Below are 50,993 nucleotides of genomic sequence, written 5' to 3' on the forward strand. Positions count from 1 at the left end.
TGCATAGCTAACAGCATTATCACCTAACTAACAGAACAGCTGGCATTAAAATGATCTTTTATAGATTCATATTCATGTTACCGGGTTATCTGCTCAGATAAATCAGTATTTATGATTAAACTGTTGTTGGTTTTTACAAAATGCATCACCTTTGCGCTGGCCCTGCCGAGCTGGGACCTGCAGAGGTGCTGGCTGACACGAACCACCCTGTGATGCTCAGTGAAGGAATCTGTGCTGTTTTTTAGTAGCTCACACCCTGGATCTCAGGGAGCACATGGAGCTGGCATGCTGTTCTCACCTGTGAAGTGCTCAGGCATCTGCACTGATTAATGAATAATGCCTGGTTAGGGTTACTTTTTCAAGACAGTTATGAGTTGGGAACAGGTGGAAGAATTTTCCATGGAAGATTTTAACTTTTTTTTTTTTTCCATTGGAAACCCAACTTGTGAAGCATCTTCCTAAAATCGGAAGACACTTTTATTTGAAAGCTCTAAATTTTGATGGTGATATTGGAAAGAAAGCTCTCTGCGTTCCCTTCTCCTCTCTCCAAGTTTTTAATCAATACTTTAAGTACTGGCTTTATGAAGCACTGATGAAAGCCACGTGGCTGTGAAAGAAATGAGTATCTTTGGGGAAGAGACAAAACGTGACTTTTGTTCACAAATTACAGATAATCCTGTCCACACTAGAAATTGGAAGCTAAGAATGTTTACCTTCTAACAAAGCCATATCGCTGTATTTTGAATTCAATATGGAGTATTTTACATGAGATTAAGAGAATAGATATTATATAATATATATTTAGTAAGTATATCTGCTGCATATCGAATACACACATATATTCATGTTTTTGATTTCCTGCAAAATTCTTTTTATATACATCTATATCTGTATAATCAAGTGAGATATATACACACTTCTCATGTGAGCACAGCAATAATAATATACCTATCTACCCATTTCTGAAATACAGCTGTGGTACTGACATCAGTTGAGATTTTTCCAGAAATTGCTTGCAAAATAAATGAGGTTGTGCAGCCTGAGATGGATACCAGACCTACTGCCATTTAGTCAGCCATGAAACCGTCTCTTCAATGCGTTATCACTATTATCAACTGATCTCACAGAGATGGTGAAGCCTAGAAAAATACTTCACTGAATGCGTTGTTTTAGTCACAATGCTGTTTTTACATAGGACTACTGACACACATTTAAAAGCTTTGTAGGACTGGAGTTTATGCTTATCAGTCCTTTGGTTCAGTGCCTTACTTTGTGAGAAGCCTCACTAGCATCATAGAGCTTCTCTTACTCAAGGAATATTTGACTCAGGGATCTGGGAATGCTTCTGAGCCCTTGACCAGATAAAGGTCAGATATTAGACCTAGTACCAGCTCTAGTTCTTTATCTGGTTCACTTGACCAGATAAAGGTCAATACCTGTGCACACAATTGCCTCCAATGCCATGATTTCTTCTCTCATACTGTTTTGTGATATGACTAACTAGCAGATCAACATCTTCCCTTGAACTGCAGTGCATACCTGCTATGCAATTTTGATATAGTCTAAGAATTATTAGAATGGGAGGATGTTTCTTAGTTCACTGGAACTGAATCTGTCGTTTTACCCAGCACTGAGCTCAATCTCAGTACACACTCAACAATCCTTAATGAAGTAACATATTTTTTACCTACAGATGTCTCACCTGCTATTTGCCTTACTTTCATTACTTTCCTTTGCTACCCTTCTGGAAGCACAGTGGAAACTTAGAGAGAATGGTAAGAAATCTACTTGTCAAAATCTTGAGAATATATTTCTCTATCTTTTTGTTTGAACTGTAAGAGATTGACTTTGTCTGTCCTTCAAAAATCTGTCAGCAGTTTGTTAAGTTTCCAAGCTTTTTGGAGTTGCATGTTTCAAACATTTGACATGGATTTCTCAGTGTTTCTTCTCTGTGGTAAAGTCTTGAAGCTGTCATTTTGTTAATGCAGTGTCCTGGTGTAAATGTTTTATGGCTCACTCTGGTTTCCTGTGGTGCTTGCTGTCGTGTTGGCACCATGAGAGACAAATTTTTGCCCCTTCTTGTATGTAGAAAGTCTCTGACAGCACTAAACGTGGCTGGGGAGCCTCAGACCGTGGTCAAATACCTGAGCAATAGCAGTTAAATTTGAGAACTGTAGCCACACAGAAGTAAAGGTGAAATCAGCCAACTTGACTACTACTTCCTACATGAAACCGTAGCAAACAGACACGATCATGTTCTTTTAATGGAATATTTCCAAAGCATTTTGTTAGGTGGTATGTTGGGTAATTTGGAAGGACCAGTAGGGCACTGCAGAGCTACAAGACGGCATTTAGAAGACTGCATGCCCCTGTTGTAGTCCACTTATGTCTGCTGTAACTCAGAGGTCTTCTGTCCCTCAGTAATTGCTTCCTTTAGACCAGAGCGATAGAAGTACAGATTGATCCCTTTAGTAGAAGTACAGACAAATGCAAACTGCTTATCGAGAGCTGCCCTCCTTCCCATTGCTCATTTGGTAGCAGTCTTCCTAGAGAGCAGAGCTGGAAAAATGTCTCAGTTCAGCCTTCATACTGGTTCTAACATGTCTTTCTTTGCAATATCTGAAGTGTACGTCATAGAATCGGAGTGGAACGATGAGACACCAGCTAAAAAAGTGAAGCTCACCTGTAACACGTCAGATGAAGCACTGCCAGTTTACTGGAAAAAGGGAACAGAACTGAAAGGAACTGGAAAGACTCTGATTGCCGAAGTGAAGGAGTTCCCAGATGCTGGCAACTACACCTGTCTGTCAGCTGAGACCCACGAGATGATCAGCTACAGTTTCTTCCTCATAACTAAAGTAGATTCCAATGGGCAAATGATACGGTCAATTCTGAAAAGCTATAAAGGTACAGTCGCGGCATGATGTGATGTATTGTGGTCAGTTTTGTGCATTGCACTTCTGTGAAGACTAGAGGGAGCTCTGCAGAAATGTATGAGACATGTGTGCCTGAGCATCAGCTGTCTCCAAATGCTTTAACAGCGAAAGAGAGATGATGACCTTTCTTGTGTGTATGGTGCGATCAATGAGCAGTACAGGATTGTTACTGTTATGGGATTAATTTAGGGCCCTCTAGACTCATAGGATGGAGTGATGATAGGAACAATTAGACTGGTATAGAAAAAAATGGGATACTATCAGAACTACACTACTGCTTTTCTGGTACAGGCAATATTGACTTGCTTTGCCTCCATCTCACAGACACAGCATTCAGGAGAGGATCTGCCTTGAAGTAATGTATCCTCGGAAAGCCAAGGCTGTAAGATATGTCAGAATGAGGGACTGATCTAGATTTAAGTACTGCCAGTTGAGCTTTTCCATTCATGATTAATTCACTGGGACAAACCTGTCATCTTTTGCATTTTTGCAATGCAGCTTACTCAGCATGCAGTCCCTCACTGTGGAATACAGGAACACAGGAACATAGGAACTTCCGAGGCTGGAAGTTTTTCCAGCTAAATAGATTCACACTTTCTTTACAAATAAGTTCTTTACTGACAGCTCTCTGCAGCATGTTGGGTATATTGTAGCTTCTGCCAACAGCTGTGTAGATATGGTTAGTGTGGTGTGTATAGACCAGTCTTCAGAATCTAACTGTGCTTACATGGCTTTTTCAGTAGATGTAGCTGCCCAGTGGGCAGCAGGAAATTGTGACTGCCTGCAAACCCACCTGCCAAAGGAGACCAGAGTTTACTGAACTGCTGCTTTCTTCCTGCTTTGATTGCTTCAAAAGATTGTATACATAAGTAAATAAATCACGTTTTCTTTCTTTGTCCAATTAGAGCCAAGTAAGACGTTCTTAAAATGTGAGGCAAAGAATTACTCTGGAATTTTCACATGTTCATGGATGACAGAAAATGAGAGTCCAACCGTGAAGTTCACAATCAGGAGCCTGAAAGGGTAAAAGCTTGTACTTTCCTTAAACACCTCATAGTACAGACAGAAGAGCCCTTGGTGTTTGTGTAGGAGATGCTGCAATGCAAGCTCTTGAGAGCACACGGAAGGGGAGGAATCCTGCTTTCAGAATCGGAACATCTGCAAAATACTTTGCTGGAACTGATCTTAATAAGAGCATGGAAGTCACTCTGAAATTAATACAGATTTGAAAATGGAACAATCCCTGCTGGACTGTTACAGCTGCTACTGCACAGCCACTTAAGCAATTGCAAAAGCAGTTCATGCAGGGGAGAGAGAGGAAGTTGAGCTAAAAGCAGAAACAATCATAGCACTGAGTCCCGGCAGATCCAGTGGAACTGAAGGAGTGGGAGGCTGCGCCCACGACAGAAGCCACACGTCCATTGCCAAGTCTCTGTTGAGGAACACTGCAGAAACCTGCGAGGGAAATGTGTGAGGGGAACCTTGGGGGAATTTCCTACCTCCCATCACTCTTGAGGGTTTCTCCAAAACATGGAGTGTCTGGGCAAAGGTCATTTGAGTTTGTTAGAGAGGAAAAAAAAAACAAAAAACAGCAAAATGTTTTATTTTATTGAGTGTAAATGTAGACTAAGACTCGTCGTCTATTATTGGTGGCATCTTTTTGTTAATTCCCAACTTTAACCATGCCATATTTGTTCCAGCAAGGTTTAGGAAATGGCTGAGGAACAAAGTTAGATACAACAGCTCATCATGGAGCAGTGATGTTTAGAAATGAAGTTATCCCATTTTATACTTAAACACAAATTTCTTCTGCTAAGCAGAAGTTGGGATAGGCTTTTGTTATTTTATTAATATGTAATAGAGTTGCTGAATATATAAGAATCGTTTCTGCTGTTCCTGATGTGCAGACATAGCGTGATATGCACAGGACCAAACATCATCTTATCAATAATGTGGTATAATTATTGCAACAAAATTCTCAAAACAAACCAGTGTAAATTTTTTCTCTGTTGTATTTTCAGCTCTCAAGGAGATGTGACCTGCAGCAGCCCTGTGGCTCGCACTGATAAATCTGTGACTGAATACACTGCCCAGTGCCAGAAGGAAAACTACTGTCCATTCGCTGAAGAGCACCAACCAACTGAGATGTTCCTGGAGGTCATTGATGAGGTGGAATATGAGAATTACACCAGCAGCTTCTTCATCAGAGATATCAGTGAGTAGACCAGAAATCATCATTAGTTCTTAGCCTTATTCTCGCTGCTGGTAGTGGAACTAACAATGGTAACTGACCAAACCAAGCTTGGGAATCCCTGCTCTGTTCTACTGTAAATCTGTATCCTGCCCCCAGTTACAGGAACAGGGGGAAACAAATCATAGCAGCAGTCTGGAAGAAGATGAGGAAGTGAAGAAGCAACGTATCCATAGCTTGTGACCTCCAAGTCTCTCTCTCCCACATTGGCCAGAAGTTTCTGTAACCTTCTCTATTACATAGATGTGTTTTGGAAGGGGCATATGGGGGAAGTCAGAGAATAGCCAATAACCCAGCAGGCTATTCTTTGAGAACTGGAGATTTACTGAGATAATTGTTAATGCCTCGCTGCTAATCCATTCTCACAGATGGACAAAAACCTGTTTTGCTAAGTGCCCGAGCAGTCAGCAGGGGGTGAAGATAACCATCTGTCTTTAACAAAGCCCCCTATGGCTGTCCAGGTGAAAAAAAAACAGAAGGATCTTACCCAGAGAGGATGTGGGGAGTGTTGTTAGTTTTCCATGAGGAACGTACAGTGCAGTTCCTATGCCAACTCCTGTCGTAATCTAATGGAGGCTCCAACAGCCAGTTCATATAAAACTATCAATAATAATACACCAACATGATCTTATGCTGCTAATGTGTCTGAATACCTTCTATATTTTCTCTTGCAGTAAAGCCAGACGCACCTCAGTGTCAGTATATAAGTGCAAATGGAACAGTGACTTGGACATATCCCAGGACCTGGAGCACACCAAAGTCCTATTTCCCTTTGACTTTCAGGGTCAAAGTTGAAAGCACAAAGAAATACAAAAGCAAGGTATTTGATGTGTTGTTTTCCTGCTTTTAGCAGACAGTAAAAATGAAAGCTTAGAGGACACGAACTGTGGACTAGAATTAAAATAACATAAAAATGCTGCTGAGCCCCAGATGTAGAAAGGTTTTGTTGTGGAAGAAAATGACCTCCTTCCCAGTTCTGTGAGTACTGAGATTCAACCTGGAGTGGAAGAAACCTGTTGTAAGTGGGGAGATAAAATCAAGTCCAGTATTGCATAGCCATGTTAGCGTGAGAAAAGTATCTACTAACTCATTAGTAGACCGTGTGGATCCTAATGTGGGAAAATCCCAATTTCCAAATCCACAGGTCTGGAATCTGCTGCAGTGAGTTCCTTGTATGTCATTTGTATCTGACTTTATAGGTGAATTGTCAAATAAGGCATCAGTGACTCATTAGGTAGCATTTCTGTGGATACTTGTGAAGACTAAAGTCTTTGCCTCTCACGTTCCTGTTATTAGTTAATTGTCCACAGATTGTTAACTCTAATATTGCTAATACATTTTAGCTTGAAATAATGCTATTGTTTTGCTTCTGCTGTTAATGTTTATGGGTACACTAAAGGACACACAACAGCATCAGGGTGATTTGTCTTGGCAGTCAAAGAAATCAATAGCAGATTTAGAAAGAAATGCACAGAGCAGCTGACCATAGCACAGGTCCTTTGCTGCTCTTCCTTGGTCCAGAAGTCAGAAAATAAAGAAATTACGGACTGAAATCTGGTTAAACCAAGGACACAAAAGGATGTTTATACGTGAAAAAAAATAAGCAAACCTGTGCCAGCAGATGGGGCCATTCACCTAGTGATGATTGCTTGATATTAGCAGGGCTGTATTGTGCAATCCCACAGAAAAACTGGCCAGTCTACAAGGTACTTCTTGTATTAGCCAAAAGTCTTCAGAGAAAACCAGCACCTTCTGCCTTTTAGGGTTCCCTGTTTGGGAAGAAGAAGGAAGGAAAAATAAGCCTTCTGTTTTAATGCCAGTTTGAATCTGGTGTTTGGATTGCTTTACATCATTAACTTCAATGAGAGTCATAGTTTGTTTCCACTGAGACTAAGGTTCTCACAACCGCAGGCCACCAGTGTTTTCTGCAGTTACATATGCTTGGTGCTGTCTATCTGATACTTTACTGTGTGTTCTGCTTGACCCTTACTGATGGAGCTGTGCCCTGTTCACAGGTTTATGATGCTGATGAGCAGTCTATTCAGATTCCAAAGACTGGGCCAAAAGACAAGATCTCTGTGCAGGCCAGGGATCGCTATTACAACTCATCCTGGAGTGAGTGGTCCAGACATTGCAGGTAAGACTCCAAGAGCCTTCTGCTGGTAGAGCAGAGGACCACAGCTGTTCAGGTGCCCAGCCCTCATTAGTAGAAGCCAAATTCCCAATCCCTGGCTGACTGGGGAACTTCTGAGCCTGGTGTGTTCTTCTCTGAGTCCTTTAGAGAGATCAGTGATGCTTCATGAGATCACTCAGACCATCACAGCTTTATTGAGAAACTGAATAAAAACATAGGCCTGAGGAAAATGAAGATAATTCTTATGTAATTGCCTTTCTTTTATTTTACAGATAAGCACCAAGAGATTGGTGCAGTGCTCCTCAAGAAAGGAAAGGATGGATTAAAACAAGTAAATATGCTAATTAGAAGAAAAATCTACATATGAGATTATGATACCCAGATTTGGGTAACACCACTAGCACACATCAAGCTATATTAACATGTATGGTATTTTGATATTGATTCCTATCTGCTATTATTGTTGGCTCCACATATTTTTTTATTGCATTTATTTATTGATCTATTTATTGTTTACTTGATATGAATCGCAGTGTCAGTCAATGGCAACTGCTAGTCAGGATGTTTCATGTGTTAACTTATACGGAATGTAACTTATTGAAAGAACTATTTATTAATTATTTTATTGTTAACTTATAGAATTACTTTCGTATTTATTTATTTATTTATTTTATTTGTTATTATTTATTTCTTTGGAATATATGCAGCACGGTGTGATACAGAGGCAGCTCTGTATCATCCATCCGGGCTATCTTCATCTTTCAGTCTGACAGTTAATATTTCTGAAGAAGGAACTGCAGGTTCAGAGTCCTGGAAATGTTAATTGCTGCATTTTTTCAGCTGCTTGTGGTCAACACTGCGCATCATAAGCAGCTGAAATGATCTAATAGTTCAACTGCTGTGTATCTGATATTTCAGAGAGCAATTGAGAAATGGTTTTGTATGTGAACGTTAAGCATCTTATTAAAGTCAGAACTTTAGAATATGGATTTTCATAGATTGTTTTGAAGATGCTCCTCTAATACTGCTTGGAGTGCTGTGTCTTCACAGAACCTTAGGAAAATAATCAAATCCTAATTGTGAACTGCTTACAGTGTAAGTGCCCAGGTCTGGAAAAAAAAGCACAGCATGTGTTGAAGCCCCTATTTATTTATTTATTTAGTCAGACCATTGAAGTTTCAGGTGGACAAAATGCTTCAAAGTATCTCTGAGAGCTGCGGTCTGTGTCCTTGATACAAGACCATTGAGCTGAAAGAATCCTCAGTTGTGACCATGCTTCCTTTTTCTTCCAGTTTTAGAAATGGGTGGTGATTTAAATATTTAAACACTGAAACATTGGAAGTATCTGATATTTCAGAAAATATTCAGTTCTATTATTTAAGTATTGATATTTATTTATTATTAAGTATTTGTTGCTATTGCATATGATTCTTATTTCTGCTGTAAACGCAACTTACTTCGTGACATGCTTGTTTTACAAAGGAGCTAATAAAGACATCTGAAAAAAACACTGATTTACCTGTGGTCTTTTAAGATGAATGGTTAATATCACATCTTACTACTCAAACAGAATTAGAGGGGCCTTCCTGTTCTTCAGATACCTGAAGCATCCTTGCTGCCAATCACTGAAGCCTCTTATTAACTTTGATCCACTCTGGTTTTCATTCAGACAAAAGAGAACACGCCTTTCTGAGCCATGATCTTAACATGCTCCATCTGCTCAAGGCATCATAGAATCTCTCAGGTTGGAAAAGACCTTAAAGATTATGGAGTCCAACCACCACCTAACCATACTACCCTAACTAACAACCCTCCACGAAATCATGTCCCTGAGCACCACATCCAAATGGTTTTTAAACACATCCATGGATGGTGACTCAACCACCTCCCTGGGGAGCCCATTCCAGTGCTTAACAACCCTTTCTGTAAAGAAGCTTTTCCTGACATCCAACCTAAACTTACCCTGGAGCAACTTGAGGCCATTTCCCCTTGTCCTGTCACCAGTGAGAAGAGACCAACCCCACTTTGCTGTAAGCACCTTTCAGGTATTGGGAGAGAGCAATAAGGTTTCCCCTTCATCTCCTTTTCCCAAGACTAAGCTGCCCCAGTTCCTCCAGTCTCTCCTCATAGACCATATTCTCCAAGCCCTTCACAAGCCTTGTTGCCTTTCTTTGGACCTGCTCCAGCACCTCAGTGTCATTTCTGTACTGAGGTGTCCAAAACTGAACACAGTATTTGAGGTGAGGCCTCACCAATAGTACAGGAGCAGGATCCCTTCCCTAGTCCTGCTCACCACACCATTCCTATGCAATTCACTGGACTGTACAGTGCACAAAACTGCCACCCCCCCAGAAAACTTCATACTGTTGCAGAACTAAAATCCTGATGGAAATAAGTTCATCCTGAGGATCTCATGGTCTAACAGGATCACTCTGTGAGACCCCTGCTTTACTTGGTGATCTGCCTTTCTCTGGGGATGGGAGCTCCTCCCGCTTTCTACTCGTGCTCATCATTCAACACGAGACTTTAGATTTTACCTACCACACCTCAATAAATTTGCTCTGAACAGAGACTGACTAATTCCCTGCAGGGATTTTTGTGGGTGCTCCTCATCCTGAAGAATGCTTTACAAATAGTTGGTGTGCTTAATGAGGCACTAATAGATTGCAGTAGGATCTTGCTATCCTCTATGTGCTTCAGTGATTAGAGGTGGGTAAGCAGGACTTGCTGACATCAGAAGGAAAAACGGCTTATATTTAATTACGGGTTCTGTGACAGAACGCGTGTTAGGATTTCAGGTCCAAATGCTTCATAGACACCCATCCTTCCATGCTGACCTTCATCTTTTCTCTCTTTGTGAGTTGCATCTTTTCTTTTAGGAAAACCATCGTATCTGTAATGAAAGCAAAATCAAACTGTGTCCTCAAGCCTATTATTATTTTTATTATTATTTCATTTGTATTTTTTGCTTTCTAAGCTAATATATGGATTGTTCAGCTGGGATCTGTTCCAACTTGATTCCTGCAATTTTACAGAAGGAATCTTTTGCTATTTGTTAAGGCATGGAAAATGGGAAACTCACTTTCCTTCAGGCAAATACCCAACAGTTTTGGCACAGTTTGATGCTGTTACATCACTTGATTCTCATGCCTTCCATTGAGCAAGAATTTAATATCTTAATTGACCACACATGGGTGGACAACCCTAACCACCCCCACAAGAAAAAACTGGAGGAGTTTGTGAACTAGGTTATGTATAAACATGCAGCGGAATCACTAAGTCAGAATCCTCACTCTTGACAATTCTGGTATCTACCCTGGCTTGTACATTCTTCCCAGACATACGTGGTTGCATGAGCACCCTTTCAGCTATTCCATGCATCATTTTTTTTCCCAGCTCTGTTGATGTCAACAGAGTCAGGCACTCCATCATATGAATGAGCATAAGCTACTGTACATCAATACCTTCTGGAATGCAGCCAGATAACATCCTCCCATGCAGAATAAAGCAGGCACTTAACTAATGACCTGCTGCAGCAGCATAGTTGGCAGCACCTTTTGGCTTCATTGGAAGCTCTGAAAACAAAAGCAGTATTTGAATGATTGTGACACATTATCACTCTCAGAAAAGCACGCGGTAGGTATTTTGTCTTTATCAGATGTAAAAGGTCCATTAAAGCAAATAAACATTTACTCAGTAAGTAATTAGCTTTTACTCTGCAAAATAACAACTTGGAGAGGTGAGAGGTTGGGAGAAGACAAGATACAGCCATAAAAGTAGAAAACTACCGGATGCCCCCAGTAATAAACATATATTCAAAGCAGTGATTCCTAGTAAAAGTTTCCTAATCATTTACCTCCAGGAAGCAGAGATAACCAAATAGTTCTGAAGAGGTGTTTTTCAAGTATCTAAAATCAATCCAGATTGCTACTTAGTTTCACATCTGCTTTGTCAAGTGGAGAAATGCTGCCTCATTAGGACAAATACAATGCCACAAAATCCCCAGTCACCTGACTGCCAGCAACTCACATTCATCTTCAAGAATCAGGTTAGGTTGGAATGGAGCACTGGAGATCACCTGGTTCCAGATATCTGCCCCACCACCAGACCATGGCCAGCTTAGAACAGATCAGGTTTCCATAATCTCTTTGGGCAATCTATTTCAATGTTTGACTACTCTCATTATGAAATTTGTTTTCATCACATCTAATTGGAATTTCTCTTGCCGCAATTTGCAGTATTCTCTCTCTCTTCCTTTCATTGTGTACCTCCAAGATGAGCTGGTCTTCTCTGTACCCCAGCCCTGCAGAACAGCTGAAGTCAACAACAGGATTTACATTCTCACCTTTGCTAGAACTGCTCCAGTATTACAGTGTCTTTCATATGCTGGAGAACCCAGACCTGCACACAGCCCTCCACATGCATCCTCATAAGTGCTTAATAGGGCAAAATAATGATTTGTTTTGATGTGATAATGGCATCGTTAGAAATACAGCCCAGTATGTGGGATCAGATGACTTGGCTGTCAGGCAAACCATTGACTGATATTCAGCTTGTCTACCACAAGAAGAACCACGCCATATTCTCCCCTCAATACACTGCTGAGCATTCTTGTAGGCATCACGCTGACCTAGATGAACCTGTGGCCTGCCTGGGGATGACAGGTCTCAGGTTGTCAGACCAGATCTGCTGAAAGACTACAAAGGCAAACAAGTGCCTGCAAGTTTGGACAGAAAAGTGCCTCAAATGAAGCATGTTTTCAGCTGACTTGTACATATTTTCTCCAATTTGCTGATACGAATACTTCCCATTCTTGAAGTTATGCACATGGATATTAGGGTAAATCCTGCTTTCTATGTATGGCATTTTCATCCTGAATCTTCCAGATAGATTTGATGTTTCAAAATGCACAGAGCCCCAGAACTCCGACTGACTCCCACCTGCAGCATTCAGCCTCTCCCACTCTGCAGTACATCACAGCTCCTCATCAGAACTGTATCTCTCCATCTCATCAGTGGTCTGGGAAAGCCCAATAGAGCTTCAGGTCTGCTGCTCAGAAAGTAAAAGTCAACTTGATATGAAAGCCCTAATCAAAATGCCTGAACATTAATAGAGTGGAAAGAATGGATTTCACACCATGGATTTGCTACGACAGGGCATAGAATGAACATCAGGAATCCTTCTGTTAGCAAGATAACGTTCAAATGCCAAGACAATATGATTCAAAATCTGTCTCCCTCATCAGCCCCCTCTTGCCTCCAAGTGCCCCATACCCCTTTCTTCACTAGAACACAGAAAATCTTCCTACACCAACTCAGAAGACGGCAAACAGACATTTACACCCTTTTTCCAGGGCGATGGGATGGATACTAGAGTTGCATCAGACAAAATGCTCTGCAGCACAAAACGAGGCGAGGCGGCGTAACCGAAGCGGGATGTTTCCTCATACCAGTGTCAAGGAAGCTGCATGTTCTGTCAAGCTGCAGTTTTGTAGTTTCAAGTCACCCTCAAAGTCTTGTTGGCTAAAAAACTATTTGGACCAGGAGCATCTTCTGGTTTGTTCTGGGTTTTGCTCTTTTGCCTGGAGGTAACAGTCAGCATTAATCAACAAACAAGTACTGAGTACTTCCCATAGATTTCTTCATGTTCCAAGTCAGGCTTTTGGGCTTCCCATAGCCAGAATTCCACTGACAGCCTGAAGTGGCTGAATCCAAGCCATATAAACCAGAGCTTGCCTTTTGTGGACTGAACTCCATAGGAAAACACCTGGATTTCCAAATTAAGAACAAATTATATCAGAGACATAAAGGCATTAAAAAACATACACAGGCCTCCAACTCAGACCAAATCGTCAGCTGTCCTCTTATCTTCATGTGAAAATGGAATCTGATGGCATCCTTTATTTTATTCATCACCTACTTTCTTCAAAGACAAGATCATCAGTATCCCTCTTACAAAGCATGAGTTAGTGGGGCCAGAGGAGAAGCTGACCTCTGCAACCTCTTCTGTAAGAACATTTTGCTCCTCTGTCTTGCTGAAAGTAGAGTATATGGCAGTGCAAAAGCCCCAGGATATCTTGCAATGGAAGGGAGATCATCACTGAAATACCGTGAATTGTAACAATTGTGCGAGGATGGGTTTAAACAGAAATATGGGCTCAAAACTTCACATTTCTTTGAACTTAATGAAAATGAATATTCAAATCTGAGATCTCCATTGTGATGCTACCCCTTCTCTGTATTACAGAAGTTGATTAAGTCACTGGTATGCTGAATTGTTTAAAGAACGCTGCACATGACTGCCATTGACTGCCACTGAGCTGGAACGGTCAACAAAGGAAAGGACAAGAAGGGAGAGGGACCTTCTGCACAGCCCATGGCAGCAAACCAGGCAGCAGCTCAGCTGGATGCTGGCTCTGTGAACTCATCACTTCTCTTTGCAAAGCTACATACTGCAGTATCTTTGCTCCCTTTTTTCCTGCTTCTCCAGACCGGTGGAACTCCGAAGGCAGATGTGGGGATTGTCTGGGCTGTGTGTGATGGTGATTTGTGTGCATACCCACACAAAACATGCTCTCTCCAATCAGCAGAAGACTGTTTGGAAGGACTCAGCACATGGCCATGCTAACCAGCATCAGATTTACCCACAGATAGCAACAAAACTTCAGGAGAATAGGAAACAAACATTGCAGCTACTCTCATGTTGGTCTTTTGGAACACACCCAGTAGAAATTACTATATTACTTTTTTTTTGCCGTGGGAACTACATTCAGCTATAAGGGTCAATATGGCAATAACAGATCAGCAGTAAGTAACCACCTTACTGAGTCACTCTTCAAACTTGCTAATGTAGATGGAACAGTTAATTAGGCAAGGGGATTAGCCAAAATACAATACATCTCCTTTATCAACACAATCCATGATGTGACTCTCATCCTTGCCCTGTACTTATGACCTTCATGCTGTACAGAAGACATTCTTACTGCCACTACCCATGGGCAACACCTTCTTCTAATTACCTTCTGTTAGGAGGATTTCATCATCAAGGTTTCTGCTCCTGGTGTGTGTGTATATATATATGCACTCACAGATGCACAAGCAGGTATTTACGTGTACTGGGATACTTAGAGCACAGGCTGACTGTTGAGAACCCATGTCTGCCATGAAGATAACAGGCGTTTTTGTGCTTCTTGCCCTGGCGGTTCTTTGCTTAGCAAGTGAGTAACCTTTTTTATTGGTTAACATGCTATAGTTAAAATGCCTTATTACTGAAAATTCCTTATCTGTTAGGATAGAGAGTGGTGGTTGCTGGGCTCGTGTGGCAGAAGGCAAGTGGAATTTTACACTCATGCACCATTTACAAGCAACATTTCAGCAGCTTTGCAATTGCCAACTTGTGTAGATGAAACCTATTCCTTGACAGCAGCATGAATCAGAGCTGCATTCTGCACTGTAACCAAGAAGTGATCTGTAAAGCCTCTGAACTCAAACAGGTTTTAACCTACTCATTTTCTTCTTCAATCTGAGTGGGTTGCTTGGAGCTAATGAGATCCTTCTCCTGCCAAACTGAGCAAGCAGGAGATAGGTGATTACGTACCAGCCACAGAATATGCTGTGAGCAGCCTCTTTATGAGGTTAGTTTGCCCTGCTGGAGATAGCTTTGAGGCACAAGTTACTCTATTATAAAATTCAGAGCTCGGAGGAATTTCCTGAGCCTTCACTTGGTAGTTTAGTTTTTTTGGAACACAAACTTGAAATATATTAAAAAGAAAATAAGACAGAAAATTAAGTACACTTAGAATAAGTGAAAGGAATGCAAAACTTCTTTGCTATTAGTACAGGAGTCCAATGGTATTATTAATGTTAAAGAACATTTTTTTTTTTAATGAGAAATATGCCTTCAGGCAGTTTCATTCACTACAGCAACAAATATTTCTCCCATGAGAACTCCAGCAAATCCCTTCCTTAGACATTCCAGTTCATCTTATCTACTTCAAAACTTTATGGTTCAATGCTTTATGAGCCAGATCTTTTGGATGTGCAGTGCAACTTATGCCAGTTTTCTTTACATTGGATGACTTTGTTTAATCAGAAGACGTAGGCAGTTTGATGGAAGTGAGTTTTAATGGAAAGATGCCTGTCTTTAAAGGTCCAGAATAGCTGTGTTTAATTAGAAAAGCAAGTGCTAGTGCCTGTATTGCTCTTTTTAACATACTGCATTATTTTCCTGCTCCTTTCTGTACAAAAAGCCTCAGCCTGATGACTTTTCTCCTTTTGAAGCCACTGAATGACAGTCACAGGACAGGAGAAGAACAAAATACATTCCTAAAGAAAGTAACGAATGCGTCACTGCAGTGGAGACATGCCAGTGTTACTTGATTACTTTCTGGGAGGTGTAATTAACATTGAGCAGCTGTTTTGAAGGAGCTTTTTGAAGCCCCACCTGAAATCAGGGCTGTATTATATTGGGTGCGATGTGTATATGGAATAGGAAATAGTCCTTCTGCAAAATAGTTTAGAACCCAGGGCAAGGGAAAACACATTTTTAAGTTGGTACCACGATCCTAATTTCATTATCATCATAATCTAGATTATATTTTAATAAAGTTATTATCCTCATTATAAACAGGGGGAAAAAAAGAATCTAAGGAACATGTGACTTGCTTAGCACCACAAATGAGCTTTTTGGAAGACCTAGGAATTAAAACCCAGTCATGCCCAACCAGTTCATCCAGGGAACATGAGCCATTTAATGTTATATTAACTCCTGGGTCTTTAATCCTTCTCTGATGAAAAGGAGGAAAATAGATTCCAATCCCCAAATAGCAAAGGCTGTTCAAGCTGCTGATGCTGATTTCTAAGGTAAATGAGGCAATGAGACCCACTTGTTGGATTAGTTCTGACACAGGTAACTTATTCAACACTGATAAACTACGTAACTATTTACTTCCAAGAAAGCAAGGGAGGTGGTGTTGCTGGAAGGGCTGGTGCTAATGAGGGCAGCCCAGCTGCAAAGTGAATATTCACTGTGTTCTTTTACTTCATCTTTTGTGATTCTGTTTATGTTGCAGATGCTGCCAAAGAGGATGAGGTGAGTCATTTTCTTCTTTATTTCTGAATGAAAATACATAGCTTGTAACGACAGTGCGCAGAGACCAATGAGGTCAGAAAAACCACATTAACCAATTGCTGCCAAAGTCAAAAAGAAATCCTCAAGTCTGAGCTATGTGGTTTCCATACAGTTGGTGACTTTCAGATCCTAAATCACGTATTTAATATATTAATTTATCCCTGACTGCACTGGATTGTCCGTCCTGGGGTCACCCTCTGAGATAAACGAGGCACTAAAAAGTAAAACTCCATCAGGTGAGAAAAGAGTTCAATGGGGACTGATGTGAACAGCAGTGGTGTATGGAAATTCACACATTCCTACCAGCACACACAGCCTCTGATGCTGGAACCCAGGCTAAGGCACACACTCCTTTCCAGGTGGAACCTGTTCCATTTTCTTTTCCATTTTATCAACTGTTATGTATATATGAGGCAAATCCATTATATTTCTAGCTTGTTTTGTTAGCTGACCCTCACCTCTCCCAGGTTAGTGTTTGACCAAATATGGATTCCCTTCCCTTCCACTGCCTTTGTTGGGTTATGTGGCAGTAAATTGCAGTCCATTAGGTCTCTGACCTCCTCCTGCAACTGGGAACGCAGTGTTTGACATGTGTTGGAGGAGACAGAAATGACCAGCCAAAGGTAAAGACTGGGTTAACCAGTGTCCCACACGCTTCACTTATGGGGCAATGGGTTTGAGCCCAGAATACCTCAAGGAGTAATTGGTTAATGACCGTTTTGCCAGGGGAGCCCTCTCAATTTGCCAGTCATCGCTGCAGCCACAGCACAAGCTGCTGAAGGAGCTGACCGTACAAGGCTCATTGCTCCCCACTCACATGCAGCTCCTGGACAACAACTGTCACAAAAATAGTCATTCAACCTGCAATAAGCTCCAGGACCTGGTTGGAGTAATATTCCTTCACTAAAAGATGGGATGAAGGTTAAAAAATGGGGCTACAACAAGAGAGCACAAGTGGAGCTGCACTGACTACTGCTCTACAGCAGCTGATAGTCTTGCCCAAAAGTGTTGTCTATCCATTATTTCTGTGTGAGAATGATGAATGTGAGAAAGACTTATTCCAACAAAAATGATATTGTATTTGCAGGTAGACTGCAGTGAATACAGGAGGTTAGAGAGAGGAAGACCTATTTACTGTGAAAAGCTCTACCAACCTTTTTGTGGCTCGGATGGGAAAACATATAACAACAAATGTTCTTTCTGCAAGGCAGTCCTGTAAGTAACATACTGAGTATCAACTACTGAATTAGCTCAAATCCGAGATGAGCTATCTGGTATTTTCACTTCATTTTATCCAGAGTCTCTACTCCTCTGTTTCTTTGCTTAACCTCTATAGAGTAACTGTTTCTCCCTCCACTAGGCCTAGTTGATCCAAAGAGGTCTCTTTGGTATTTGTGGGAGCAGCTTCCTGCTATAGCAGAAACTGGAACAGGCAAGAGAAGAGACCAATGAGCAGCACTGTGCTAACAAGGCAGCAAATTGAGTGATAGCAGAACTTAAATGTGAAATTTCCAATACTGGAAATATTTTCATATTGGAAATATGAGAAATATCAGAGCTTTCTTACTTCCTATGTATAAATACAGCATTTTTAAAAGAAAAAGCTTTACAGGTCTGTTATATATCTGCTGCAAATGTTCATAGTGTCTTTTCAGTTAGCAAACTGTTGGCTGAGAACTTCATAGAGATTTTAGTCCACAATGGAAAGTTTACTGTCTGCGCTGTCCTTCCTTTGCAGGAGGAGCAGAGGAGCCTTGCATATGAAGCAAGCAGGCGTATGCTGAATTAATCCTGCATGACAGAGAAGAATGCCAAGAACAGCTTTACACTGCCTTATCACGATCTCCTAATTTAATTTCATTCATCTTGCCTGTACTAATAACAGTGAACAAAGCTCCACGTACACCTTTCAGCTGTGCTCTCATGTCTGCTGCTTCTCACTGCTCTGGAGCGCAGGGACTGACACTTCTGTCATCCCTGCAAATCTCCCTCAGGATACCCATAAACATTGCTCTTTTTGTGGCATATTGGTTTTCACATGAGCACTGCATTATGTATTTGTCTCCATAGTGAAAGCTCAAATCCATACATTGCCACTTGCAGGCATTGCTCAGTTTTCCTTGCTGGAGCTTGCTCCCACTTGCTCTTTTCAGATACTTCCTTTCAAAAGCTTCAGCTTTCCTATGAAGTCCTCCGACTCCTCCAGTTTTGTAGCTCAGTTTTTAGTTCTCATTCTTCTTTTGACTTTGTACAATTCTGATTCACGTACATTGTGTAACTTCTCAGGTTTCATGTTTATTAAAACAAATGTAGGCTCTTTTCTTTTTGTCTGTGGTGACCTCTCTAGAGAATACATTTGTTATATCAGCTATTCACAAATGAGACACTTCCCAGATTATAGTAAATAGGTCCAGAGCAGGAGCCAGAGGCCGTGTGCTCAAGCCAAATGTTGTAATATTAGCAAGACACACTAGATGGCCCCGTGTTATTGAAATTTATCCTGTGATCAGGCCTCAAATGAAACAAATCCACATCGGTGTAGGGCTGTATAAGCCTTGTAGCTGTGTCTGTTGAATCCAGTAATGTGATTTATGAATGATTCTTTTAATTTCTGATAAACTGGCTGCTCACAGACCCGTGTTCTGCTGTTACATCTTTCACACTTAAATAGTTAGTCAGCCAAAGGAATGCAATTTCCACAATTAAAGCTTACTAATGAATGAATTTACTGGGATTACATCTGAAGAAAACTTTGGAACTGGAATGTAGGCACAAGTAAGACTCACACTTTAGAGGAACATAAAATAAGAAAGGAAACTTCTGTCCTTGCCTTTGAAGGTGAGATATCAGAAAGCTGAGCCATCCCACTGCTGGCTGAATGGTGCTGTAATACCAGGCAGACAGCGCTCCATAACAAAAGGACTGAGAGGATTTGTTGGTCTGTTCTGTATCTGCCACTTGTCCTGGCAGAGCTGAGAACATCATCCTCATGCAGGAAAAGAGGATACTTGAAATTATGTGATGTTGAAAATGACCAAAGACATGGTCTTTCACAGGTTACTTCTTTACCATAGAATTAAGCCATGCCAGGTCTCAGCTGTGAGTACTGAGACTCCATCATCTTCACTTTGAAATAACTAGCTTGGCCCTACCATGACTCTGGCTTGGATCACAATTCTTCCCAACACTTCTCAGGCACGTACTGGAAGGCTCAGGGTCACTGCCAGACAGGAAGCTGCATAAAGGCACCTTGTTCTGGAAGGTGAAAGGGGTTTCTTGGCACAGATATGCTATGAAACTAGCCGATACGCAGACTTGCCATTCTCCGCATGAGAGAGGTTCCATTTAATTTGCTGCTACATGTATATACAATTCTAGTATTTAGTCTGGTTTATAATATGAACTGGTTGAACCATTTTTAAACTAATTCTCTATAAAACTCAGTACTTTGGATACAAATCTTATGGTATTTGATGCCGATTGTGCTTATTATAGCTAAGTAACCAGCAGGGGTCAAAATGGATTTGAAATTCAGTACTCCTTTTTATACTGATTCTGGTTCTCAATTGTAGAGATGAAAACATCACACAAAACAGCATGTGGTATGTAGGGGGTCTGAATCCCACGGAGTCCCAAAGATCTACTCTTTTTCTTATACATCTGCTACCTTTCAGATACTCAATAGACCTTTAGGAGGAGACTCTTAGTACCCACTGAACTCAGAAAACAAAACATTAACAGTGACTTATAGTCTGCATAGTCTGCATTTATGTCATTTAAATAGTCTGCATTTTCATGTCAAATACTCCTAAAAAATGAACAAACTTAACAAAGTTCTTCCTCATTCTGATTCTCCATTTCCCTAAAGCATTACCTATCCTGGTAACACTACTACCGAACACACGGGAATCCTGGTCAGCATTAGTATATGCTATTCCCATTCACTGCTGTGTCCCCTGAAATCACAGAACAAGAGTGGAGTTTCTTTCCCTCTATGGGAGGCTTCAGACTCCTTTCTAAGGGACTCATGGTACATGAAAAACCTTCTCATCTCTCTATATAATTCAAACGTCATTAAGATTGATATCGGGCTATCTATGACCTTGGCTTTAACTCTCATCTTTCAGAAGGGAGAAAATCGACGTGTTATTTTCTAAGTGACGCATAAGCAGAAGATACTCATTTTGATGTCCTATTGAGGTTATCAGTTTAGATCAACAGTCTGAGCCAAGTGCCAGGATAAAACTGGAAACTTAAACATTCAGACTAATGAAGATGGATGAAGGGTTTCAGAGCAGACCACAGTCCCCTTCTCTTTGAAAGTACAGTCAACATTAATTAGCAGCTTCATGTGTCAAAGGATGAACTACTGCTATGAATGCTGGATCACATAAGTGGCTTATGTGAGGAACAGAAAGCTCCCAGAATGAGGAGTGTGGTCACTCTCTTCATGGCACCTCGCAGTGTGTGTTTCTGCTTTGTGACTTCATGTGTGGTGCGCAGGGAGAAAAGAGGTTGAGAACATCATATTCAGGAGCAAGAGTTAGGTACAAATTGCACCTATTTGTTTTCTCTCTGAAACAGAAGAGGCTGGAAATCTTTGTAATTCTAATACGAATAAAGAAACATGGACCTTTTAGTGATTTGCATGACTGCCTACAGTCTTTGGAGATCACTGCAATGGTGGCATATATTATGAAAACACTGAAGTAAATGGATGTTAGTGGGTTTTGGTTTTTATTATTATTTTTCCCTCTGGCCAAAGATAGGAACACCACCTAATAGTGAAATATTTTGTTATGTTGTCATGTCTTGAAATTGCAGTTATGACAGCTGACTAGAAACATACCTCCATTGGGCCACGAGTGTATTCAGGTTCTATTAATGCTTTCATTCATTCTTCTTTAGTCAGACTGCTCACATTAGCACTTACAGCATTAATTAGATATGCTGTTGGTAAAGAGATAAACTGTATGTCTGTTCTAAGAAGTCATTGTTTGGGCTACACGTGCCCATGATCTCTGGCATGAGAACAGTGAGACTTAAGGTCTGAGTGCATTGACTGGTGAAAGATGCCAGTCAGACAACCCTGCCTGTTTTTTGGAGTAAGATGTGTATGAAGCATGTACGTGTAGGCAGATTGTGAAACTAAAGATAAACCAGCGGCAACAAAAATATCTGCCAACAGGTTATTTCTCATCAACTGGAGTTGTTAGGTGTTAAAATATGCAAGCTGAGAAAGGTAAGTAACCTCATTGTCTTCGTATTGAATGAGAAGGAATAATGGAGGATGTTGACAGAAAACTGTTGTGCCTATTCTAGCAAAGGGACTAAAACCAGCACTGCCGTGCATTTTGATTGTCTTGTAGCTTGGCCTGTTACAGCCAAAGTGGATATTCACATCAACTGCTTTAGTATATTCAAGTTTTTAAGCAAGTTTCCTATTCAGCCAATGCACATTCACAGGGGTGACAGAGAACCCTGCAAGTTAAAGGCCTAAAATGCACAGTATATACATCCACCACAGACTTCTGGAACTCTAATTATTTTCTGATCAATTCTGACATGAAACAGTAGCAGATAACATCTGAGAGCATCACTCTCCAGCATGACATGTTTGTGCCCTTTATCTGCAACACGTGGTGGCCCATAGCTGCAGATAAGACTGAGAAGCATATCAGCTTTTGCCACATACCAGACCAAAGAATTTGCATACTGCTTTAAATGACATCTGAAAATAAATGCTGAAGCAGCCAGACAATCTGGACAGTCAAGCTTGTGCAATGGAGCAATGACATAGAAATATGGGGAAGAAAAAACGTACATAGCTTGAGTGAGCTGATGAAACATGCTCAGATCCTGTTTGCTGGAAATAAAACATGACTAGCGAGATATTGGCATAGAACAGAAAAATAGAACACATGTATTTGTAGTTCACTCCAAAAGTAATTCCTCCTATGTATTTCTATGGAAATGACAACAAAAACCACAATAACACTACATGACTGAGCAAATTCTCAGCTACAAAACATTATTTTTCAGCATAGTTGCCACCATTTGCTTACAAATGTAGGTATATCACTATATATAACAAGATACTACTTGAGCTGGCACAACACTACATCCCATGCCTGGTTCCAGCCCAGCTGTGATTTGTAGCACACCGCTGCCCTGTGGGTGCTGCAGGGCTAGGCCAGGCCACTCAATGGGGCACAGCCACCACTATGATGGTGTGGGGCAGGACATGGCTGCACTGCCAGCGGGGCTGGGTCACACGTGGCCTGCGGGCTGCAGGTAGGACATGCCTGAGTACAGAGGATGAGGAGCACTGTTGATCTACACGCTCAATATAAGAAATGGGCCCTGCCCCAGATATGTCAGAGATTGACCTGGAAGACAAACTGTGGAGGGGGAATGTAGTCACTTCAGTCATAGATACCAGAGACATAAAGCTGAGCCAGAACCAAAATCCAGGCCTCCTGACTCCTACACTATCAATTACCTTCTTAAAGGCATCAATGGCAACATGAAAAACTGCCAGCTGTATTCCATAGTTGCTATTGCATAAAGCATTCTTTAGTTCATACCAGAATTCCACATCTCTGAACAGAAGATAATACCAGATGACTGAATGGTGAAGTATAATGGAACATAATTCAATAGGCTTCATTACAGTAGTATCAGCGTCTGGTCAGCCTGGAGAGCTGGATTCTCACCCTGCCCTAAAAATAGCGTGATACTGCTCAGGCTGTTTACAATAAATTGCTCAAAGGTTATATCACGCTTGTTGAGCGTTTCCAATTACAACAATTATTCAGGGTTTCTCAATCTTTTAATAATACTACATATTCAGGGCGGGGGAAGAAGGCCCTCAGTGTCTCAAATATAGACAATAAGCACAGAAGACATTTCAACCTGTTTTTATCTTAAGACCACAGCATCTCACTTTATAAGACTAACTTGTGATTGCAAAGAGAACCGGTAAACAAAATGCCACCACCAAAATACAGTGAAGCCTGGTTACTTCAAGATAGTGCATCGACCATGTTATATGTTAATGTTATGCTTCTCATTTTAGTGCACGACCTCATATCCATTTGACGTATTTTCTCCTATTAATGTGTTTGATTTTTACAACAAAAGTTTTTGTCCATACATGTTATGGATCTGAATTCTTGTCCTACACTATTGTTAGAAGAGGAAAATAAATTGGTGACTGAGGAAGTAGAAGATTTATTTTCTCACTGGAAAGCAATGCTGATAGAATTCTATATATAGTTTAGCTCTCTGCCCCAGTCCATCTCTACCTAACCTGCAGAAATTGAATGAGAATTTATCCCCATCACTCAACTCCTAAAATACATTTAACTATAGCTCCCTTTCAAGTCCAACACTTACTGTAGCTTTCTTGTCTGAGTAGGAGAAAAATTCAGAAGCTCAAAGAAAGACAAGGTTTCCTTTGCTTCCTTTGTAAATATTTGATATCACAAAACACCACCTGTAGCAATTCCTTTAGTCCATGCCGGCATGAGGGAAGAGTCAGACACAGAGATGCTTTACTATTTGATTTTTTCTTATATACTGTATTAAGATTTTATGCTATTTCTGGAAGATGTTTTTGCTTTGCAATTCTGCCTGCAGCACATCCTCTTAGGTCTGTTGTTTCAACAGACTGCACCCTTTTAAAGGAGAGCAGAGCTGCACTTGTTGGCTGTCAGCAGATCGCACCTTCCAATACAACAACACATTCCACAAAGGGCTCCCTATAAACCAACACAAACCAAATATGCCTTTCCACCTTAATGAAATTAAACAGCCAGCAGTTTATGTGAATTTCTAAGCAATGATTCCATATTTTCAAGCAACCAAAGCAGAGAAATGACTATTCTGAGCTAACTGGGGAGCTAGACAGTCAAAAGCAGCAGCAGAGGTCACTCCTGCATGACTTATTACTGGGGAGGACAAGACAATTGCACCTTGGCAGCATATGATCTCCCAGGTCTACCAATTTATTAAGATGTAATTACAGTTCTGACGGGTCCAAATACCAGCAGACAGATACTTTCTCCAATGGATGAACCTTATTGCTTCAAATCGATATTTACAGCATGAAATGAGGGTGGAAAAATTTAAATCTTGGTGAGAGCATTACTGACAAATAAGAGGGACCCAATGTCAGAATCCCATGGATTCACTTTCTGCAGGTATCAGCTGTGGAGAGAGGAGCAAAACACTGTTGACTCAGTGATGCAGGTGAAACTCATTAGGCTTTCTTATAAAACACAGAGGGAATTTTCTGGAAAGGAAGTAGGATATCTTGGAGTTTTGGATGTGTGGAGAAAATGTCTAGAAACTGCGTAGTCAGAGAAAGGACCAGCTTTGGGAAAAGTGATATATAAGTTGTTAATTAGGAGCTGTAGATACAGTGAGTACATTGCTTTAAAAGATTTTCTCAGCTTGTAGTTTCTGTTTGTGACTATGTGGATATTCAATAGTTGTTCCCTAGAATCTTTTAGTTATGAAATGTTTATGGGTCTTTGTTAGCCACTTTGCATGCGGTTAGTTCTTAATTCGGACATAAATTGAGACGAGAAGTGTCTTAGAAAATTAATATGGAATAGAAAGCATCCCAGAAAATTGAAGGTTAGAAATATCTTTTGGGAGACCTGTAAGTACTGAGAGTCTGTAGGTTATTAAATAATAAGATAACAAAACTTTCCTAAAATAGGGACTTGTGAGATACTACTTCTGTTTCCTACATGTTTTACTTTTGGTTCTTGTTTAAGTATAATATCTCAAATCTCAGAATTTCTGAAATGTAACTGTGGATAGAAATAGAGCCAACCAACAACCTCCAAAGATGCACGTACTACTGATCTGTGTGACAAGTTATTGGGTTTCTTCCAAGAAAAAACAAGGTGTTTTGTGTTTTACTATCTTAAACCACCCAACCTTTCGTACACTTCAGTTGAACTGAACTCTCTCATATAAACTGCTCTATCCAGTTTCCCTTTTTTACTTAGGTTCTCCTTAGGAGGGCTCATTCAATTTCCTCCTATTTGGGGGACTAAATGCTTGGATGTTATTGCTGACAAATCCAAAACTCACGTTTCTTGCCAAGAGGGTCTGTTCCCACATTAACTGTACTATACTCAACAGTATCGGTTCTTTCCTTTATCAACTTAGCTTAAATTCACATTATTCTATATCCATTTCTGCCACTGATAATTCTTTTACTGTAAATTTCTTTTTCCTATTAAAAAAATCTTACAGGAGAGCAACACTTTATGGCAGCTAACGAATAAAAACTCACTAATTTTACCACGTGTCTATAAATGACTCTGGCAATTAGTTACACATACAGGTTATGCTCTTTATTTTGTTATAAGAGGATATAATGTGCAAATGGTTTCTTTTGTATGGGCTCCTATATGCTCTTTATTTTGTTATAAGAGGTTCTAATGTGCAAATGGTTTCTTTTGCATGGGCTCCTAATGGCTAAACTCTTCAATTTCCCAGATAAACTGAAGAGTAACAGAAAACAAAGGCAAGAAGCATTCAGCTTGTTGTCACGGCAGCTCTCTGCAATGAATATTCCAGCTTTTCCTCTTTTTCATCTCTTTGGAAACACACAATATAGGTCCCTATTAGTTGGGAGGGAGGAGCAGGCCTCTACCACTCTTTAGCCACCACCAACATGGCGCCCGCAGGTTGTATTCTCGAGGACGCATCCAAGATGGCGGCGGCAAAGCTCCACCTCAAAGCTGTCACGTCAAGATGGCGACGGGGCGGGACCGGAAAAGGGACCGGAATCGGGACGGAGCTGGCGGAAGGGACCGCGCAGGAAGAGGCTGCCGGGGTGAACTCATCCCCGCGGCCACAATAACAGGGCGGCGCTGAGGGGCAGGTAAGGGGCGGCGGGCCGGGCGGAGGGATGGCTGGGCCCGTCAGCTGCAGCTGTCCGCCCGGTGCTCGGCCCCTTTGCTAAGCCGGGCCTGGCGAGGCCCCTCTGCCTCCTTTTACCTCCTTTTGCTGTTGTCTGAGGCCGGTGGGGACCCTCACGGCGTGACAGGCCCTGAGGGAACTGGGGGGACCCGGGGTCCGTTGAGGTGGGGAAGCGGGTTCGTTCCGCTCCCTTCGCGGTGGGCCTTGTTCCGAACGGGGGTGGTTGAACGAGAAAGGTAATGAGGGGTTGTTCAGGATTATAGTGGCCCTCAGCAAAAACGAGCAAACCAAGCTCGTTTGTCTGCTTTATTATTATTATTTTTTTAATTATTTTTGGAATTTGAGTCAAGTTGCTGGCATAGAACGATATGTGCACCTTTAACTTGTCAGAGTAGGACCTAGAATAGCATTAATTTTGCAGAACACTACTGAATAGGAGACTTAGGCTCGTTTTCCTTATTGGTAGGAGCCAAGTGAAGCTACAGCCCAACTTCAGAGAAAATTGTGCTTTCTGCCTTAAAACCTGGATTTTTCTATTAACCTCTTCCCTTTCGTGCTGATTTGTTCATATCTTCCTCTTTCCTCTGATTATAGTCCATCACCTTTTGCTATGATGCCATGCAGTTGTTAATGAAAAGTGTATAGGAAGAAAGTATGAAAGAATGTGCTTTTCAGTAATGAGATCACAGTGAAGTTGTCTGTATTTCCAGTCTTGTGGCAGCATGTGAACCTTTTGTGCTCCAGAACACTGAATTTTTCTTATAATTACCAGGGGATACTTTGTTTATCTACTAAGGATCAATTGACGTGCAATAAAAAGCAAGTCCTATGGTGCTTTAAATCACAGTGAGCACTGAACAGAAACACCTCTGATAAATCTTCCAAAATCCATCTTTTTAAATTTGTTTTCTCTCATCCACTGGATTTTGCTATTCAACCTGTTAAACAGGTTTACTGAGTTCATGCAGTTTTGCCCTACTCAGCAGAAATCGTTCCTCAGCTGAGCAGCAGCATCAAGGACATCCCTTGCTGTGTGAGATGTTAACTCAGTTATTCTGTTATTAACATGAAGTTCACATTTATTTCAGCTATATATGTTATTTCTTAGAATAAATTCTTTTAAATAAAGCTTCCTTTATTGTTATTACAGTCTTTCTGTGCCAGCATGTTTGTGTATAAGTACAAACAATATAAAGGGAGTAGAGAGGGGATGTCCTGCACACTGCTGCTGAAGCAACATCTTGAAGTTTTTAATCTACTTTGATTTTTAACTAAGCAAACTACAACTTACTGTTGTATTTACTTTCTCAAAGTAAGCTTAAGATGGTGCATCTTCTATTCAGTCCTTTTCTCTCTCAGTTGCGCTGAGTTTGCATAACGTGAACATTTCCTTTCATCAGAAATCATTGCAACTATGGGTCCCAGGCGGAAAAATGTGAAACCGTGCTCAGCAAACAGAGAAGGTTCTGAGTCTGCCAAAGCTGATGAGCCAAAAGATTACATGAACCAGCTCTCTCATGAAGTGCTTTGCCACATCTTTAGGTGAGCAGCTTATCAGAAGTCAGTTTATTATATTGTTTTTTGTTTTGTTTTCCAATCTTACCTGCGTTAATACCCGAGTCGCAAACTGCCCAGAAAGTACTGAGGTATCACGTATGAACAGTTGGATAAAACCTGAATTTAAAAGGGTGAGGGATCAGCCTTTCAGTTGTAGAATTCATTTAGACACTTTGAAAATTAACTTGTGAATGTGATGGGTAGTATAATAAGTGAGAAACAACAATAAGTGTTGAGGAATATGATTTAGCCAGGAAGCATTGGTAATGGTTGGACTAGATGATCTTCTAGGTCTTTTCCAACCTTGATAATTCTGTGATTCTGTAACAAAAGGAGTGATTTAATTTCATTCACAAGTGTGTGATAACAAGTGCTTAAGTATTGATTTCGGTGCAGAAATGTATCTCAGGTGTTACATAGCTGATAGGCTTTCTTTGAAATTGTATCTGCAATTACATACAAAGGGGAACTTGGATGAGTGCATTACCTCACCTATGTAACAGTCATCCTCTGAGGTGTCCACCCTTGCTAACTATATTGAAACATAGCATTTTTTGTTATAAGTTCTCTGAAAACAGTAGCTCCCACAAAGTATTTGCAATTTTAACATGGTAGTATGTACTAGACACTGAAAATACCTTTGATTAAACTGTGTCAAAATTATTGTGGCAGAGTTTGGTTGACAGTATTAGTTAGAGAGCTAAAATGTGTCCTACTTTAGTATTCAATTTGTACATTAAATATCCTGTATCTAGCATCAAAAATGGATCCTTTTTTCTCTGTACCAAATTTCATACTCTAACATAGTACTGACTGAAAATTCTGTTTGAATTAATGTTATTAGACATTAGAAGTGTATGAATTCATGTAGCCGTCCTTGAGATGTTCTTTATTTTGGAAAAAAGTTGAAGGAATTCATATTTGATAAATCAGAGGGGTGTTTTTTCCTCTCCCAAAGGTACCTTCCCTTACAGGATATCATGTGCATGGAATGCCTGTCCCGGAAGCTGAAGGAAGCAGTCACACTTTATCTGCGAGTAGTGAAGGTTGTGGATTTGTGTGCAGGCCGTTGGTGGGAATACATGCCCACTGGTGAGTAATTCACTCACTCAAGATCTGGCATTAAAGTAGTATTGAACAAAACTGGCTGTGCATGCTGTCCTGTTATTTCTACTGACATGTACAGGGTGAATTTTCAAAAGCACTAAGGAGTTAGACTTTGGATACTTTTTGTCTGATTGTGAGGTTTGGATGGCTTCCTTAGATTCAGGACCTGTAAAATTTATCTGTGTTTGTGTGTGTATCTGTATGTATACTGGATGTTACTGTAGCAGAAATGGGGATTCTCTGTAGCATTCTGTAAATACAGTCTGTGTTTGTCTGGTTATTGTAAGGGAATTAAACCAAGGGTTAATCCAAAAAGAGTCTGTTTGCATGCAGGCAGGAAAAAATACAATGGAATGAGAGAGCAACTCATCTGCCGCCACTTTACAATGTAAGAATAAATAAGTTTTGAAGTCACATGTCGAGCTGTCTTCAGATCAGTAGATAAGTTTGGGAACTTAGGTCACCCTGTGAGTATTAGGATTTTGGTTAAAGTTTGTTGGGGGTGAGAGCTAAAATAAGTGAATTCTATAACTTAGAGAATCTGCAGTTAAATTTATTAGGACTGATATCAGGTACATGATTACACCTAATCAAAGACAGATGTAAATACAGATAATTTACTGGTTTAAAATCCTTCTTATATGCTGTCTTATGTTAGAATAAAATAATCCTTTGCTTTAAAAAAATGGTTTCCTTTTTGGGGGAGTTATGAACTGTGCTGAATAGCGACAGATACAGACAACTGATCTGGATGGGTGTTTTTGAGCCTTAAATGGGATTCCAGAAAAGAAGGAGGTACAAAGCCTGTCTGCAAATGGCCATCATCTGAAATGGGAGGAAGTATAGTTAGCCTTGTAGCTATGCAAATACACTGAAAGGGTCATGGCAAGCCTGCAGAATTCAAGGCAGAACTGTGTAGGTCATAATTTCTATAATCTAGAAGCAGATGACAAGCTATTGCTTCACCGAGTACAACTTTTAATGTTAGAATTTATACTGCCTTAGGAAAAGGACAACATGTTTGGCTTTCCCTTTACAGCTAGGTGTCTGCTGTTACACAAGTACCAAATCTGTTGTTGTTATCTTAGGTTTCACTGATTCCAGTTTCCTAACGCTGCTGAGGAAGATGCCAGACATTGAACAACTTTATGGTCTTCATCCCAGGTATCTTGAAAGACGCAGAGTTCGTGGCCATGAAGCTTTTAGCATTCCTGGAGTTCTAGAGGCTTTGCAGGCCTGTCCAAATCTGTTGGTGAGTGGTTAGATTCAAGAGAGAGATTCTTTCAACAGCTGACATAACCCTTGTTAACCAAACAGAAAAAAATGTGGGTTAGAGGATTTTGCATTCATATTTATTGAGTTTATACGCAGATTTGTCTGTACAGCATAGCATTTAAATGTGACCATATATGCAAGTGAACAGTGCTTAAAAGGATTTTTTTTAGTTGCACCGGTGGGAATCACAGGTGATGCTAAGTCCAGCCATGAATTTAAACTGTGATTTCTCTTGCTTTTAGAAAGATAAGACTCTCTGCAAATGTCCAGTAAAGCGTTACTGAGAAATTTACATGGCTAATAAGATGTTGTTCCTTAAACTTATTGCTTGCTGTTATTGCTTATGCTTATTGTTGCTTAAGCATTTACTTTATTTCTTCTAGGGCGTTGAGACCTCCCATTTAGAGCTGGTGGAAGCTATCTGGACATACATGCCACAAGTTCATATTTTAGGGAAGTTTCGTAATCGTAATGGTGCTTTTCCAATCCCTCCTGAGAACAAGCTAAAAATTCCTATAGGAGCTAAAATTCAGACTTTGCACTTAGTAGGTGAGTGTTTAATGGTGATGTGTATTGCCTTAATCACAGGTGAATTTAAAGTCTTTGAAACTCTGAGAGATTGTCTTTTTTTTATTTAGTGGAATTTTTTGAAGTATTTATTGCAATATATGTAAAAGCAGGAAGGTAAATTCTTAAGTATTCACATACTGAGGTGAAGGTCTTGCCTTTAAAATGTACATAGCTTTTATCACATGCCATGTGTCAGAGGAAATGCTTCATTTTTAAAGTCAGAGTATTAATCTGAAGAAATTTATCTTTGAGCTTATACTTCAAAATGCATTTTTTTAAAGTGGTTCCTGAATTGAGCTTTCATTTTGTTTATGTGTTATTAGGAGTGAATGTCCCCGAGATTCCTTGTATCCCAATGCTGAGGCACCTTTATTTGAAGTGGGTGAGACTCACTAAACCACAGCCTTTTAAAGATTTCCTTTGTATCAGCTTACGCACTTTTGTAATGAGAAATTGTGCAGGTAAGAGGGGTTCATCTATTGATTCAGAACATAGCAAATCTAATAATTTTGTTAAAGCTGCATAGCTACCAGCTGCAAATGGAAATCCAAGAGGAGTTGTTTGATTTAAGGTGTATAGGAATATATTTCTCTGTTATTCAATGCTGTGTAATTCTGTTGGCATCTTTGAATTATTTTATTTTATGATCCGTTTAATTTTGTTACGTGAGCGGCCTTTTACCAGTATTGGTCTGTTTTGTGTAGGACCCACAAATTCTCTGAAGTATGTTCCCCTAGTGACGGGCCTGGCTTCAGCCCGAAATCTGGAGCATCTAGAACTGGTTCGTGTTCCGTTTCTTGGAGGACTTATTCAGCATGTGGTAGAAGACAGCTGGAGATCAGGTATGAAACTTTTGGTCCCTTGTACTTTAAATAAATAGATTTAAAAAAAAAAAATTATAGATGCATTTGGTTAATTCTCTTGTCAAGCCAATGCTGGTAGAAGCGTAGAAGGCTTAAGGTTGTGTGATGAAATGAATGTTTTTTTGTCAGGTGGTTTTAGGAATTTGCACACTATAGTTCTGGGAGCTTGCAAGAATGCACTTGAAGTGGATCTTGGCTACCTCATCATAACTGCTGCACGAAGGTATGGCCCTTCAGATCTTTGTTTCCTCTTTTTTTAAAATAAGTGTTGTAATAAAGTTCAAGAACATGAAGAAGCAGAGCAACTTTCAAAAGATAAAGGAATGAATACTTGTATTCTTTGGCTAAAATAACTGGAGTTCTTTCTGTATCTGAATCATATTTTGTCTGGAAAGTGCTGTGCTGTTTAGTCTTGCTACTGTGATACTGCTGTGTAACTGCAAAATGCTATCTTAAAGATACAAATATTCTCTTAATCCACTGGTGAGATAATATTTTCTTTGTGCTACTGGAGTGCATTTTCTTGAGTAGTTTCTGTGACAGCTGTTCAGGAATGCTTCTTAATATGAACAATTCTTGATTGCATTCAGGTTGCATGAAGTGCGGATCCAGCCTTCCTTGACCAAAGATGGTGTTTTTTCTGCTTTGAAGATGGCTGAACTGGAATTTCCACAGTTTGAAACTCTTCATCTAGGATATGTTGATGAGTTTTTACTACAGTGTATGACATTTTTAATATACGTAGATTATTTGACAAAAACAAGGATTAAAAGAGTTAATGTATTTTCAGTCAGTGTCTAAGAGTGACTACAAGTAATCTTAGTTTACACTTAGTGAGGCTGCTGATCTCATACAACAAAATGCTTGTTTATTTTTTCACTTCTTGAAATTCTAATTGAAGTTAGGAAAGTCTCAGTTTTATTGAACTGAAGTGATTGTCTGATGCATTTCACAATTCAGACTGAAATAGGGAATTAGAAAATAGTGCTATGAAGGGCAGTTTTCTGAAATTTACCACTGTTTCTACTGTTTCTTCCATAGGTAAAATGACAAATGGAGACTTGGTGAAGTATGGCTTGGCTGATGTGGTTGAAAATCCAGGAATTATTACAGATATTGGTATGAAAGCTGTAAATGAGGTTTTTTCTTGCATCAAGTATCTGGTCATTTACAACTGTCCACATCTACATAACCCAAATAATTGGATCACAGGTATTGCACGCTTTCTGAAATTTATAGCAATATTGTGTGAATAGCTCACATTACGAGCAATTCATGCTATATCTTAACTTTTAAAATAGTAAAAGCAAAGTAATTAGGTATTAGATAGGGAAAAAAAAGTAAGTGTTAAAATGTAAATGTGTGAGTGAGAATGTGTGCGAAACAGATTGGGATTCTTTTCAGTATGAATACTGACATGCTGTGAATTAAAAATGAAAATACAAATTGAATTTGTGCAGTCATTGGATAATAACTGTAAGATAATAAAATGACTTGTGACATTACTCACAGAACTGTACACAGGATGGTACAATGTAACTAAAATGAACATCCACAGAATTAACGATCTGCTCTTCTTTACAATTCAAAGGTTGGTACAACATGAAAACCCCATAGAGTGATTTTAAAACAGATTTCTTTATCTTCATACTACTGCTTACTCTGTTTTATCATAAGTGATGCATGATTTGGAACCAGAATGTTGCTGGTAACAGTCAAAATGGCAATACCAGAGCTGTCTACTCTAAAATCTGGAAAAACTATAGTGAAAAATAAATGAGATAAGAGATCTGCTTCCTTAAAAACTCCTCTCTTCTGCAGATCATTCAAGATGGACCCGATTGGTTGACCTCACGTTGGTGCGATGCCACGCAATAAAGCTAGATTCATTTAGTCAGTTCATTGAGTTATTGCCAAGTTTAGAATTCATTTCTCTGGACCAGATGTTCCGTGAACCTCCTAAGGTGTGTATTTTGGGGAATTAATTTACTTTTTGTTTTTGCCTGCTCATTTGAAATACGGTTAAATCTAGCAGTTTTGCATGCTTCTAAAAGTTTTAGTAATCGAGTTGAATAGCTTGATGAACAAATGACTTAGGTTTGCTGTTGCTATTATCATCATTTGTTAGGGAGAGTGGTGGTGTTTTTGCAGAGAAAGCAGTGACTTCTATGATAATGTATGAACATATGACCTGAAAACATGGTCCATGTTCATTAATTCTGTCTTCAGGCTATAGTGTTCCAGGAAGACTATATAGCCTGCTCGCTGTATTGATGTAAAATCATCTAATAGCATATGACATATTTCAGTAAGTTAAGATCATATTGGTCATGGAGTTTCCTTTCATTAGGGATCTTAACAGAGCAAGGAAAGTTTTTTGGATTGCCTAACTTAAGACAGACTTTTGCAGTGTATAGCATAGGGAAATATTAGGAACCATTTCCTAGCTCTTTGTGTGGATATTGGTCTTCCTTGTATACTGACAGAATGCTTATTTTCTTAGCAGTAGGGTACATTACAGAGGTAATCTGTCAGTGTTTTCAAAGCTTTAGAGTTGTTCTTTGCTTTTAGGGCTGTGCTCGTGTGGGCTTAAGTGCAGGCACAGGAATCGGTGTCTCATCTGCCCTAGTCAGCAATCAGAATTCTAACAATGACAATGACAACAACAATAATCACCAAAACAACAACAATCCCAACATCCACCACAACAATCATCAACATCCAAATGACCAAAATGAGGAGAATGAGCTGCGGCAGGATGGGCAAGCTGAAGGGCAGCAGATTGCAGCTGAGGGTAATCTCTGATCTTTGTGAACCTTACTGTGCAGTCCGTATGCTTGTATTGCTACTTACCTAGAGTCATAGAGAACACGCAGTATATGTTGAAAGCTCTTATGGTTCCTGGTGTGTAACTTTAATTTTTTTTAACATTTTCCTAGTGCTGGCTGCATGTCTCTGATACTTCTATGATAAAAGCTATCTCTCTGTTGTATCTAGTAGCTGATGCAGGGACGTTAAAAATCAATTACTTGAGGCAGTACTGATGTTAGCAGTGTAGAGTTTAAGTGTGATACTGTGGAGGTGTGAGGTGTTTTCTGGGCTTCTCTGGTCAGGACTTGAATCACAATGTCAGATAGTATATTTCTAAGCTTTACCAGTGAAGGCAGATGTCATTTCAAGGAATGAAGATGTAAATTCTGGTTATACTATTCACAGAAATGGAAGAAGACTTTGAAGAGTAGAAAATTTTGGAGAAGTAAACCCCAAAAACTCAAAAACAGAAAACAACAACAAAAAAAGGCTAGGGATTATGTAGAACAAGTTGCTGTGGGCTCTTCTAATTAGAACAGGCCTATGCAGGACTTCAGTGTGCAACCTTAAGACTCTGTGAAGGAATCAAGGCACTTATTTTATTTCTTGGTGACTGACTTGGTAGGTGTTGAATGAATTCCTCTGCACAGGTTTTGTTACTTTTATTTCCTTCTTTTAACCAAATCTCAATCTTCTCAGCACTAAATGAGATGGAGGAAGTTGCACCAGAAGAAGGAATGGCTGCTGGACAGGGCCACAATGATGTCCCTGCTCACAGCCAGGCTGTTGTTCCTATGGAGGTTGATGAAGAGCAAGCAGGTAACTAACTGCCTTTTGTTATCACCTTCTCCAGGTGTTAAGTACTTCAGTGTAAGTTTGTTTATGAATTATTTTTTTTCTAGGTGAAATATCGGGTGCATTAGAAATTATGTTGCTAGTACAGTTTTCCTCTGTGAAGAAATTTAGTCTGTTTTAAAGTCTGTATTGCAATTTCCAATTTTCTTCTGCCTTTGTTATTTAGGTAACTAATAATATATATTTGTACTCAAGGTTGATAATTCATACTTCTTTTAATGATGGAACCACAGAATGAGTGGTGAAGTTGAACAAGGTGTCTAAATTGAACTAAATTCATCTCGTAACTTTTTTCAAGGAGTTCTAAAAGTTCTTCACACTTTTAATCCACTCTTCTCTTATTTTTACTTGTTCTGGTTCTTCTGTTTTCAGGACCAAGTGGCATTCAACCTGTTGTAAAAGCAGCACCAATTACTGTTCATGATTCAGACAGTGAGGATGAGGAAGAAAACATGGGGACAAGAGCCTGCATCACTAACAACATTGCCCAGAATTACTCAGATGGAGAAGAGAAAAGCAGAGATCCAGTGGAAACTAAAGAACCTTCAGGTGTGGAACAGCTGGGTGAGGGCTGGACAGTGTTCTGCAAAACTTGTTCTTAAGCTTCAGTCTTTCAGTCTTGTTTACAGCTTTGTAAAAGGCGTGCCTGCTTGTTTGCCTCCTCCTCTTTTCTTCCTCGTTATCAGTAAAGAATGGAGATGCAAGGACATCTCTTTCTGAGCTCTGATCGTGTAGTTGCTGTATGGACACAAATCAGAAGTAATGGTGCTGCACTGTTCTGCAGGCAGAAACCTGCCACTTCTTGTTTGCAAGTGTGCATAATTTATCATGTCTGTGAAGCCAAATTTGCAGTTCTTTTGTACTTATGATTCACCTGCCAAAGCATTGCTGCTTGTTTAAAATACATTTATATATATAATAAAATTGACAGATGTAGCCATCTTTTGGTTCATACAGGACCTGTGGGATTGTCCTGGAGGGAGGGGATGCTTCCAGTTCAACTTAAATTTAATAGGAACTTTAGAATTCTTGGGGTTATGCTCAGTACTCTTTGTTCACCACATAATATATATTTATTATTAGTGTATGTATTACTAAGAGTCAGAGGCCAAGAGCTTTCTGGTAGTATGGCAGCTACAGTGAGAGGCAGAAGAGGACATTCCCTCTCTTACAGAATTTACAGCTATAATATGCACAGCTGTGGCAGTAATTCTCAGTCCTGTGTCTGATACTGTGTGACGTGCTGTCTCTCCAGCAGCAGGGATGACTTACTATTTCCTGTAGTTTTTATTTTAAGTGAAGTGGTTTCATATGTACGCAAGATAGGAGGAAGTCAAAGTCCAGTTATAAGTATTTGACAGTTGAAGTGCATGTGGTATTAAGTCTTGGTGAGCTTCAGCTAAGCAATTAGCATAAAAGTCCTGTATCGTGAAAGACTTGAGAATGTACTGGTCTGATACTGGTTTCATTTCTGCAAGGCCTGAGAGGAATCAAAGCTGAAACGAAACAAGTATCTTCTTGTAACCATCGTACTCCCTGCACATAAAACCTCTTGTCACTTTAGCACATTTCCATGAGGCTGTGCAATGTACAGTTACAATGTGCAATGTACAGTTACAATGTGCAATGTACAGTTACAATGTGCAATGAATACATCAGTTCTCTTTGGGAGGTTGAAATAACCTGTAGTAGAAAATAAGCATTTAGAGACAGTTGGCTTGAGCTTTTGTAGAACCAGTGTTTCATGTTCATCTGTAAACTGAAATATCTAGTACTTACCTACACCATGTTTCGTGCTCAGGAGGGGACCAAAGGATAACTGTTGGAAACATAAACTTTTGTCACATCTTCATTATTATTTAATTCCTCAGATTTATTTCTCATATTTAAGAAAAGAGAAACCTATAATTAGTGGTTTTTTTCTTATTTTTATGGCTAGGTCTTTTTCACAAACTTGTTACCTGATTTGTCAAAATACTAACCTTTCAGGCAAATATGTATCATATTTAGTGACAAGCCCACCAGCACACCACTACAAAAATAGCCGAAAGACTTAAATTACTGTTAATCCACATAACATCTGAAGGAGTTGTGAATAGCATAATGGTCATGACAGGATTTGTTTTAAACATGTTTTTTAAACATTCTGTTTTAAGAAGCCTAAAAGTGTAGCACTCATTATTTATTTGAACTGTGTATTTGGTTGTCTCATTGTTTTCTGATATTTAACTTACAGTGAGTGGTAAAGGCAAGACACCCCTGCGGAAGAGATGCAGTGCCAGCCAAGTGGGCCAGGCAAAGCAGTTCCATATGGAGGAAAGCAGCTGTGAGAAAGGTTGTCAAGTAACAAGTGAGCAGATTAAAGCAGACATGAAAGCAGCAAGTGACATGCCTGAAAGGAACAAAGGCAAAGATTCTTACCCAAGTTGTGGTAATGCAACAGGATCAACTGGATCATCCAGCTCCTGCAGTGCTATTTCTTCTAGCCCTGACTGTGCACAGACAGCTAGTAACCACTGTGCTGGCACCAGCCTAGCAGCTGCAGATGAATCCAGGCAATGTGTCTGCTCACCTTGTAAAAGTGAAGGTTCCAGTGAGAGAGAGACTGAGGAGACCTCTGTTTGTTCCAGGTGTTCCTGCCACAAGCCACAGGACACACAGCAGAGGACTAGTGGGTGTTGTGATGGGGAATGCCCATCCACGAGTGGTGCCTGCAGGAATGGACGGAGCAGCGCTGGGTCAGATTTTGCATTTAGGACTCTGCCGAACTGTGGGTCTCCCCGAGAGGCAAGTGGTGAGAGGACTAGTGGGAGTACCTGTGGGCCTGCCAGTTTGGAGGAGAGCATGGGCTCACAGCAGAGAAGCTGTGAGATGCAGTGTAAAGAAGAATATCCTCGCCGGCCGCTGACGAGAGCTAGAAGCAAGCTGTCTCATGTCCCTCTGGTGTCAGAGTCAGGTATGGCCTATACACAGTATTCATTTCTGAGTAAACTCCTGTGCTGCCATGAGAAAATGTTGAACAAGAGCAACAATGCTCAACCAGCATTCTTTGCTGAGAATACCTGTCAATAAAAATGAAACTGAGAAATGAAGCGTGCTGGTTGCAGGACTATATGTGATGGAGGTAGAAAGGATTGGTAGCAGATTCATATCTCTGTTGCCATGGAATAATTCAAACACAGTGAGTCCTTAAGTCTTTCAAATTTATCTTAGTGTTCCCAAGAGTTAACGAAACCTAAGGCATGTAGGAAATTGTTCCATGGCTGAATGCATCTCAGATAGAAGTGATCTTATTTTTACATTTAAAGTTTTTTCTGCCTTGCTCCGTTATGTCTAAATATTAATCTATAGAAATTAAAAGAAAATATTTCCTCTCTATCTTCATAGATCAGTCAGATCTTAATATTATTTTGCTAAAGAATTTGAATTGTTTTTCTATAGGTAAGCTAGAAATGTGCCATAAAAGTCACTGCTTTCCACTATCCTGGCATAAATGAAACTGATTTTCAGATTCTGAAACAAACCTTTCTTTGATAGTTGAAAGTTTTCTTTCATTATGACCAGTAATGACCACTGGCTGAAATACGGCATGTGATTATGATTTTTACCTCAGTAAATATGCAAGCCACAACTTTTCCTGTAATAAATCTTTTCATTCTGACATGTGTTAGTTCTCATTCATAGTGAAGCAAGGCTTTCATGAATTTAAAGATGTTATGTTGAACCTTCTGTAAGGCCATGGGCTGTATCTTGAGCAATTCAACACAGAATTGGAGAGCTTTTCCTGTGTTGTGGACACTGAGATATTTCCTGTCTGTAAATACTCTGAGAACTGTTAAAAAGTAACAAACAACAAAAGCAAATCGAGCAACCCCCAACCACAACATGGGAGTGATCATTCATCATAAACTACTTAACATCAGATCTTTCAGCCTCTGGATCCCTTAAAGGATTTTAGATTTCTGCTGCTCCTAAGCCCAGTGAATGTCACTTGTAAGTAGCAGTTCTCTTATACTGGAAGTTGATGATGTTACACATGTTAAAAATGATCTCTTTCTGTTAATAGTAATATAGAGTAGTTAGTATTTTGTGTCTAATACTCTGCGCATTTATTTGATTATAAATCTTCGGTTTCAGACCACTAAACCAGGCTGTCTGGAGCCACATCCAGCCTGGCCTTGAATGCCTCCAGGGATAGGGCATCCACAACCTCCTTGGGCAACCTGTTCCAGTGCATCACCACCCTCTGTGTGAAAACCTCCCTAATATCTAACCTAAATCTCCCCATCTTAGTTTAAAACCATTCCCCCTTGTCTTATCACGGTCAACCCATGTACACAGTCATTCCCCCTCCTGCTTATATGCTCCCTTCAAGTACTGGAAATGCTGTGGTACAAAGAAAAGATACGTAGTTTTTTTTCAGAACAGACAGGTATTTTGACATAGCTGTATAAAAAACCCACAAAATTATTATTAATGGGTATTGTCACCTAGGAAATGCCTCTGATGTTCTCCTTAAGTGCAAACAGAAGAAAATTTGTTCTGGTTCTCTGTTTTCAGAAGTGACCAAGCCAAGGCCACGGCAAACCACAAAGCGGAAAAGGACAGCTGACAAGTCCACAAGCACAAGTGACCCAGTTATTGAGGATGATCATGTTCAAGTAAGAAGTTTTTCCTCACGCACTACAAGTTTATCAGCTGGGGGTGCTCTTGAACAACAATACAGTAACATAGACTTGTCTTCCTTTTAGGACTAGATGCTGTTCTTTGTGGTCTGTATATAGGAAAATTCTATCTTGGGTGCAGTGATACTTGGGCTGGCTTGAGAAGAGCAAAGTAAATGCTAAAGCTAAAACTGAAGCCTGTCAGATGCTCGCAGCTACAGTGCTGCATAAAGTCCTGCCTTCCTGTGATGTGCAAGGGGAAATTTTATTCTCTGGCACTTTATTTTTAAAATGACAGCATAGGCTACTGTTGTTAAAAGAAACATGGTGTATATATATAATTAGCTCTAGAAATACCAGCTTTTTTTCTGCTTGCCATTATGTGTGTAGTCATCTCAAACGCCTGTGACCCAAGTTGTAACATACTGTTTTGTATCCATTCAGTATCTTTGTGTATCTGGCAGTATCAGCTTATTTCATTTGTTTTTACCCTGTTATGGATTTGTTTGTTTGTTTTCACCAGGTACTGACTTTGAAATCCAAAAATCTTGTTGGAATCACTTTGACCAATTGTGGAATAACAGATTTGGTACTGAAAGACTGCCCCAAAATGATGTTCATACATGGTGTGTAGCGAATGTTATGCCTGTCTCCTCTATTTGGTTTCATTAGAAGTTTCTGAAGGAAGTAAATTAATCCATTGCTTGTTTTCCATTTGTTAGCTGCTTTGCTACAAATCAAAATGATATTTAGAATTACTGTTTCTCAATTTCAATGCCTTTTTCCTTACAAACTGTAACAGATTTAATAAAGGTTGATATCAGACAATCAACAGTTGAAATTATATGACGGTTACAAAGATGGAGATGTTTGTTGAAGAGAGAGAGAACACAGCAATTGCAAGCTGATGAAATGAGTTTTAAAGCACGTTGTTGTTGCTCCCTTTTCTTCCTGCTTCCACATATTAGTTATCTGACATGATGATGTCTTCCTTCTTGACATGATAAAAATCTATTTTAAATTATGGCACTTAAGATGCATTAGATTCACATTCCAGGTTGTATGACTAGTCCTGAAGTGAAGCGTTGTGTCATTTATTGTTTCCCCTAACATGGATATACTAGCAACGTGTTTTCTTCTGAGGTGAAGGATCTCTGTTTAACAGAGGAAATTATTTCTTCATTTAGTTGAGAATGCTTCCTAAAATGTAAATTAACTTTTAATGAGATTTTGATGGTGTGAGCATGATTACTAGGAAGGAAATAGCTTTCTTTTACCTTGCACTACTCTGTATTGGATCTGATTTATAAGTCATTGGATTTCAATTGTGGGGATACATAGAAAGTTTCAAGGGGCAACAAGAAACAAAGGAGGAGGGAAGGGTGTTATTAGATTAAATTTGACTTAGCCTTTTATTAAAGTTTGATCAGAATGTGGAAGAAATTAACAGATGCTGTATTTCTTCAATATATTTATGTTGCCAGATATCCAAATTACTTCAGTAATTGTTACTTATTTCTTCGTGTTCTTTTGAAACTGTCTGCTTTGAAGATCTCTGAAAGGAGAAATCCTTTTCAGTCATTTATTTCTTGTTTTCTTTTGATTCTTTTAATAATTTCATATGCTTGTTTATAGCTACGAGGTGCCGGGTATTGAAACACTTAAAAGTAGAAAATGCACCAGTTGTGAATCGGTTTGACTATGCCCAGTGCAAGAAATTAAACATGGATCAGGTCCTGGATCAGATTCTCAGGATGCCCCCAGAAAGAAACCGTATCATTTATCTTCGTCCAATGCAGCAGGTATACAACCAACTTGTCTTTTTTAATCACAAACAGAACTGAAGTTCTTTGCCTGCATTCTTTCACTTCTCTTGGCTTCATTTGTTCTTTAATTAATAAAAGAAATATGAATGTTACAATAACTTGTTTATTAAAACTGTGTCCCATCAAGGCTTTTATTGCAGATTCTGGAACTTGGATTATACTGAATTTTAAGACTTAATATCTCCAATAGTCATTGCATTACAAGATATTAAAAAAAAATCATGATGCATTGAATTAATTCCCAACTGAATAACTAAAGGTAACTTTAAGAACCTGGATGCTACTAACGCAGCTTGTAGTTACATATAAGCAGAAGTATGGCATAGGTATAGATGTCTGGAATCTTTCCTGATGCCCTGTTGGATTGTGTAACAGCAATTAATGTTTTGAATGCTGCTGTAAAGCTAAAAGCTGCATCCTCTTTTGGTACTGAACAATATTAGAATAAAGTTTTGACACTGGAAGCCATCTTTTTCACCCTCAGATTACTTATAGGAGAACTAAGCACATACATTAGTGATTTGTCAAGGTCTTTTTGACAAGCAAATAAGTGAGCTTGATTTAGAATCCAGACTATTTGTTGACTTGCAATCAAGCTACAATGTTCTGTGTTATACAGTGATGGCCCCTCTCTCATGCGAAGTAATGCAAATTTCAGGGTCAGTTTTCCTGACCAACAAGGGAAGGCTTATGTGGTATCAAAGCCAGCTTTCTTTGAATCTTAGATCTTAAAGGACAGTAATAATACTACTGAAAACAACCGGACCAAAGACAATTCTGAGCAAGAGAATGTGGTTCAGACTGTTAAGTAGTTTTGTGACGGATATGCATACGCTGGAGTTGGAAAAACTCATCAGCAGTATCCCACCAAAATCCTTAGGAATTTGTCACTGGCAAAGCTGAGCTAGGAAAGCTTTAGTCATGTGTTTCATAATGCACGATGTTGAAATGTCATTTAATTTTCTCCCAGAATTTGGGAGATTTTATAGAAGTCTGCTCTTGACTCTAAAATCACATTCCTTTGTTTCTCATGGTCACAAGTCTTTGTTTGCCTGTCTTTCTCAGGTCGACACACTGACTCTTGAGCAGAAGATATTTAGTGGCCCCTATCCCTACCATATTTGCATCATTCACGAGTTCAGTAACCCACCTAATGTCCGCAACAAGGTGCGCATTCGGAGCTGGATGGACACGATAGCGAACATTAACCAGTGAGTACCTGCCCTTCAGTAGCTTTATGGAAAATATATTCAGTCCTGCTTCAAAGCTACAGTTAGCTTCAAGAAATAATAGTATTTTTTGGAGATGGTGTACAGTCAATTTCATTCTATTACCGAGGAGCAGAAATTTCCAGCAGCAGGCAATTGTATACAGTGGCTTTTGCCCACATACTTTAAATTTATGTTTCTATTGTCCAGGTTTCTCATTTAAATGGTTAAAAGAACAAATCTAATTTTGAAGGTTTGTTTAGATGCAGCTGTGTTGGGTTGTTACTTGCAGATAGAGGCTATTTGTAAAAGTTATCTTAACTCATTTCTTGATCTAAACAAGACATATTCTCCATGGTTACTCAAAAGTGAAGGGACTCCATACTGTCTTTCTGTGAAGGTCTTAGAGGAGCATTTCTATGGATTTAGGCTCATTATGTAGTAAGGTTATGTAGCAAGATTTCCCATTTGGTTCTTCTTCTACCCTTCACATTTCCAAGTAATACTGGCTGTAATCTTTTCATCCATCTCTCTAGAGAGCTTATTAAATATGAGTTCTTCCCTGAAGCAACACGAACTGAAGAAGACCTGAAGAAATACACTAAGTACCCTTGGGGACGAGATATTTACACTCTAGAAGGTGTGTGTCTGTAGAGACCTGAGAGTTGATGCTCTTTCTCTTGCTAAGATAAGTAACTTTGATTGCATCACGTTATAAGAGACTCAAATAATCATTCTTGTAAGGGAAGTGGAGGGTCTTTAGCACAGAGTGGAGAAGTTTAAGTTGAGAAGATGCTTCTGCATCGAGAATGCTGATGCTACAGGTGTGCTGCCGTCTCTCTTGTATCTTCATCCTGTCTGTCTTCTAGGCATTGTGGATGGTGCCCCTTACTCCATGATTACTGACTTCCCATGGTTGAGATCACTGAGGACAGCAGAGCCAAACAGCTATGCCAGATACGACTTCGAGGATGATGAGAGAAGTGAGCAGTCTTTTGTTGAAAACCTCAGAGAACTTTAATTTGCTTCTTGGTCCAAATCTGACAGTGTGTTCATTTTTTGGTTTCTTATTCTACTTTTGTACTCTATGATTGCAGTTCAGTATGCAATCTGAAATGTCAAAAACTGATGTATTTGTTTAAATGGTGTCACTAGCATAAACAGGATGCTAAAGCCGTAAAAAAGACCGTTGCTTCATTCTTAATTACTCTTGTTTGTACAGCATTTAAGTGATCGATGAAACAGGGAACCTGAAAGGATGTCAGATAAGTCTCAGGATGAAGGCTTTGTTATGCTTTCAGGTTCCCTTCACCCACAGGTATAGGGACTTAGCTCTAATCCTCATTTAATACACACTATTGAAACATTTAAATGAGGGGAGGGGAAGGCAAAATAAATCTGTCAATTCCATAATAGGAAGGATTACAGTTTTTATTCTTACACTTTCCGCAGCTACTATTTATGCACCCCGGAGGAAAGGACAGCTGTCTGCAGACATCTGTATGGAAACAATAGGAGAAGAGATCTCTGAACTGCGCCAGATGAAAAAGGGCGTATTCCAACGTGTGGTGGCGATCTTCATCCATTACTGTGATGTCAATGGTGAGCCAGTCGAGGATGATTACATCTGAGTGGATCCCCTGTCATCTCTTCCTAAGTCCTGGCTGGCGCTGCCCGCCGAGGAAGCAGGTGGATTCATTCTGAATGCAAAGTGGTTTTTTGAAACACATACTTTGCAGTTGCTCTTACTCCGCTTGGAAAGAGTATGTAGTAAATGTATAATGAAAAGTAAAAATTGTATACTAAGGTTTGTACATAGACGAAACAAAAGAAAAAACTTCCTAATACTGAGACTTTATTTCATATGTTTATACAATTTAATTTAAATTCCATTTTAATGAAGGCCAATAATTAGGAACAGGGAAGAATATTTGAATTTTTCAGCCCATACAATTCATTGCATTTTGTTTTTTTTTTTCTTTATAAACAAGATCCCATTTGCTGTGTTCAAAAGAGTCATCAGAGTCTCTTTTAATCTGTGCCTTTTTCTTGAGCATTTAAGAGTCCAGTCTGAGTAAACCTATTGAGCACAACTGTTGTGTCTTGTGTGTGTTTTTCAAAGGGAGAGAATTATGGTTGTTGGAAAGAAGGCCAAAAGCTGAAGGAAGTAGCAAAATAATTAGCTGAAATGAGAGTTTTCTTTAAGACAGGCAGGGAAAAGGATACGTAATTATTGTCAGGGCTGCAACTATGAAAAACACGTAAGTCATTTGGCTCAGTGAGCTTTCAGGCTGATTCATGCTCACTCATGAATGCAGGTTTTCCATACAGTCAGTGAAGAGTTGTTTTCGTTGTAGTTAGAAAATACCTCTCCTTCCCACAGTATTCAGAGATGTTTTGTGTGTATGTCTGGAATTTGCTACAAGTCCTGTATATGGGTGTTGCTCACTGTACACCCCACTGAAATCATTGTGGTAGAGACTGGATGTGTTTAGGCATATGTCAGCAATATCAAGCTGGAACTAACATATATAGGAATCTCAATTCTTCCCTGCACAGACAAATACTGCTTTTATGTTGTTTTTGGTGATATAGTGTAGCAAACTCTATACTTACTTTCAAATTAAAATTCATTACCTTTCTGTCCGTGAGTAACTCCATCCACATAGCAATCCCATATAAAAATGGATAAGTTAGTATTAAACTAGCTGGCTTGTATGCTCTTACTGAAGTTCCTGTGGAAGTGGGAGACTTGTTAAAGGCCAGCATAACTGTGACACAAGATCTGTGTGCATACACAGCTACAACTGCACAAATGCACCTTTAGATGTGCCAATGGGGTCAGCTATGGCCTGGTGTATTGCTGATGCTTTTTTCCGAGTTAGAGAGTTTACCACAGCTGTATTTTGATAGGCTGGTAAAGCTGTAGAGCAGATTAGTTCGTTCTGTCATACAACCTTACTCATCACTGACAGTGATTTTACTTCTTTGAACATTGGTGTGAATGTGACTAACAAGGATTTGTAGCCCTGTAGAGCTGGAGAGGCAAAGTCATTCAATGGAGCAAAATCAGTGCTTGTTTTCTTCATATCCATCCCTCAGCAGAAGTTCTTGAGGTACCAAAAATACATTATATAAGTGGAAGAGAATGGTGCATAATGGAAACAACAAGAGGTGTCTGTCAACGCTGTTAACATATTCACTTTAATATAGGATCAGACTTAATAGTTTAATTGTGACAAATATATTGAACCATAGTTAACAGCGTAAAATCTGACTGTGACCCTTCCCAGAAGAGTTTCAAGCAATGAGTCAGAGTAACTCGTGTTTACCATTTTAACACAGCATGTACAGGAAAATGTGCTGCATTCCTGGAGTATTGCACCAGATCTCCATCTGGTATCTCCAACTTGAGCTTTTTTGAGGAAGTCTTCATACAAATAGTGTACTTATTTATATTCAGTATTCCTTTGTGTAAGCAGTTGAAACTCGCAGTACTTTTAACCTCTTCAACATGACACCCATTCTGCACAGCGTGGTAATGTATTGGCTGGATTCATAGTGTCCGTATGAAAGCTGTGGGTAATGGAGGTGCTTGAAGTTGGCCCAGCTGTTCGTCCAGCTGTTAGCACGGTGCTCGGTGCACAAGGCCGTATCTCTTGCACGGTTTCAGATGCTTCTGTTTAATGATGTCCTGGGATACATTCGTTGGCTGCTCAGGGGAAGCTGAGGCTTAGGATGACATCGTTCACAGTCAAGAGCAGCTCACTTGTTATTACTTTAAGTGAAACTTGGTTTTCTTCCTTCTTTCAAGGAATGCATTTCCCTTCCCTGGCTCTGAGGGCTGTAGTTTTGCTGTGGGGACAAGCTGCCAGATCTGAGGCTGAACTGGAGATCAGCACTCGAGTCTGATGGCAACAGTGAGAGAGCATAGTGACTCTTTGCCATGAAACCCAATAACAATATAATTTTGATCTCCATATCTTTCTTTCAAGCTCTTCTTTCTCAAGGATTGAAGAGGCAAAAATCATGGATTTAGCTTCTGGTTTCACTGCACTTCTCTTCCTGACTCAGTAGTAGCAAGGATGGGAGCAAATAAGTAGAGATTATCAGCTTAAACATGCCTGGTCTAACAAAGGGAGAACAATCTGTCTTGGAAATGGGAAGTGGGTTGTGCTCATGACTGTCCACAGGGAGCCAGCCCTGGCAATGCAGAAATGAGTGTAGGCTCCTGGGGTGGGTAACACAACTCCTGGCTGTTCCAGGCTTCTGCAGGAGGAGCACAGATGTCCACAGCTTGATTTTCTGCGTGGAGGTGATTGCTGATACTGATCTTGGGCTGCTTGTTGAAGGCAGTGGGAGTGGTAGCAAGTGAGTAAGGGTTGGACATAGTAGTGGAGAGCAATCGTGGGAACTGGCATGGAATAAACATACCTGTGTTAATCTGTTTGGATCTCCATGCCTGTTTGTGTTAATCGATGTCATCCATAAAGTAACCTCTGAATTAATAGCTGTTTTTCTGTTACTGACAGTGCTCTTACTGAAATAATTCCTTTGACTCTACTTTGTTTCTTACAGAGAGATGGATGCCCCTGAGTGGGACTGGGTTTAGAAATCAGCGATATGCAGATGACTTTTGATAGGGCTTTCAGAAACTCGTTATGGCAAAAGCTCTGGTGGGTGGGCTTCAACAGTGAAGGAATATGGTAACAGATTAATTACTGAGGCCGTGTGATAGGGGTTTAGTTCCAATATCTGAATCACTGCCCAGCTGAAATGCACCCCATGGCAGCTGTAGGTCCTTGTTTGGGGCCTCCCGGATCTTGATTTGGAAGAGATCTTCAAAGAGGTCATCAAGTACACTTCCTATTCAGCAAGCACGTCATTTTTCCTCTTGTCTCAGAGGACTGAGAAGCCTCCTTTGCAGCATCACTAAGAGAGTATAGTAGTATAGAGGTTGTGTGAGGAGCTTCATCTTGCATTGCAACCCATTCTGGTGTGATCTGGTAGAGATCATTAGGGTTTTTTTCTTTGTATTTTTTTTTCTTTCTGATTGATTTCAAGGACTTTAGAAGATAACAATTAAAAAAAAAAAAAGCTGTAAGTTGTCAAAACAAACAATGTGTGCCAAGAGAATATACAGCTTTTCTGCCAGATCTTTGAAATTCATTAAGTATATGTATTTATTCATTAAGCATATATTTGACAGTATTCATTAAGCATATATTTGACAGGAAGTCCGACAGTGTGGGCAATTTCGGTTCAGCTAAACAGGAAGTGGAAGAACGAAGGTCTATTAACATTGTATAAGGTAAATTCTAGTTAAATTATATCTTTTTATTCTGTGAGAAAGCTCCAAGGATAAGGTAAGGTGAACACCTTGCAAGATGCCAAGTAAGTATATGATGATGTTGGAGCACCAGTGTGGTGCTCACAACTCCAAGCTGGTGGAGTTCAGGAAGTATTTGTGCAGCGCTGTCAGGTATGTGGTGTGATTTTTAGGTGTGCTGCATGGAGCCAGGAGTTGGACTTGGTGATACTTGTGGGTCCCTTCCAACTCAGGTTGTTCCATGCAAATCTTAGTAGAAAAAAAACATCGGATGTGTTGACTTTTGGCATGTTAATGCTCAGAGATGGCTCAGGAAAGCTTAAAGGAAAAGATAGGATCCTAAACAACGTAAGGATTTGCAGTTGACAGATAAGGAATAAAAATGATCTCCCTGGCTTTAGCATTTACAAAGATGGGTGAGGAAAACTCGGAATGACTCAGAATCTGCTGGCTGTGGGCTGCCTGATCCAAGGACATCATTTTATTGGCACCGCTCTGGATTTCTCATCCACGCTAGAAGTAAAATGGATGCAATTTGGACCCAGTTGGTTTGTTCAATTACTCTCTATTATCTCAGGCTGACACCAGTGAATACCTTAAATACTTTTTGATTCTTCTTCATCTTTGCTGAGCAGAGGCATTTTTGAGTGTAATGGATTCTGAGAGCCACATCCCTCAATCATATTGTCCTTAGGTTGAAGATTGTTTGTTAGTTAATACCTAAATTGAGAGACATTTTGAGATGCTGCACTGAAGTGTTCTAAGTACAACTGCTATACTAGTGATGATTACTCACGGGGCTCTTGATCCCATGTGGAGGGCAGTAGGAGAAGACAGTAAAATAAAAGCCATTTTGAAGGGTGCTGGAGTCAAAGGCAAATTGAGTAGTGTTCAGCCCTCTCAGTGCTGACTCATATCTAAGTTTTCAGGGGTTACCGTGTGTATGTCCCATGTACATTCTCCCTGAAATGTCATTTGCTATAACAGGAATTTACAGAGAACCAAAGTTTGGAGGAAAAAAGAGAAAGTGAGACTCTGGAGTGAGGGATTCATACTGCTCAAGACCCTAACGATGTTTTCCATTGCTTGTGTGAGTCTGGTTTGATCACACTCATTCTGCACGCTAGACCAGCATCGCTGTGATCCTTGAGCCCAGTGGGATGGGGGAGAATAAATAAAGAGAGAACTCATGGACTGAGATAAAAACTAGGACAGAAATGAAAGGAGAAAAGAATAATAGTTACATTATAGTGTGTGTGTGTATATAGATATATAAATATATACAGTCCCTCTCTGGCACGACAGTACAAGAAGCTGAGAAACTGAAGTGTCTGCACAGCCCTGCTCAGCAGTAACTGGAACGTCAGTGTGTTACCCATATTGTTTTTCTCCTAAAGCCAAAACAAAGCATCATACCAGACACTGCAGAGGGAAAATCAGCTCCCTCCCAGCTGAAACCAGGACAGTGTGTTAGGCCAAGGTGTGGGCTCCTATGGCTGCAAGTAAATTGTCTTTAGTATTACTGGTTGTAATTATTGTAATAATAACCAGTAATAAAATAAGATTATCAATATGACAATATCTGTAAACAAACAGTGGCTGCATGTACTCAGCTGTCTGCGTGGACTTGCAGTGTGTGCAAGAGGTGAACACAGAGGAGAGCACTGGAAGAGTTTCAGTGTGCTGGACTTGTTTTATCCATGTAAGTCCTGCACTAGTGCACCCTGTGTACACCATCTTCTTGAAGCCTTGAAGCATAGATCTGTATATTCACATCTGTGGGGATTTCAACATTCAAACAAGCAGAATATGGAAAATGCAGATTAGAGTCAGGCGCTGTGTGGATGAGAAGTGAGTAAGGGCTTCCCACTCATCACTAGAAACAACCCTCTGCTCCAGCACTGAGCGCGTGTTCCACTAGGAGCCTTGTCTCAGCTGTGCACAAAGGCAAAGTGCTGTAGTGCCACGTGAGTGGAAATCACTGCTTTCATTTTTAAGTTGCTCTGGTGAATGTTTTCCTTTCTTTCTGTGCTTATAAAGGCATCAGGTCACGTATTAGATCTCTAACTACGTGAAAATGGTTTTGAGGATTTACTGAATATGTTTTTCAGATTGTTCTGATGAGATTGTCTCCTTTTTTTCCAATCATTGCCCTCTCCAAGTCTAAAACCTGAAAATATATTCAGTGTTGAAAGAACTGTGAAGGATAAATTGGGAAGGGACATCTCTCCATAAGGATTCATCTCTTTGCACAGTGTTTATGAGCATGACCTGCTGGTACACTTGGGCTGCAGCCATAACTCTGTACATCTCACTACGCAGTGCAGCTGCTGGCTGCCTTGAGCACTGACATTTACAGAGTATGTGTCACCCAGCTATTGCTTCACATCCCTCCAGACAATCTTGGTCATCACCTAACTAAAGTGCACGGCCTCTTCTGCACTCTTCCGTGGAGCTGCTGAACGCTGCCTCCCGTTGGTGATGTGTTTATTATGCCTCTGAATTTTGCTTTATCTGAGAAAAATGAACAGTG

The 50,993-nt window shown here is 39.9% G+C and overlaps 3 protein-coding genes across 10 annotated transcripts; all 3 read left to right on the top strand.

Annotated features, from left to right (window-relative positions):
• Positions 1-2,600: 2,600 nt before the first annotated feature.
• Positions 2,601-12,746, top strand: IL12B (interleukin 12B). Its single transcript, XM_032447515.1, has 6 exons — positions 2,601-2,907; positions 3,842-3,959; positions 4,958-5,151; positions 5,862-6,007; positions 7,203-7,302; positions 12,610-12,746. Exons 1-6 carry the CDS (start codon positions 2,601-2,603, stop codon positions 12,744-12,746), a joined length of 1,002 nt encoding a protein of 333 aa, XP_032303406.1.
• Positions 12,747-14,412: 1,666 nt separating this feature from the next.
• LOC107320261 (ovomucoid-like) lies at positions 14,413-18,771 on the top strand. Its single transcript, XM_015875964.2, has 4 exons — positions 14,413-14,537; positions 16,392-16,411; positions 17,538-17,665; positions 18,189-18,771. The coding sequence occupies exons 1-4, from the start codon at positions 14,474-14,476 to the stop codon at positions 18,232-18,234; spliced, it is 258 nt and encodes an 85-aa protein (XP_015731450.1). The 5' UTR covers positions 14,413-14,473; the 3' UTR covers positions 18,235-18,771.
• Positions 18,772-26,152: 7,381 nt separating this feature from the next.
• Positions 26,153-45,224, top strand: FBXO38 (F-box protein 38). Of its 8 annotated transcripts, XM_032447437.1 has the most exons (23): positions 26,153-26,357; positions 27,796-27,937; positions 28,911-29,044; positions 29,393-29,447; positions 30,224-30,311; positions 30,718-30,883; positions 31,228-31,365; positions 31,609-31,746; positions 31,897-31,990; positions 32,358-32,488; positions 32,809-32,979; positions 33,589-33,731; positions 34,339-34,561; positions 35,278-35,397; positions 35,806-35,997; positions 37,670-38,389; positions 39,994-40,094; positions 40,621-40,723; positions 41,733-41,899; positions 42,989-43,134; positions 43,668-43,771; positions 44,001-44,114; positions 44,584-45,224. In XM_032447437.1, the coding sequence occupies exons 2-23, from the start codon at positions 27,810-27,812 to the stop codon at positions 44,760-44,762; spliced, it is 3,555 nt and encodes a 1,184-aa protein (XP_032303328.1). In that variant the 5' UTR covers positions 26,153-26,357; positions 27,796-27,809; the 3' UTR covers positions 44,763-45,224. The 8 variants fall into 8 exon arrangements, with proteins under 8 accessions (XP_032303328.1, XP_032303327.1, XP_032303331.1 ...); XM_032447436.1 differs by lacking the exon at positions 29,393-29,447 and having other exon boundaries at positions 26,155-26,357; positions 30,148-30,311; XM_032447440.1 differs by lacking the exon at positions 29,393-29,447 and having other exon boundaries at positions 26,156-26,357.
• The last annotated feature ends 5,769 nt before the right edge of the window (positions 45,225-50,993 follow it).

The sequence above is a fragment of the Coturnix japonica genome, chromosome 13 (genome assembly GCF_001577835.2).
Source record: "Coturnix japonica isolate 7356 chromosome 13, Coturnix japonica 2.1, whole genome shotgun sequence".
Lineage (NCBI taxonomy): Eukaryota > Metazoa > Chordata > Aves > Galliformes > Phasianidae > Coturnix > Coturnix japonica.

Excerpts from the sequence above, each read along its gene's own strand:
- IL12B (XM_032447515.1), top strand. The coding sequence starts at position 2,601 with ATGTCTTTCTTTGCAATATCTGAAGTGTACGTCATAGAATCGGAGTGG. Across the intron at positions 6,008-7,202 it reads CAAAGAAATACAAAAGCAAG|GTTTATGATGCTGATGAGCA; the intron begins GTATTTGATGTG and ends CCCTGTTCACAG. Across the intron at positions 7,303-12,609 it reads CTATTACAACTCATCCTGGA|AACACAGAAAATCTTCCTAC; the intron begins GTGAGTGGTCCA and ends TTTCTTCACTAG.
- LOC107320261 (XM_015875964.2), top strand. The coding sequence starts at position 14,474 with ATGTCTGCCATGAAGATAACAGGCGTTTTTGTGCTTCTTGCCCTGGCG. Across the intron at positions 14,538-16,391 it reads GGCGGTTCTTTGCTTAGCAA|ATGCTGCCAAAGAGGATGAG; the intron begins GTGAGTAACCTT and ends TTTATGTTGCAG. Across the intron at positions 16,412-17,537 it reads ATGCTGCCAAAGAGGATGAG|GTAGACTGCAGTGAATACAG; the intron begins GTGAGTCATTTT and ends TTGTATTTGCAG.
- FBXO38 (XM_032447436.1), top strand. The coding sequence starts at position 27,810 with ATGGGTCCCAGGCGGAAAAATGTGAAACCGTGCTCAGCAAACAGAGAA. Across the intron at positions 35,398-35,805 it reads GGTTGATGAAGAGCAAGCAG|GACCAAGTGGCATTCAACCT; the intron begins GTAACTAACTGC and ends TTCTGTTTTCAG. Across the intron at positions 43,135-43,667 it reads ACGATAGCGAACATTAACCA|AGAGCTTATTAAATATGAGT; the intron begins GTGAGTACCTGC and ends CCATCTCTCTAG.